A 71,400-nucleotide genomic window follows, 5' to 3' on the forward strand; every position below is an offset into this window, starting at 1 on the left:
TCTTAGCCTTCTTGACAACCAGGGCACACTGCTGACTCATATCCAGCTTCTTATCCACTGTTACCCCCAGGTCCTTTTCTGCAGAACTGCTGCCTAGCTCATCGGTCCCCAGTCTGTAGCTGTGTATGGGATTCTTTCGTCCAAAGTGCAGGACTCTGCACTTGTCCTTGTTGAACCTCATCAGATTTCTTTTGGCCCAATCCTCCAGTTTGTTTAGGTCCTTCTGTATCCTATCCCTACCTTCCAGGGTATCTACCACTCCCCCTAGCTTAGTGTCATCTGCAAACTTGCTGAGGGTGCAATCTACCCCATCCTCCAGATCATTGATGAAGATGTTGAACAAAACCGGCCCCAGCACCGACCTCTGGGGCACTCCGCTTGTGACCGGCTGCCAGCTAGACATGGAGCCATTGATCACTACTTGTTGAGCCCTATGCTCTAGCCCAGTGTTTCTCAATTTCTTTCCACCCACGGAACCCTTGCGCGCCCATGCCATGCCCTTGGAACTCTTGCACGACCATGTCATACCCTCGGAACCCTTGCCCGCCCATGCCATACCATCCGCCAAAAAGTCAAGGAAATCTTCCTCTTTTCAACGGCGCGGTGTTTGCTTGATTCGGCGGTGCGCTTTCAGGGCTGTTTTCAGCAGCCCCATCAGCTGATCGGCGGCGCGCGAGCAGTTGTTCGGCGGCCCCATCCGCTGTTCGGCGGCGCGCGAGCAGCTGTTCAGCGGCACCATCAGCTGATCGGCGGCGTGCGAACAGCTGCTCGGCAGCACCGGATTTTTCTAACATTCGGCGGCGCGGTACTGGTTCTTCGCGGAACCCTTTTGCTCAGCCTATGGAACCCTAGGGTTCCGCAGAATACCATTTGAGAACCACTGCTCTAGCCAGTTCTCTATCCATTTTATAGTCCATTCATCCAACCCATACTTCTTTAACTTGCTGATAAGAATACTGTGAGAGACCGTATCAAAAGCTTTGCTAAAGTCAAGGTATATCACATCCACCGCTTTCCCCACATCCACAGAGCTAGTCACCTCTTTATAGAAAGCAATCAGGTTGGTCAGGCATGACTTTCCCTTGGTGAATCCATGTTGACTGTTCCTGATCACCTTCCTCTCTTCCAAGTGCCTTGAGGACCTGCTCCATGAATTCCTTGAGGACCTGCTCCATGATTTTTCCAGGGATTGAGGTGAGGCTGTAGTTCCGGTCAGTAGTTCCCTGGATCCTCTTTCCTCCCTTTCTTAAAGATGGGCACTATATTTGCTTTTTTCCAGTCATCAGGGACCTCCCCCAAATGCCACGAGCTTTAAAGATAATAGCCAATGGCTCTAAAATCACACCAGCCAACTCCCTCAGCACCCTCAGGTGCATTGCATCTGGCCCCATGGACTTGTGTATGTCCAATTCCTTCTAAAGAGTGTTGGATCTGTTCCTTCAGCACTGCAGGATGTTCACCTCCTTCCCATTCTGTGCTGCCCAGCGTAATAGTCTGGGAGCTGACCTTGTCTGTGAAGACAGAGGCAAAAAAGGCATTGAGTACCTCAGCTTTCTCCACATCCTCTGTCACTAGGTTGCCTCCCCCATTCTGTAAGGGGCCCACACTTTCCCTAATCTTCCTCTTGTTGGTAACATACCTGTAGAAACCCTTCTTGTTCTCCTTCATGTCCCTTGATAGCTGCAACTCCAACTGTGCTTTGGCCTTCCTGATTTCATTCCTGCACGTTTGAGCAGCTTTTTTATACTCCTTCCTAGTCATCTGACCAAGCTTCCACTTCTTGTAAGCTTCTTTTTTGTGTTTAAGTTCGCCAAAGACTTCTTTGTTAAGCCAAACTGGACGCCTACCATATTTGCTATTCTTTCTGCACATCGGGATGGTTTGTTCCTGTGCCCTCAATAAGGTTTCTTTAAAATACAGCCAGCTCTCTTGGATTCCTTTCCCCCTCATATTAGCCTCCCAGGGGATCCTGCCCATCAGCACCCTGAGGGAGTCAAAGTCTGCTTTTCTGAAGTCCATGGTCTGTATCCTGCTGTTCTCCTTTCTTCCTTTTGTTAGGATCCTGAACTCGACCATTGGCCTTCATGGGCGCTGGACTGGAGCCTTCAGGAAAATATAGGTAAAAAAAGGCAAGCCCTTACTGAAAAGGACCAAAGGGTGGGAGCAGAATGGTGTTGGCCAGATGTTAGTGACAAGAGTCATTGAAAATGAGCAGTGGATCTCCCCAGATAGCACATGCTTCAAACGGCACAGTATGCACTAGCTAGCTTATGGGTCAAGCCCCGCTGCCTTGTCTGACCAGGGGAGGATGTGCTTTTTGGGCTGGTGTGGCAACGGTTTCCCCTCCTCGGTGTTTTCTACAGGACACATATGAATTTTGCCTGGCTGCACAGGGCCAGAAGAGAGGAGGGAAGAGAATAGGAAGCCTGCTAATCACTTTTCCACCACTACAGCAACTGCACAGCACAGAGAGTATTAACCTGCTGGCTCAATATAGATAAAAAGACAGGGGCCGTGCCCAAATGATCTTGCAATCTCAAGCCCTGATCCTGCAAAGAGCTGCAGGCAGGCATCAGAGTCCCACTGCTGAGGGACTGAACAATAGAGAGAGGATGAAGGACGAAGAATTTGAGGCCACAGCTGTAAAATCACATGGTGATTCAGTGTAGCCACAGTGTGGTGCAATGTGGTTTTATTTTTACGGCACATAACTAACACATTAATGCATTTGATTATTTTCCTTTGCATCTGATTAGTTGGCTGCCTCCCAGCAGTGAAGCCATTGCAAAGGCATCGTATGCAATTCGGCTGTCAAAATTTTTCTCATGCAACTCAATTACGGGAAGGTATTTTCCACACCAGTTTTGAAGGACGGCGTTGTCATTAAGGCACTGGATGCGAATGCAGGAGATCTGCGTTCAACTCCCAGCTCTGCCCACAGACCCCTTATGTGAGTTTGAGCAATTCACTGAATCTCTCTTGGCCTTGTTCCCCACCTATCAATGGGGACAATAATCCTTTCTCGTCTATTTAGATTGGAAATCCTTCCAGACAGGGACTGTCTGACATTCTCTTGTGTATGTACAGCATCTAGCACAATGGAGCCTACACCCAGGTCAGGGCCTTTTGGTGCAACTGTGCTATAAATAAAGAAATAAATAACACCGGCTATATGTGTGTAACCAAATACAATCACAAGTATCCAATCATTTAAAAAGCCTTACAAACAAAGTACCATGAGAAGCCAAGCACGATATAATTGTCTTCTGTGACAGCAGATAATTGGATGCTAATAATTATGGGAACAATGTTAAGTTGCAACCAGCTAACTGTAGCTTGAATCCCACAAGGACGAAAGGATGTTTTCATGGCACATCTCCACAGCCCAGGAGAATTCCTTTGGGGATTTAGCCGTTTATGCAAACCACCTGACCTCAGCTGTCATGCCCGTGGTTTCAGTTACAGAGACAGGACCATTTGACAGTAACCACTCCCTGTAAACATGCAAGGAAAAGTAATTGGAAATAAAACCGTCCACATGCCAACTGCATGTGCAGCAGAGTTGAAATAATGGGATTTGGAGCAGATTAAAGAAAAACCAATTCAGACTCACAGTGACATTTCCCTCATTTAGATCATAGGGTTGAGTACAATCTGGAATGATTTTAAATGTGATCGGCCTGAAAGCTGCTGCCACGCAGTCGCAGGGCGGAGCCTCCGTCGCACACCATGGTTGAGCTGTTCTCTGTGTGCTGGGAATCTGGCTTTATATATGGATTTCCATTCACACTTCCGATAGAAAAGAGGACTAGCGTGCATCAAGGGTCTGATCGAAAGCCCACGGACGTCAATGGGAATCTTTCCATTAATGTCAGTGGGCTTTGGATCAGGCCCCGATGGCCCCATCCTTCCTCAGCTAAATTCCATGGCAGCTTTACCATGGACCCGCAGGATCGGGCCTCAAATTGCAGACGTGGTAAAGCAAGCACAGTGCCAAAAAGGACAGGCTCCTTTCAGTGTCGTGGTTGAAATGAAGGAAGATTTAGCTGAAGAACAGACCTCTGGAAAAGAACTTCTCAGTGTAATTATCCAATAGCCAGGAAAGTAGCACACTCATTCGACATTGAAAAACAGGGTTACTTACCAGTAACTGATGTTCTTCAAGATGTGTTGCTCATGTCCATTACACTATAGGTGTGTGCATGTTTTTCCCCTTAGCAGATCCCAAAGTTCCGGCTCTGGCGCCCACTGGAGTCCCGCACACATGCCGCGGTATATAAGGCGCTGCCGACCCTACACCCCCTCAGTCCCTTCTTTCTGCCAACTCTGGTGGCGGGGGATGGGTTGTGGAATGGATATGAGCAACACATCTTGAAGAACATCAGTTACTGGCAAGTAACCTTGTTTTCTTCTTCGAGTGATTGCTCATGTCCATTCCACTATAGGTTCTTCTGGGCCGGAGTTAGCAGTGAGCAGCCTGCAGCCCAGCTCTGCTGAAGCCCACTCCTTCCCACACCCTGGACAGAGGCGTGGTGGGACGTGAAGGTATGTACCGCCAGCCTGGCAGCTGCTTTGCAGATGCCCTGCCCTGGCACTTCTGCTAGGAAGGCTGTAGATGGAGCTTGAGCTCTGCTGGGACTGCTGTGGCATCCGGAAGCAGCACCTTCACCTGCTCGTGGCCGAACGCGATACAGGAAGTTATTCACAAGGAAAATGCGCCGGGCGGAGACCGGTGAACCTTTCATCCGGTCGGTTGCTGCGACGAAGAGCTGCATCGCTCTCCGGAATGGCCTCGTACACCTGATGTAGAAGCCAAGGCCCCTCATGTTTTTAACGAGTGCCACCTTCTCTTCTCCTCCAAACCGTGTGGTTCAGGGAAACATAAGGAGAATATATGTTGGTCACAATGAAAGTGGGAAACCACCTGGGGCTGGAAGGCCTAGTGAAGCCTCAAGTGGACCTTATCTTTATAGAATACAGTATGGGGGGTGGGGCTCCAAGGTCAGAGTCCTGATCCTGGAGACCTTCCTTACCGAGGTATGCCCCCCCCCAGGAAGGCCGCCTTCCCGGAAGGCAGGAGTAGAGGGCATGACGCTGTGGGTTCCAAGGGGGGGTCCCCGTGGGCTGAGGAAGGACCAGGTCGAGATCCCAGGGAGGCACCGCATTGCAGACCTATGGATAAAGCCTCCCACCCCCTTCAGGAACCTAACCGGCATCAGATGGGAGAACCACAATCCCCCCTCCAGTGACTGATGGAAGGCTGATAAGGCTACTAGGTGGGCCTTCACGGAGGCCGCAGATGGTCTCTGGAGCTTTAACTGTGGCAAGTATTTCCCAGATCGCCTGTACTGGTGAGAGGCTGGGCGGAATACCCCGGGACTCCTCCCGGCAGGCAACAGCCACTTCCACTTAACCCGGCACATGACCTGCGTGGATGGCTTCCTGCTACCCAGCAGGACTCACTGGGCTTGCTCTGAGCGGCTCACTCGTCGTCTCTCGGCCACCGATCCACCACTCCCTGAGGTGTCAAGGGTCCAGGTCCGGGCACCACAGATGATCGTGGTTCTGATCTGGGATCGTGCTGCCTCGAAGGCTCCCGAGGCGGGCGATAGAGAAATCCAGCAGCATGCTGGACCTGTGCTGGCGTGGCCAGGCCAGAACAATCGAGATGGCATGTTTAGCCCCTCCTCATCTTTAGCAGGACTGTATGCAGGAGGGGAAAGGCGGGAAAGTGAATATGAAGTTCTCTGACTGCTACAGACGGACGGCGTTGACGATCGCCCCCGCCCCTTGACCACGGAGAGAGCAGCACTGCGGACACCTCATGCTCCAGTCCGATACAGAGAGATTCCCCTTGGGGAAAGCTCCCCTCCAGACGGTCGTAGACGCCCTTAGTGGGCGCAGCGACCCCTCGTGGTGAGGAAGAGCAACCCCTTGACGCGGTCTGCCTTGTCGTTCCTCACCCCCGGGAGGTGATCACCGCCAGGTCCTAAGGACCGATAGGTTCCCTTCATAGGGCTGACGAATGGGCTCCCCCTGCCTGTTGATGTAGTACATGGTCGCTGTGCTGTCCGTCAGCACCTGTACCACCCTGCCCTCGACAAAGCGGAGGGACATTCTGCAAGCCCTGCGAGCGTTTCGCAGATCTTTACATCGGTGTGCCGACGCCTCTCCTCCCTTGGCCAGACGTCTTGTGAGCTGAGGTCAGCATTGATAAGGCACTTCACCCTCTGCCCGAGGCGTCTGATATCAGGATAACTGGAGGAGCCTGATCCATGAACGGAGCGCTCCTTCACACATCCCGAGGAGTTGACCACCAGTTTAGGGAGTGGGGAGGGGAGGAGAGGAGATCGTAGCCTCCCGGTGCAGAAGTTACCGGCTTGGACTGTACACCGAGGCTAGCCATTACTGAAGTGGCCTAAGCATCAGGCTAGCAAGCCTCACCACACAGGTGCAGGCCACCCTGTGACCTACCAGCTGTTGGCAACATTTGGCTGTTGTCGTAGGGCATTTGTGCAGGTCAGCTATCCTGAGGGACGCTGCCTCACAGCGCGGCTGGGGCAAGGAGGCCTGGCCCGGGAAGCAACCGGTCACACCGAAGCATTCCGTAGGCTATATCTGGGTTAACGTGAACTTTTGTTTGTTTACTGGCAGGACCCATCAGCCGCAAGTGGCGCCTGACTGGCTCGCACTGCTCTGGACTTGGGACCTGGATCTGCCTCTGATTATCCGATCATCCAGGTATGGGCAAATCTTGCACCCCTTTTTGCCTCAAGCGTGCAGCTACCACTGCCAGGCCTTCGGTAAACACCCTCAGGGCCGAGAACAGGCCACAGGGTAAAGCCGTAAAGCGTTAGAAGGAGCCAACCATTACAAGGTGAAGGAAGCGTTGAAGATATGCATCCCTGACATCTAGGGCGGCACACCAGGCTCCTGTATCCAATACTGGAGCTGGGGAGACCATGCGAGACTTGAGTCCCTTGCGGTATTTGTGAGACGACATAGGTCTGACACAGTCCTTAAATCCCCTTTTCTTGGGGACGAGGAAGTACCTGGAGTAGGACCTCTTCTGCCATGCCCTGAGGGACCTTTTCCACTGCTCCAGGCTGAGGCAGCCTCAACCTCTTGGATATGGAATTGCCACTGAGAGGGAGGAAGGGGAAGTGTTGTGGGGCGGGGGGGGGGTGCGGGAGTGGAGACGACCGAGGGCCTAGCCCACCTAATCATATCAAGGACCAAGTGGCCCGCAGGCATCCTGGCCCACACGAACAAGAAGGAGGGTAGAGGCTAGGGCGCTGCCCTTGCGTGCACCATCAGAAAGGGCCTTTTCCAATTGCCCTACCGCCAAGATGACCCTTGCTGAGGGCCTAATGAGTCACTCAGGGCGGATGGTGTCTCCTAGACCCCTGGACTCTGTCCCATTGCCCGTTGGTCATGAGACGGCTGTGGCTGACACCTCTGCTGCTGCTGTCCCTGGGAAAATGCATGCCACCTAAAGGTCTGTGGCGAGTAGCGGCCCAGGGAACACAGCGTGGTCTTGAAGTCCTTCCGACCACGCAGCTTTGCATCCATCTGAACTGAAGAGAAAGGCTGACTCATCCAAGGGAGGGCCCCGGATGGGCTGCTGGGCCTTTGGGACAGCCTGGGATTGCAGCCACTAACCTCAGGGCATGCCGATGGCGGGGGGTGTGGCTCTGCCCACCGAATCAGTAGCAACTGAGGATGCCTGGAGCGCTGCTCTAGCTCCCGTGGTACCCTCTCCTGCAATGCTATACAGGTTCAGCACCTGCCGCTGGGCAGAGCCTCAGCCAAGTGGCTCACTGAGTCCCCCAACGGCTCACCTTCTACTTGCTGGTAGTGCTATTGAATAACATTTTTCTCCAAACAAGTTTGGCTTGCAATCGCCCTTGTTCTCTGTAGTAGAGCCCAGCTGCTCTGCGTATCCCTGTGGTTGGCGGCAACCGCCACCAGGGACTTGGGGCAGGGTGGTGAACAAGTATTCAAACCCCTTGGCTGGGGTGTTATACTCTTCTTGGCTCATGTAAGTATTGGGCTATGGAGGAGGAGGTTTGTCACGAGGCCCTCACTATCTTGACCGCCCCTTCGTAGACCGGGAGGGCTACCCACACTGTGGGGGCCCACCGCTAGCACATTAAAGAGATTGTCTGATGCCCCTTTAGCTCCTTCACCTCCAGCCCCAAGGTGGAGGCCACCTCTTGAGCAGTTCCCTAGAATCAATCAGGGCTTGGGAGCGTGCGTCATCCAGCAGGGAGGAAAGGGGGGAAGACTAGAGGGCTCTGCAGGCCGCAGCACCTCTTCCTGTCGACAGGCGGTCCCCACAGGAGTCCCAGCCCGTGGGGCCGAGTCATCATCCAAGGGCGAATGGTGGCCTTTTCCTTGTATCTGAGGCACTGACTGCATCCCCGAAGGGTTGATGGACTGTGGTCCCGTCCCCCCCATAAGCCTCCATATAACCATTGGGGTGACCATTGCCTCTGAGGCTATTCGGGGCTACATGCGCCTGTAGCTCTGGCACTTTTTGTTTGTGGTGGCTCCCCCAGCTACTACACCCCCAAAGGGACACTGAGGCACCGTCAAAAGACCATGGTGAGGCTGCCCCAAAGGCTCTCACTGTGCAGTACTGTCGCTCCAGTGTCTGGCAAAAAGATGTTTGTCAATTTTGCAACGTTGAATGAAAGCTTCAAATGGAGTTTTAGTGGCATTATTTTAAAAAACCAAACCAAACCAATTCATCTTAAACTTACAACACAGGGTTTTACAAACCAGAAATATTACTTTAGGTCCTTAAAACCTTACAGATTTACACAATATATTTGCACACACAAATTCTTTTTTTTTCCCTTGCACCAATATAATTATTTTTTACACAGCTATACACACATTACATTCTCTTTTATACACTTGGAGGCAGTTAAGTTCCAACGAAACCCTTTTTTCCTTTAGGGATTTTAACTAAATCATACATATTCAAATTATTTCAGTCAGGATTCACAGACCATTCCTTTGGGGAAAAGGGCCCATTTTTCCTTGTGAATGGCTTCAAAGAAACCAAGAATTCTTTTCCTATAACACTGTCCCCAACTTTCAACTGCAATTCTCTTAACTCTTCTCTTTTCCTTTAAATCACTTACTTTTGTCTTCAATTGACTATATCTTAGCATTATTATGTTATTCTTTGCTGCCACAGCTTTTAATATTTCACTGGCAACATGGTTTTGTAATCTTAAACTTTTCATTCTCTTACTCAGAGTGCTGTGTTTATCAGCCACTGTTTTTACTGAGCTGATTCTAACGTATTTTATTCATTTCTTAAGGTGGCATATTGTTCTTGGAAAGTCTGAGTCACCAAGTACCATCTTTGCAACACAGCTGCTTTAGTCTATGCTTTGTCAGAAAAAACTTTGCACATTCAAAGTGTATCCGAAGTTCCCTCCATCAAAATCTCAGAAAAACAGAAGTGCAAGTGGGGGAGGGTGGAGGAGGAGACAGAGAGAAGCAGTCGCAGAGGAATAAGAAAAACCTAAGCCAAGAAAAGCATAGACAGTAACAACAAATCTGGAAGTGGGGCTCCATGGGCCAGAGCATCTGAACCCACACCCCAGCCCCTATCCTGGCTTAAATGACAGTGGCTGTCCAGGGGCTGTGTCCAGGGCTGTGTCTGAACCTTTGCAAAACCTGCTTAAAGGGTGTAAGTTCTTGTACAAAAGGCAGTGCTTCCTGCTTTTCCTTGGGGATATTTCTAGGCTGTGTTTTCTTAAACATTTTCCCCAATAAAACACAAACAACTAACAATGACACTAAAACTTATATATATATATATCTATATATATAATATCAACTCCTGGAAGAGCAACTTCAATATCAACTCCTGAAAGAGCAACAAACTCCTGAAAGAGCCATTTCTTTAATATCAATACCATCCAAACCTAAACTCCTATATCCTTCAGAGTCTATCTGGTTAACCGAGAAAACAAACAAACAAACAAATTTTCAGATCTTTCTCTATATTGCCAAGCGTACTAAAGCCAGCAGTGTGCACACTGACACCAGTTTTTACAATAATCGTGGGATACTGCTGTGCTCCCCCCTTTCGCATTCTCCACCAAAATGTGGTGAAAGAAAGAGTAAAAAAAAAAGAGTAGCAGGATCTTATTCAGGGGGACAAGGCAATATGCCACGTTTATTGTACATGTAAGAATATCAAAAAGCAGTCACATTCACACACACATTCATAAAGTTCTGCAAGCCTGTGTGATATAATTACCAGTCCTTTTATGCTAGTGGCCAACTAGGCTGGGCACGAGGAGGGAGCCAGGCCTCTGTCACATGCGAATCCAATGCTCCAAGATGACAACTGCAGAATGAGACCCGCAAAGTTTCCATGTTTTTACCCATCTTTTATACTTGCTGGCTCTCATGTAAGTCTATGGGCCTTGCTGTGTCATGCTGCTTCTAGGTTCGGCATAGTTGTTAATCACCAGCTAATTGAAAGTGTAACTATTCTCTTATTTCTATACTTTGTTTGTTCCCAGGGTGGAGCCTTCTGTACTTTAGGGTTGTTGATAGGTATGCTTTGGCCTTCAGGGTTAGGATGGCAGTTGGTGTCTTTACTCCCCTTTCTGTTGTTAGAGCAGTTTAGGTTGGTGTCTTTTTATGCCCTGCACATACGTTCCTCACTCACACAAAGGGAATGTATCAAGGTATTTTTAGGTTCAATAGTACAAGTTTCAGGAAAGAGCTCACTTCAAGAAACTAACAAGATGGAGTTCACCTATGCCACACTAAACAGTGCTGTACTATTATCATAACAGTAAAGGAAAACTTTCTCTCTACCCCTATCCCACTTATACAATAAAACAAGGAGTCTACATCTGATTTGTTTGCACAGCTCCTGGGGAAGGCTCACAGCATGGGGTTCAAGTCCGCACAGAATACAGCCCTAAGAGAACTAAGAGACGTGCTGTAGGTCATATATGCTGTAGGGGGCACTTCTGTGTGTGTTAATGTAAAACTCAGGAATGAAGGAGGAGGGAGGGTCTCTAAGCTTTCACAGCTGAATGGTGACAGAATGAAAGCTTGTGACCTCCAACCCCTGGGGATTCCCTCAGTACTGGAAGAATTCGTGGGTAGCTGCTGAAGCTAGCATCATGTGCAGAACAGCACAAAGGGGCCATAGAAGATGGACCCAATGTGAAGAGGAACATCAGAGTGTCAGCAAATCTGTGGCTCCTCAATAGTGTTCTGTAATGTCAGACGGAAGGAATACCACGTCCAAGGGTTGGCAATACTGGGACTGATGGGAGACAACCCCTTCCAATAGCCTTCTGAGTTCAGCGGCAGGGCGGGTACCCAAATTCTGCTGAGAAGTGAACCTCTAGGCCAAGATTTTCAGAAGTAAGAGGCTCTAGCCAGACTGCTAAATCCCTCTTTATGCATCTAACCAGGTGGTCTGGTTTTCAAAAGCACAAGGGTGTCTTTTCTCCATTTGGCACTCTGGCAGAAACAATCACTGGCCATGGGTCTTTGTTTGCCAGCTCGGGGCTCCAGGCTTTTCAGACACAGTATGGGCTCCATTGACAAAGTGGGAAGTCATGTGCAATGTCATGTGCAGCAAGCGATGCTTTATTAAGCACAGGTTGGCCTACTGCATGCTATAGAGGGGGCTGTAGATTTCTTTCATCGAAGAAAGAAGTGATGATCTCCATTAGCAGGAGTCCCAGGGACGGGAATGGATCAGAGTCACGAGTTGTGCCATGGATTTCATGCCAAGTGATTATTGGGTCAAACTGTGGACTGGATTCAAAGCCCACCAGTCAATGGGAGCCTTTCTGTTGACTTCAGGGCCTGATCAAAAGCCTGCTCTGATATTAATGGACTAGAGCTGGCAGTTCCACAGAGGCCATCTCAGTGTGAGGCACCTCCACTATAGACCAACAATTCCTTGCAGTAAGCGCTACCAGATTCTGCAGTACACCAGAGACATTCCAGTGTAAGCACCATTCCTCTATATAGCAGAGTGCAGTGTTTTACAACACTTGTAAGATAACCCCAGCTCAGCTCCTCCTTAGAAAGAAAAGGGAAAAAAAGATCAATACCACTGGTCACAGTTCATATAGGGGGAGCCTTGCCTACACACACAACTGTTGTGTTTGCTCCTGAAAACTACAGGCAATGATAACCAAGGGAGATAGAAAAGAACACCACACAGAAACACACAATCATACTGCTTGGATCCTGGTAATAATGGCAAAAAGGACATAAGGGAAAAGTCTAGCTGTGCATTAGAAAAGGAAATACATACTAAGCTCCTAAAGGCAAAGTTTTCTTTATTTGTGTCTTATACATTGCCACGCACAGCATCGACACTTCACCAATACAGAATAATGTAATCACATTATTTAATAATTGAAAAATCCTCCTTCTACAATGCCTATTTCAACTGCACAAAATTAGATAGTGGACACACCCTTAGTAGATACACACTGACTTCCATGGCACTAACAACAATTTACACAAGCTGATGATCTGGCCCATAGTTTTACTATATCTCTACTTGGAATTTCAGGTAGATAAACATTCAGAATCCAAACATCCTCTTCCGCGTCTAAGAAGTCAATCGGGTGAGATTTTGATTTTTCTTAAGCTGAACTTCTAAAAACCTTCCTATTATCCCCCACAACAAAATAAATAAAAGTCTCTCTCTGAAAGTTCACATGGTACATACATTAGTTGGACACAGGACTGATGTTGTACAATTTTCCAGAAGGCAGAAATTAAATGTATAAAGCATATCCTTTACTGGATAATGAGCACGATCTTTAAAATAAACAAAACAGCAACCAAATCCAACTCAAAAGGAAGCCCAGAACAGTCATAATTCAAATTATTCTTCTTCACTGCGGTAAACATCCGCAACTCAATCCAAAAAGCTACTACAAATATAAAAAGGCAGTGGCTTTCATGTGCCTAAATTTTGCAAAATAATCTCTGTGGGCAGACTGCTGCATACATATGAACTCCTAGAGGTTCTTTGGGGCAAGGACAATCTTTTTTTTTTCTGGGTTTGTACAGCGTCTAGCACAATGGAATCCTTTGCCATGACTGGGACTCCAAAGTGCTACCACAATACAAATAGATCACTATTATTATTACTGATATGCACCCTGTGCAATCCCTTTGCTTACCACAGTACTGCATGGGGTTTAAGTCAACACAGAATACAGCCCTAAGAGAGCCAAGAGACATGTGCTGTAGGTCATATATGCTGTATATAGGAGGCTGCCTGGGAGGATCATCTTGAAGAATTGGACCCTTTGATGTGTGTTTCATTCTAAATATCATTTTCTGTCCTCACACAAGGAAAGTAAGGAAATGATCTGATCATATGATCCTTGGACCTTGATAACCTTTTCCCCAGTATGAGGAGAAAAAAAATCAGTTTCCACTATATCTTCAAAAAAAAGTCATAGAATTGTAGGACTGGAAGGGACCTCAAGAGGTCTTCTAGTCCCGTTCCATGCACTCAAGGCAGGACTAAGTATTATCTAGACCATCCGTGACAGGTGTTTGTCTAACCTGCTCTTAAAAATCTCCAGTGATGGAAATTCCACAACCTTCCTGGGCACTTTATTCCAGTGCTTAACTACCCTGATAGTTAGGAAGTTTTTCCTAATGTCCAACCTGAACTGCCCTTGCAGCAATTTAAGCCCATTGCTTCTTGCTCTTATCCTCAGAGGTCAAAGAGAGCAATTTTTCTCCCTCCTCCTTGTAACAATCTTTTATGTACTTGAAAACTGTTATCATGTCCCCCCCTCAGTCTTCTCTTCTCCAGGCTAAACAAACCCAGGTTTGTTTGTTTTTTTCAATTTTCCCTCCTAGGTCATGTTTTCTAGACCTTTAATAATTTTTGTTGCTCTTTGCTGGACTTTCTCCAACTTGTCCACATCTTTCCTGACACACAGCATCCAGAACTGGACCCAATCCTCCAGCTGAGGCCTAATCAGAACTAATCAGAACAGAGCGGAAGAATTACTTCTCATGACTTGCTTACAACGCTCCTATCAGCAAGTCCCAGCAAGACATCCAATAGAGTACACAAGTCTCCATAGGAGGCTCAGAACTCCATTATGGATTTTGTTAGCATTTTCTGAATTCACCATTCCTAATAGACCATGACCCAGTTTCCACCATTTGCCCTGCTAGCTTAATTGTCAAGGTTTTCCTCTTCCGTGAGTAAAACATCAGTTCCTTCGCATTTCCCCAAAGACTTCCCATGTCTTAGACATCTCAACTGTGTCTTTAATGTCTTTCAAATCTGAGAGGATGGGAATTTGCTGTGCCTTGGTACAGTAGCCCTATTATCCTGCTCTAACTCTTCAGCCACATCCTCAGTAGGGGTAAATCAGCAAAGCACCATTGGCTTCAATAGAAAGCAACACAGGGCAGGTACAGAAACATGCTGGCTAAATAAATAGAGCAGCATGGCAATGGCCATTGCTAGCACCTTTGCTTAAACCCTATCATCCTCATTCAGAACCCATTGTAGGCAGTGGAAAAATGCCCATTGCCATCACTGAGCCTTGGAATGGCCCCCTTGCTAAGGAATCATCCAATTCAATTCTCTTTGACCCTTCTCATGGCTAGCTACGTGTAAGATTCCACCTACGCATCCAATCCTCTTTATCTAGAATAGTTCTCTCAGGTTTAAACATTCAGCCTCCACTTGAGATTATATGACGCTCAAAGGAAAGAGAGAAACAAACCCCCTAAAGCCCACAGAACAACATTGATTCAATCCTTTGGTGATAAAAGATATGATTTGTTGAGCTGATTACTTCTCCATTGTGTGGTTGCACTAAGATATGGAAAGATCAGCAGTAGGGGGAGGGATTTTCCCCACCTGGTTTCCTTTCATGTGGGCTACTGATTAAAAAAAAATCTATTCTGTATCTTTGCCTTTCAAGAGCATCATAATCACCAGGCTTTCTGCTGGTTTGCAGAGCTGGGTGGAGTAACACCATTACTCAGGTAATGGATCCTCTGATGTTTAGGTCCAGTTGATGAGAGGCGCCCTCTGGACCACCAGCTCACAAAGATGGATTGCTTTCCACCTGACATGGCAATCAGGTCTTCCACTAGTAGTATGATTTACTGGTGTTGTCAGGAAAGGGCACTTGCTGATAGAGAGGTCAACATCTTTTGGCCCCACAGCTGCTTTGCTGTCAGGGGCATGCTTTGGAAAAATCTGGTTCCCTGAATCCTGTCCATTGCCTTTTGACACACTCCTGCTGAACTAGATTCTCTCCAAAGTCACACACAGTATGGTCCAATTTCATGTTTGCAGGAAGTTGGCCTTCTTGTGGTTTGTTTGGTTGACTCCCTTCCTCACCCCCACTGTTCTGTTTGATAGCAACTTGTGCATTTGTTTGCATTAGTATGCCTAACATCCCACTGGAGACCATAACCTGGGTTACATCATGAGCATTCCTCGTTTTCCTGCCAAAGAAAACAAAGCAGAAATATACCCTTCCCTGCTACTACAAGGTCAGATAACCCAAGCGTTGTCTTGTTGTGGTTACTTTAAAAATCCAATAAGGAACTTTACAGTTTTTAAATGAAAGGGCATGAAATAGTTCCATCCGCTTCCTTGTGGACCAGTTTCTGTTCTCTTTACTTACGGTGAGCAGTATCTTATTCTGCATGATGTTATTAATAATACTGCTTGTGCAGCATGGTACTTCTCCATATGAATAAGAACAGCATAGATCTAGCTCTAGGTAAATAATACGTAAAATTTAAAAGCAGGTAACTCAGTAGGATGACAATTTTCTACCAAGTAGAAGATCTGTGTTTGCAAATAAAAATGTTACACCAATCAACACTGCACAGAATTATGTTTTGCTATACCTAAAGGCGGATTGCACAAGCTCTCTGAGACGTCATTTTGCTGACCCAAAATACACTCTTGGGTGTGATGCCTAATGCAGCAGCTCACCCTCTCACTTCAACTGCTGGTATGAGATGATGAACTTGGGGGCAGGGAGCAAAAAAACAAAAAAGCTTACAAATGGATCCCCTTACGGGGTGCAGTCTCACTCATTATTGCCACAGGAGGGTGGAGCTGCTTTCCATTAGCTAGCACTGGCAGGTGTGTGTGAGTCTGCACGGAGTTTCCTGATGCCGTCAGAAATCTGTTATTCTAGTATAGTAGTTTTTTTCTTCAATGCTGTTTGCTTTTTTTACTTCCTTCCAGACAAACCCTAGCCCTCCAGCTGCTTGGCTAAAGAGTTTAGCTGCACATGTTTGTCTGTGACTTCTGGTATTTGTCTCACAGGAGGTTTTACAGATGAGCATCAGTTTCTGCTGTTAAAAATGTAAAGCTGAGGCCCAGCTTGTGGGGCAAAGCAAGGGAATAAGGGCGCGTACTGCAACTCCTGATCCCCCACCCAGATGTTTGTGTTAGAAATATGAGCTTTGCTGAAGGAGTGGTGAGCATAAATGCAAATGTATTTATTAGGAATACTAGTGGTAAGGAGAGTTTATTCTGGGGGTCTGATCCTGGAAGGTACTGAGAAGCTCCAGGGTTTCCTGAGCCCCTTCAGGTCTCACTGATTTAACTGGAGGTGGCGATACTTGGGCGCCTCCAGGGATGCTCAGCACTTTAAGGTCTGAGGCCTTTTTTGCGCAATAAGCAACAGTCACAGTAGGACAGCAGCAGCCATGAGCTAAGAAGCAGAGTCACATTGCCACATTCCATCTAAACTGCATCAAAACAATGTAATATCGGGCTGTTAAGAAGGCACTCCTGTCTTAATAGTACCCACCATCACCAGCTAAAGAAACAGATCTTAAGATAGTTAAAAAAAACCCTTTGTTTGATAGCATTCTGTCTGATAAGACATATCTTAACAGCTGTGACTATGAAATCTATACTTCTCTATTGTTTATCTGTATGGTTTCCATCTGATTCTTTGATTGTTTCTGTCTGTTGCATAACTAATTTTGAAGATTTAAATCAACTAAGTTGGGAGGGTATGATTGGTTAAAGGATTGTTTCATAATGGGCTAGGATTGGTGAAAAAAACTGTTTTGAGGGACTTTAGTTTAAAATGATTGGTTAAAATGATTGAGCTAAGCAGGACTCAAGTTTATATAAACTGAGGTCCAACTAAAAGGGAGTTCCTGGGAACCTAACTCCAGGACACAGCCCAAGATCAGAGCTGCCAGACCTCAATACTCTGCCAACCACATCGTGCAGAAGCTGGAGTCCCGGACAACCTGATTCTGACTGGCCACCAGGAAAAGTTCATCTGCCTTATTGGGAGTGGTGAGCACTGTATGCTTAGCGCGGGTATTCTGTTTTGGTAACTGTTAATAAATAGAGGTTATGGATATTACTGTGTAAGGCTCTTTCACTGGTAAAAGCCCTGTAAACCCACAGAAGATTATGCTCTGAACCCTAGGGATGGGAGAAATGTGGGTCCTTAAATTAACCAGGTTAAATTAAATTTAAATTAAATTTAAAATTAAAATTAATTTAAATTAAATTTAAATTAACCTAAACCCTAAGAACTGGGTAAGGGTGGGGTGCCTAAATTAACTGGGTTACGCCTTGAGCCCATAGATGGATAAAGGTGGGGTGCCCTAGAGTGTGTGGGTAGCAAGCACCTTGCAGGATCTTGCCCTTAATGAGTTCAGTGAAGTTTAAAGGTGCTGGATGGACCATCCCAGAGAAGGAAGTCCTTAGTTTATCCAAAGCACGGGCATAACGCATAACGGGCATAATCCGTGGGGATTGCAGATTTCCACACAACACATGTCCAATGTGCCTCAGTCGTGGTTTAGAGGGTCTGCTTTGTGGAGCGAGGCTAATACAGACCCTATGCTTATTCCATTCAACTATTGACCTGTCTGTTGAGATGATCAGCAGTGGCATCACTTAATGCCAATGGCTATGGTGGTCATCCTCTCCTCACCAATGAGTGGGAAGTAGCTCCTTTCTGACCCCCTAAATCATGAGGTTTGAATGCTCATGTTCTTCATTATTTCCTTCACCTTGCAGAATGACAAGAGTTACGGATTATCTTTAAGTCATCTAGACCTCCCTTTTGCAAAAAATGAAGACCCACACAGTCTCAATCATTTCCTGGGGCAATGAACAACACAGGTTGATTAAGAGCTGTGCAAAGAAAGATGTCCTTTTGTTTGTGCTAAATCCATAGCTCTTTCATTTCATTGAGCTTCCCTCTGTTCTTACAGAGCTCTATCCTGCAAGCTGCTGAACACTCTGGAGAGGTGCTGAGACCCACCACTACTGCAGATGTCAAGCTATTGAGCTATCTGATGGAGCTCTTTCCACATCTACGACCTTCTACAACAGCTGAGCTCTTTGGGAACAACGTCACACGATATTCCCTGCACGCACATGTGCTTCCAGAAGAATTCAGCTTTTGAGAGTTGGAGAGGGATTTCTCCAAGTTGGAGAGGGATTTCTCAGCCCACCCATTTCTAGGTGACCATCTTCAGGACAAAGTGCAAGACCTAACTCTGCCTTCAGGGAGGAGAAGATTGTAAAATCATCAATAGCTAATGCCAGGCACCCCCTCTACCATTAGGAGTGGTAGAAAAGAACCACTTCATTTCTTTCAAGATGCTAAGCTTCCACAGTGATGAGCGTGGTATAAACATATAGCTAGACAGACAAAGAGTTAGATGGATAGTCCGACAATCAGAGAATACTATCTTTGGAGCCCATCTGTTATATGAGAACTTTGAAGATATTTTTCATCCATGTGGCAGTTATCCAAATAAAATTTAATCTATCATCGTAAAAATGGCGAATGGTGCCATGTACAAACCAAATAAAGAAACACTGTATCTGTGGGAAAATGTTCTTGCTGAATACTTTTTGATTTTTTCATAGAATCTTGCTAATTCTCATTTAGCTAATCGATAAATTCAGTAATACTCTTCAAAAACTGATGGTTAAACTCAACTCCCGGAAAGGTGCAGTGGAAGAGTATTATCATGAGATCTCATATTACTAAGACTTTACTACTTTTAAAAAGATATATTACAGTCCATTCATTAGTATGCAATGAGGTAGTACTGTAAATTATTAAAACTAAACTACACTTGTCAAAATAAATGAAGTTCAGTTTGTGAGACAGAGCCCTTGATTACTTTTTTAAATTCAGATTTTTTTTACTTACTTGATACTTCACAAAATTCAATAATCTGCCACAGATTAGTGCCAATCATTGGTGCAAATTAGCGAGGCTCTATTGTAGTCCGATTTACAAATGAGCACATGGACGTACAATTTTTAAAGCCCTATAAATGCAAGTTGCCTCTGGGTTTGGGTCAAATCCTGATCCCAGTGAAGTCAATAGCAAAACTCCCATTGATTTCAATTGCAGATGGTCAAACACCACAGTGATTGACACAGTACAAGACCACTTAAATTGTAAGCTCTTTGATGCAGATGTCATGTTTTCAATATGTGTTTACGTAGTGTCTAGCACAATGAGGCCTTGATCTTTACTGGGGCCGCTTGGTGCTACTGCAATCAAAATATTAAATGGTAATAATAATAAAGAAATAGAATTACATGGTATGGCATGCCATGGGAGAAGAAGCAGGAACTTGTTTGATGGCCTTATCATAAAGGAGCACAGATTCTGTCACAGCCTGGAATGGAGCAGTCAGTGCACTGGTTAGCAATGCATGCAAAATATAAAACATAGGGGAAAACATCTCAAAAGTCATAGAAAGTGTAAGCACAGAAATAAGAGATAGGAGCACAGGAATTGCCATTCTGGATCAAATCTGAGATCCATCTAGTCCAATATCATGCCTCAGACAGTGGCCCGCAATAGATAAGTAAGCTGCCAGGGACAAAGAAATAATTGCTACATACAATTACAATATTTGCACGTACTGCATATAGACACTATTGCATACAGAGGAATGTAGGGTAGAGACAACTGACTCTTCACTGACATCATTGATTCACAAAAATTGCCTAATCTCTCACCTCCCTTGCCTTCTATGCACAACACATAAACCACTGCAAATAATAGCATTTTGCAAACCTTACACTTTTACAACGTGGCAACTGCAGTTTGCAATGAGCATCTCAACACTGCAGGGCCAAATCCTCCACTCGCCTAAATCAGTTTCACTCCATTGAACACAGTAATGCCCATAGCTGGCCCACTTTACTGTATTTGGCGATTGTGTAGTTTCAAATGTCCCCAGAGGAGGCATGAGTTCCTTCTTTTCTTCCAAAGCATGATATTTCTGCTATTATTTATGCAGATGTTACAGTACTTCATGACTTTTGCATGCTATTGTCCATTGTTCCAACCCTGATTCTTTCTTTTGGAATTGTTGTTGACTTCAAACAGATCTTCTATATTTCCTTCTGGCTTTTGTAACAGTTTTATAATCAATCCTGTTGATAATCTGATATGTTTTTATATATATTGCGCCCTATTTGGCAGGAAATCTAGTCTTACTTCTGCAATTTGTTGTTGATTGTGATCTGAAACATCAGTTCATAAATACAAGTGTTAAATCACTTTTTAAAATATAACAAAAAACATTTAATTTACTGCGAGAACTTTTATTGCTATTTATTGGCAGGATAATTATTTGGATCTTTTTTATTTTCAAATGAGATCATGTCAGTAGAGAGAGAACATTAAATTACATGGGTTACTTGATACAGGAAAAGAAATGTGCTTGTATCTTAAAGGGTTGCAATAAATTACTCTCTTTTCAGCAATTTGGGTAAACTTGATACACAGAGTTATTTTTTAAAATCAAAAACTACTGTTACTTATCTACTTTCACATGTTCATAAATCGCTCTAGTGGCAATGTTCAATTTTCAATGTTTATTTAAAAAATAAAAAATATTGAAAGTCAGAAAATGCTACAAGAGCTACTTGCTAAACTCTGAAAGTATGTAGCAAATCAACAGGGTCTGATGCTGCGATCCTTAAACAGAACTTCTATTCAATTCAACAGGGATTTTGGCTGGAAAAAAAACCTACTGGAGTGGGCCCTAAATATACCAGAAGGCAAAATGCCAACATGAACGCAACATCAAGTGTGACTGTCTTAAAGTGCCTTTTAAAAATCATTTTTAGTTGCAAGTTTAAGAGTGTTATGTATCTGTTGATTGCCATATAAAATGACCCAGAAGTTAAAGACAAATTAATGATGCACTGTGGGACTGATCAAAATACTTCCATTTCGTTAGGTGCCACGATTGTTCACAGGTTCAATGTTGGAGATAAAGTTAGTGGAGAGACAGCCACATGTATCATTGTCATGTCTGCACCAACAGGCACTGGCCAAACTTGGTGAGGTCTCAGCTCAAATCCTTCACTCCTGCATAGTGACAGAGGTGTTTGGAGAGGTTGAAGTTCTTCAAGGGGCTATGGGGGGGCTTCTATTAAACTTCCTCCTCTCTTAATCCACTTCTCTCGCCTGTCATTTGTCCAGTCTTCCAACCCATGCTCCCTTCCTAATCACCACTGTCAATAACTTCTGATGTGCTGAGGCCTGTATCCTAAGGTAGCCAAGGAAACAAAAGTCCAAGTCAGTCTGTTATGTAAAACTATTTGTAAAAATCAGCAAAAGCTGGAGACCAATAGACTGGGACAAACTGGAATGAACTGTGAGGAGAGGTCTTCAGTGCTCCTGGTAAAGTCATCGGTTGGCATGACAAGAAGCTGAAAGAGTATAAAAATGGGAGGAAATGTGTTTTAATTGGTTAATATTAATGGAATGAGGTGGCCAGGCCTTCTTGAACATTGTTTACCTTGGGGACACTAAACGGGAGCAACAGGATTAGCCTGGAAGAAACAAGTTTTACCATCATGGCTCCAACCTCCACTGTCTTATGGAACCCTAGCAACCACCCTGACGCTCTTGGGCCTTCATTGTCCTGGTCCTGAAAGGCCTCCTGTCCAGACCAGGCCAGAGAGCATGAACCAGATGACATCACCACCTTTAGCTAACTCCTGAACACCTGCAATGTGAGAGTTGAGTTCCTGCTTTCACTCCTTCCTTCATCTATCATGTTCCTTCCCATCGTATTTCTCCTCGTCTACCTCCCTCTCTGTTTGCCTCGGTCTAATATGTCTCTGGTTTAGCCAACAAGACATCCACACCTCTTGCAACACTGCTCTGAGCCTGTGACAAGAAACGCAGGTGAAGGCAATGCCTTAAGCAGCCTGATGCTGATAAAAGTTTGCCAAGGTTTGGAGTGGATAAGACCCTGTGCTGGGCCTGTGTTTCCTCAGCAGCAAGATTGTACATGAGAGTCAGCACCAGAGACAGAAGCTGCATTTTCCATCTTTGTTGCTCTCTTTTTTCTCTCCTTCTGTGTGTGTGTGTGTCTTGTTTTGTCTTAAAGAAAACAGGACCAGACTCCAATAACAAGAGAGCCAGACCATCTGAACTAACCTTTTCTCCCCCCCTGTCACGGAGAGGTTTCTCTCTACAGCTAACGGGAGTCTCCTCTCTCTAAAAGAGCTCACCGTTGACTCCAAAGCTAACTCTTGGCCCATCTCTATTTTCCCTTCCTCAAAGTTTTTGCAGAAGTTACTCCCCCTCCCTCATCACTCCCACCGCCTTTCCTACATCAATACACTGGGCTAATTTCTCTTTGAGTATTGGTCTGGCCATAGCAAATAAATCATTCTTCTGCAGAGAGTTAATAAACTTTTTCCCAACTGATGATGGCTCCTTCTGCCTTCTCATTCTCCTTGACCACCCAGGCTTCCACACTGCTGTCCACAGTTCTGTCCTCTTGGACCAACTGTAGATGTGAAGATGTTATTCATTTCATTTTTGCCTATCAAACTGCTCTTTCTGTATCTCTGGCAATGGTTGACCCTTGTGCCAAGATCCATCATGCATGATGTCCCACACGGCTCATTCTCTAGCATCAGTTCTCTATTCTCTCCCTTGATTACTGTATTTCATCCTTTAACATTGCCGTAGTTGTTCTGATGATTGTACAAATGAACCGTGTACAGTGCATTGACTTGTGACAACTGAAATGACTCTGCCTGCCTGGACCAAGTTAACTTTTTTCAGCTAAATGTCTCAAAGGCAAGAAGTGGGAGGAAAAGAAGCATCCTGTCTTTTATATCTCTCCCCTCCTGAAGTCCATTCCATTTGCCTTCATGGTCCGTAATCTCGGCACTATCCCGGACTCTGTGTGGCTGCCACAAACCTACCTCTGATGCACAATGGGTTTACACTGAAGTGCAACTTGAATCTAAAGAGCAGGACACATACCTCAAAGTGAAGTCCAAGATCCATCGGCATACTTGCATATTCATTACTGCATCTACATTTGCATGCCCAGTCCTAACTGGATATCCACATCAGGGATTTTGACACATCAGTATGTATTTAGATGCCTTCATTTCATCTATTCAGTTAACGTGGACAAATGCAATAAGTGTGCACTCAAAAGCAAGCACACAAATGCATGGGCCGAAAATGTGTGCAGATCTAGGATCTCATTGTATAAAGAAAATCTGACCTTTAACCTCTCTGCAGCTCCAGGCAATCCCCATCTGCAAAATAATAATTGTAAATAATTACCACTCTGTAAATGTGGGTTTTGATTAATGTCAGTAAAATACTTTCTAATTCTCAAATGAAGTATTTATACTGTATTAAAAAGAGGTCAATCAACTCAATATCAACTATGTTTTTTGTAAAAGCTGCCTGCTCTTGAAAAAGGGACTTTTTGGGCCTGAAGGCTTATGCATTTTTAATGTATTTGTTCATCCAGTAAAATTTATCACACTACTTTCTCCTTTCTTTAAGACTTCCATTGACTTCACTGGGTTTGGCTCAAGCTCCTATGGAACCGATGATACAACTGATCGCTGATACCCTGTAAATTCTCCAAAGCCATTAACTTGGTATATCACTGCTGTGATACTCCAACATCTTTAGTATAAGCAGCTGCTGCTCAATGCTTTTCTTCTGTTTGAAGTGACTGGTTTTGGACAACAGATTACTGACTAACTGGGCTGCATTTAGAAAACTCTCACTGTAGACTGAGTAGGAATTGGTTTAGTGCCCTTAAAGAGCTTGGCTTAGTGCATGGAGCTCAGACATTCTCACGACCCAATTCCTATTTAAGGACTTTTCCAGCTATTTAAAGGGCAAGAATGAAAAAAATAAAGGCTTGAAATTAATTGTGTGGATGACATATATGCACCAAATATTCAGTTTCTTCTAGAAGATGAAATGTTAACTATGCTTAGGATCATAGTCAGGGATTCCATGACTTTCTTTTTTTCTCCAGTAGATGCTGGAAAACTAGAATTCCCAATTAGGGGTTACAAAAAGTCACTGATAAGTAAGTAGTTTAAATCCTTTAAAAATAAAACAAGAAAGCAGCATTCCAGCAAGTTTCTCATACAAATGGAGTGGAGAACTGGGCCAAAATAAAGAAAGCCCTATAATGGTAAACCTTTTTTTAAACTGGAGCTAAACCACTTCACTTAAAGAAAGGAGAAGAAAAGCAGCTGAGTATCTTACGATCAACAAACCTAGAGGCTGAAGCCACCAGTAACGAAAATACAGGAAACTCTAGTCTCCGGTGATAAACAGAGTCGCAACAACACAGGATGCATGCAGGGCAGCTCCTTGGGCCAAAGGGACGGGAAAGGCAAACAGTCTCTGCTCTTTTGTTTTAACATCTGATGTGTGTCTTCTGCAGAGCCTATCTGTACATCTTGTGCCTGGGACAGCAACACTGATCCTGCTGCTTTGTGCCCGACCAGACCAAAGCAAAAATGGGATTTGCTCTTCTGTTCTTCCTAGGCCAGGCACTGCTTGGGGGGGTGCCCTCATGGGCCACCCAGGAGGCAGAGGCCCTGTGCTCCGGGACTGCCTGCTACACCATCCACTGGGGCAAGCACCATTGGGCGGATGCCCAGGGCAAGTGCAAGGGCAACGGAGGCAACCTGGTGACTGTGAAAAACGAGGAAGAGGCCTTGCACATCCAGGATCTGCTAGCCAAGCTGCCTGGGAGGGAGGCCGAGCCAGAGGGGCAGGTGAGGCTGTGGATCGGGCTCCATCGGGAGAAGGGCACCTGTTACCAGCAGCACCAGCTCCTCAAGGGCTTCAGCTGGGTCTGGGGAGGGGAGGAGGAGAGCCACTACTACGGCTGGCTCTGGGAACCCCGGGAGACCTGCACTGCCCGGCGCTGCGTGACCCTGCACTGGAACACCACCGCGCCCCGATCTTCGAGGCTGGGCTGGGCCGACGGGCCCTGCAGCGCCTCCACCGCCCGGGCGCGGGGCTACCTCTGCAAGTTCAGCTTCCAGGGCATGTGCCGCCGGCTGGTGCTGGCCGGGCCCGGCAACGTCACCTACAACACCCCCTTCGGCGTGGACAGCGCCTCCCTGGCGGCCGTGCCCTTCGGCTCCCTGGCGGCCGTGTCGTGCGAGCCGCGGGGCCAGGCCGAGCCGCCGGAGGCTTTCCTGGTGTGCAAGGAGCAGGCGGCCGGCGGCGCCTTCGAGTGGAGCAACCCGGGCCCCTTCTGCGCCTCCGCCAGCCACGGCTGCGCCTACAGCAACGGGGGCTGCCAGCACGAGTGCCTGGAGCTGGCCGGCGGCTCGTTCCGCTGCGCCTGCCGCCGGGGCTACCGGCTGGGCGGGGATCTGCTCTCCTGCGTCCCCCTGGACTACTGCAGCCCCCAGCCCTGCCGCGGCGGGGAGTGCCTGAGCCGGCCGGGGGGCTTCCAGTGCAGCTGCCCCGCGGGCTACGCGCTGGCCGGCGACGGGGTGAGCTGCCAGGACGTGGACGAGTGCGGCGGCGGCGGCCCGGGGGCGGCCCCCTGCGAGGGCGGCTGCGTCAACACGGCGGGCAGCTTCGTCTGCACCTGCCCCGCGGGCTACGAGCCGGCGGGGCCCGGCGGCCGCCAGTGCCGGGACGTGGATGAGTGCGCCCGGGGGGAGCCCGCGCCGTGCGCCCAGCTCTGCACCAACACGCCGGGCTCCTTCCTCTGCTCGTGCCGGCCGGGCTACAGGCGGGGCAGCGGCGACGCCTCCTGCCTGGACGTGGACGAGTGCCTGGGGGAGCCCTGCCAGGAGCGCTGCCTCAACCAGCCCGGCAGCTACCGGTGCCTCTGCCAGCCGGGCTGGGCGCTGGCCCCCGACGGCGTCTCCTGCCTCTTCTCCGGCACCAGCCCCGCCGGCAGCTCGGCCCCGTCCCTGCGGCCCCAGGGAGAAGAAGAGCCGGAGGCTGGGGGTGGCCCCCCGGCCGACACACACCCTGCTAGCCAGAGCCCAGCCCCGAGCTTTGAACCAGCCCTCCGAGCCGAGCCCGGGGGTGCCGAGCGCCCTGGTATAGCAGCAGGCAGCAGCACCCTCCCGCCCGCTGCCATCAGCAGGGCGCCGGGGACTGGGCAACACATGAATCCCGACTCTGACAATGCCCCCGATGGCCCCAAACTGCTCCTGTATTACATCCTGGGCACCGTCGTCGTTATCCTGCTGCTTCTGGGTTTTGCTCTGGGTTTGCTCATCTATAGGAAGAAGAAAGCTCAGAAGGGAAAGAAGAAATCCAAGAGCGCCACAGACAACTACAGCTGGGTGCCTGAGCAGGCAGAGAAGAAAGCGGTAGACAATGAGTACAGGTAAAGGCAGGAGTCTGCAGAAAGGGGGGAGGGGGCTCGCTTACAGCCAATAAGGTAGCATCAGGATTATCTGAAAAGGCAACACCAAGAATAATTGTGTGCAGCAGAGCATATTTCCCATAGTATATAAAATGATGCTTTCATTATGTCACTTTACTTTTGTTTTCACTTTAAAACCTGGGGTTTGGCAAGTGTATACACAGTTCAGAGTGCCCCTTACATTGTAGGTGTGCTTCTTTCCATTCTTAAGTGGCAAGAGAATCATCAGTCTTCCAGTTAGATCAAGATCTCCATGCCTTTCCCACTGAAATCAGTTTCAAAATTCCGACTGATTTTAACAGGACAAGGGTTAGGCCCACTGTGATAGATTGCTTTTGAAAAATAAAGGCAATCACGCTGAAGAGCTAATTTGAACTTTTAGAAAAGATAAACGTCTTTACAATCAGAATAATTATGGCCCTGATCTTACAAACACTTGCGCACATGAGTAACTTTATGCGGCTGAGTCCTAAACCCCTTGAACTCAATGAGGCTATTCATATGTGCAAAGTCATTCCCATCCATAAATGTTTGCAGGGCTGGAGTTTAGCACACTTTGCAAACTTAGTATAGTGTACTTAGTAAACTTTGACAAGTTAGATAAAAGGTGCTTCTCAAAATGATTGAGGCATAGGACAAGAAGGAAATGGGAGAGGTAGAAGCCAAGGTGTGGGAGGTAATAACTTGTACTATAGATCTAGCCAAAGCATCACGATCTGTAGGTAAAACACTAAGATGGAGGCATTTAGAGGAAAGTCATCTTAACCTGGTCCTGCACATGCGTTGAGCTCCCCTTGGTGCTTGGCCTCTGTGAGGAGTGTTGGATTAGGTCCATTGGCTCAGATTCTCAAAGGCATATAGTTGCTAGCTCCCACTGAAATTAATAGGAGTTAGGAGCCTGTATACCTTTGACAGTTTGGGCCATTGTTGCTAAGAGGAGCGGTAAAGTGACTATAGAGAGAAGACAAAAGAGGACGCAAGAAGTTAGGAGAAGGTATTTGAGGAGGAGTTGCCCATCAGTTGTCACTTAGGATAGAAAATAACCCCCTCCTTCCCAATACAGTAATATCAAAATCCAAACCCTGCCTGTTATATTCAAATATGTATGTATTCCCGTGTCATGGAAGCTTGTAAGTAGTCCAGACTGAGTATATTTGTCCTTCACTGCATTGATGAGAAACTGTCCTGGATGTAGTGTATTTGCTGATTAGGGGAATAAGGACATCCCCTTCAAAATTCAGTCACTTTTCCCACGGTGAAGTCATCCATGGCCCTTGGATGGGTGTGCAAGGCCAGGGGAAAGGTGGGTCTCCTTTAGCCCCTTGCATGCTGCATGTAAGAGCCAGTCGCAATCTTAGTCCCTGTATTCATTGTTCCACAAGTGGTAGGGAGGAGATTGAGCCATGGCCCCCATGTCCCTTTCTGTGCTAGCTCACGGATTTTTTCCCCTTAGACATGTTGTGTGGCTTTCACTGTGCTATGCACCATTGCTGCCTGGGGTATGTTTATGGAACTGTATTTATGACCAAGCAGATTTTTTTGTCAGATGCGATTAATGATTTTAGGTGTCTCCATTTCTGGGTGCGCCGTAGAAGAGATCTAATACAGGCCTGATTTTCAAAAGGCCGGTTGCTCAGGACTTTCTGAAAATGAGGCCCCCGTTAAGGTGTTTCAGATTGGGCACCCCCAAAATGGAGGGATCCCCCAATCACTTGTCACTTTTAAAAATCTAGGCGTAGGGTCCAAGGCTGGCTCCCAATCAAGTCAACACTAGTTTGGGGCTAATATACATTTAAAACTTACCGTGGGAACAGTTGTATCGATACAGTGGTGACGCTGTAAGAGCGCTTGTGTAGCTGTGTTATGTCGATGGGAGAGAGCTTTCCCACCATGTAACAAAACCACCTAACGAGCGGTGGTCGCTATGTCGGCAGGAGAACGTCTCTCTGTCCACACAAGTGCTTATGCTGGCAAAACTTATGTCGCTCGGAGGGAAGTATTTTTTTCACACTGAGCGACAGATGTTTTGCCAGCGTAAGTGCTAGTGTAGACTTTGCCATTTATTTCAGTGGAGCAGCACCATGCCTAGACAGAGTACAAAAGGTGCTAAAGAGGAACATGCATCTGGTTATAAGGGTACATATTTTCCCTGAAATACCCACCGCCTAATTCTTTCAGCTTTTATTGTGTACTTGAGGCCACATTTGAGAGAAATGTGAACTTAACACAAATCAGTTAGCTGTGAGCCTCCAAGCTACATCCTGTTCTTTTTTGTGTGTGGAGGAAAACCCTTTCCTGCTGTTTTTCTTCTCTGGTTATCCATTGTAAAAATCAAGAAAACAGGAAAATGTAGCTTCTAGCAGCTGTACGTGTTTTGAATGACTTGTATATGCTTCCATTTCTTTGGACAGTAGTTAAAAGAAGCAGTGTATTCATCCCTGGCTTCTTAGGAAGGCCTGTAGAAAATTCATACTATTTGTTTGTTATGACATCAGTCCAGTCAAGCATTTAAGCATGTGTGTGCCTTTAAGCATGTGAGTAATCCCCGTGATCAGTCCGTACCTAGGGTAGCTCACCTGAAAATGCCAAGATCAGGGCAGGCTGCAAAAGGAGAGCAGATCCTCCCAAACTGCTGGCTAACACTGCAGTTAGATTCACCAACTAGGCAGAAGCAGTGCTCCTAGCACACACACACACACACACACACACACACACACACCCACTAGTTATCAAGAAGCTAAAACAAAAAAACCACAACACAGCCCCCTTTACTGCATTTCAGTCTCAGGCTCCTAATCCGCAACTAGGGCCAGTAAAGGGATATGTTATTAAAGCTTTATTCCCTTTACCAAAGTGGTTCTTCTGATGCCCAAAGGGTTAGCCACATTTCCAGATCAATATAAGTACCATGCTGCCAGCCAATTCTTTAGTAATTAAATCTAAAAGTTTAATATAAAAGGAAAGAAACAAATAATGAGAGAAGTTAAATTGGTCAGAGCAATTGGATAAATACAAGTGACTGTAAAGTCCATATATATCAGATTCTCAGTAGAATGGTGACATTTGCAGGCTTGTACAGTCCCTCTGGTGTACATCCAGTACCTTTGTTTCATGGCTTCAGTAGCAGATGAGTTGATCCAGAGGTAGGAAGCAGGAATGAAGACAACATGGAGTTGGTGAACTGCATTTCTAGTCTCTGGTCTGCCATGTGGCTTGTTTCAAATGCAAGCCCACAGCACATGGGCAAGGAATGACTTTGCAGAGCCCCCTGACCACAGGCATGTCTCTACATGTCCTGATGACGCATAGGTGCAATCTCTCCCTGGGCTCGTTATAAAAATAATGGCCCTCAATGAGATATTATTGCTGACACTAATTTGCCTGGGATGTAGCCCAGTAACACAGCACAAATATTTGGAAATAGACATATAAAATACATATCCATAATTTACAGTCCAATGGCAATACTTACACAAATGATATTATATTTAGCAAATTATAACCTTTCCAAAGGTACTTGACATGGCATATCTCATCTGAATTACTGGAATTTTGCAATATGGATATTAAATAATATTGTAAATGGTCACCACTAATCCAGCTAGCGTCACAATCCCAGCAACAGGACTAAAGATAAAGTTATGCATGTGTTTAAACACTGTGCTGAGTCTGGCCTGTATGTACAGTCATACCAACGAGCTTCAAGGTTCTGGAATTGGTAGATTTGCTTTGAGGAAGCAAAAATTTCAACATTTTTATAGTCCTCAGTCTTTCCCTATTCATTTTATGGGAAGACAGTATCCAGATGTTTCCATGTTAACTCTTTTCACCCAAAATGGAAGTATAGGTGTGGAATCAGAAAGACACTGTAAAATCTAAAATATTTGTACAGGTTACTAGTTCAACCCATAATCCTGATTTCTTTTAGTATTATATAAATTTTGTATATTCTGGTGTGCATCTCATAGGATTATGACTAAAAATTCTAATCAGTTAAGGCCACCAAAAACATTGATATGCTTTGATATGGATTTTGCTTTCACTGCCCTTTACCTCACCAGATTAAAGCTCTTGAGTCTAGTTTCATCTCAGTTGAGTTACACCAGAAATGAATTCAGCCCTTGCTTTCATTTTGCCATGGATCAATTTTCTTGATTCAGTCTCTCATTTAGGGTTCAATACAAAGCCGATTGAAGTCAGTGGAAAGACTCTCATTGAGCTTTAGATCAAACCTTCCACAGTACTAATGGAATTTACCAGTGCTTAAAATGCACCGGTCAAATCAGCCTGCAGGCCTGGGGAATAAAATTGCTAGTAATCCAGCCATCTTGCTGAGATGCTCAAATTTTTAGTACCACCCAAGGAACATTTCTTCTGATTGGCTGCTTTCCCCACTTGCCCGCCTTCAGTGATGAGCAGCTAATCTGAGCAGCTGGAGAAAGCAGACAGAGTCTTTCCCGCCTTCTCAGCAACCCAATACTAGTCTCACAGGATGTGAATGGGGAGCGTAAAGAGCCCAGCAGCTCAGAGGGGCTCTGATCCCTCTTTCTCCCTCCCCTCCTGTGAGCAATGGGACAGCTCCTCTGCACCTCCCCATCCCAGCAATACCAGACCTGGGCAGGAGTACAAGAGGCCTTCACTGTAGCACTCCCTGCCCCTTTCCTCCAGGCCTGGGAAACAGTGAAGAACTCCAGGAGATACGGGAGGAATGGAGGTGAGACTGGGTAGGCAGAATGATGGGGGCAGGCAGATGTGGGGTGATAAGACCCCCAGCTTTTTCACATCCTTTTAATCACTGGTAATTTCCTTCCCACATATTGAAATAATACATGCCAAAAAGTGTTCTGTTCATTACAGGTAGCATTACTGCATCAATGTTACACTTGTATATGGTGATATTACAGATGTTTCAAACAGTATTTTCCTTTTTTTTGTTTTGAAACTGTATCCTCAGTGGATGCATTGCTATTCTGATGGAAGCATGTACGAATAAAATCTGAATGAAATGTGTCATTGATGCTTTGAAATAAACATGATGTTAATACTAATTGATGCAGTACATGATAATCATTTAACTGCGATGTTTCAAAAAAATTTATTAAAACTGCCCCCAAACCAAGAACTTTTGGCCTAAAACTGACAAAGAACTGTTTTTTGGTTTTCAGATTTTTTGTTTTTTAGGAAAGCAGACAGCCTTTGTGAAAAATGTCATTTAGTTTTAAAAAAAATTGACAGAAAACTGGATTTTGATGGAAAAATTTTGACCAGCCCACTGATAAATTGTCCTTGCTGGTCAAGATTAAGGCATATTGGCAGTGCCGTGCTGGAAAACTATCTTGTATTGTCACTGCTCGTGCAATACCTGCTCTGTACAGAGGACTTTGGTTTCTAGAGCTGTCGATTAGGAGCCTCTCCTCTAATAACAACTAAATATGTATATTAATGAAGCACTTAGAGGCCTCAGGCAGAATCAGGGCCCTTTTGTTCTAGGTGATGTACAAATGTTTACTAAGTAAAGGCTCCTGCTTGCAAGAATTTAAGTCTAAGCCAATGGAATGCACTCAGACAGACCTACATGGAACCTTTTGTAGTTCTGTGAGGATCAGGAGTTTACTCATGTAAACTCACTGTAGGGGCACGGAAATCACAAAGTTCTTTAAAACAGCAAATTTTAATCGTTTTTAGGGTTACCAAGATAGATATGCTCCGCTGATGAAAAATTCATCTAAGAAAAACTGAAACATAAGAAAAAAATTGAACTAGCCTGAAGATTCTCATTTCTGCAGCCCCCATGTCCAACCAATCACAGAAGTTTTCTTTAAGCGGTATATTAAAAAGGATGTTCTCTACCGGCAGCTGGACTTTAAATCAGTTGGCATGTCCAAAACAGGAAAAACTTTTCTGGATTCATTTTGGCTAATACCAGTATCTGCCATATGAAGAGATGTCTAAGATTAGGTACCACTGTGATGCACATAGTCCCAATACGTATACAGGGTAGTGAGATATGTAAGTCATGCCCTGCTGCCACCTAATTTAGGCGGGTGATCTGGGAAAGAAAACAGAGATGTGATTATATCATCGCTAGAAGTGCAATACGGTGGCAGTGAACTAAGAGCTGGGAGGAACCTCAGGAGACTGACCTGCAGAAGAGCAGGAGGCAGCGTACAGTGATGATGTGCATTGAAACAGCTGGCAGGGCAGCCGGCGGAGCGGCATGGAGCAGCCCAACATCTTCCTGGGGGGGGTGTGTTTTGCTCAGAGTTCTCTGCGTGTGAATCCTGCTTGCGGCGTTTTCCCAAGTTAATGCCACGTTACTTCCCCCCACCCCTCCCTTTTTTAAAATTAGAAGTCTCTTTTTCTACACTCAGTCCCTGTGCTAGCGAGAGGGGAAGCACCCAAGAGGTGATGTATAATTGTCCCAGATTACTGGGTGGAGCTCGAGCCAGTTTTGTGTTGTATGGTTGAAAGGAACCCCTAGATAGTGAACCCGGCCCTTGTTGCTGCCAACTCCGACTGACAGAAGGGTTACACTAGGAAGACAAGAACCACCTTTTTAAAAGATGAATCCAGAAAACTTCCCAGGTTAGGAATCTGCTGTTCTCACATACGTCTCAGGGGGTGCTAGAGTCAGCAGAGAGATCGTGAGAAGGAGTCACAGTCTGACTTCCCTGAATGTGCACATCCCCAAAAATAGTTGGGCGCAGACAAGTTCAAACACCTTTATCCATTGTAAGTACAGCTGATACATCAGTCCCCACTGTTTTATCTGAAGCATAAACCTGCAATGGAGTACTAGCCGGAGGAAGTCGTTTGAGAGGCCAGTTACCCTCCTATGTGTCCAGGGAAGTGAATGAAACAGTTGCTAGAAGAGAGGAAGTTGGTCCCTACTGCCTGGTAGGGGGAAGGTCTGGGAAAAACCCAGACTACTGTTCCTTTTAGGCACCGGTTCCCAACCTGGGGTGCGGGATCCCCTTGGGGGTGGGGGGGCACCAAAGATTACAGGGGGTCTGTGAGGCTTCAGTAATATTGAGGCCATTTAATGCCCCGAGCCCGTGCTGGCAGCCTCAAGCCCCACGCCGGCCAAAGAAGCAGCATCCCTAAGCTCCGCACCAGCTGGATTGGAAGAACAGCTCCCCCCCCTAGTCCCAAACTGGCCGGGCGCTGGCCAAAGCAGAGGAGCAGCCCTCCCCACCAAGCCCCACACTGGCCAGAGTGGAGGAGCAACCCCCTCCCAGCCCCAAGTTGGCTGGGCACCTGGTGGGAGCAGAGCAGCCCTGTGCTGGCCGGGGCCTAGAGTAGCCTTGGCCAGCCTGCCTGCACCCTCCATCCATGAGGGACAGGAAGAGGCGGGCCACACGGGGCCTGCAGTGGCGGCTGTGCTGGGTAAGGCTTCGCTTCTTACTCAGGTAAGAGTCATTGATTATTATTATTTATTTATGTAATTTAGTGGTATTATTCTTATCATTCTATGTGTTTATAGGGGTTTTATGTGTTTATGGCCTTGTTGGGGAGGGAGGAGCGTCTGTTTTACCTAGTGTTAACTAGTGGAGTACTATTGTTTTCAGTGATGCAGTGTTAACTTAAATGGTCTCTCCTATTGCAAAAGAAGTTGTTTTTCTTCTGCTGTGTTTTTCTCTTCTTTTGCTGTCTCTCCTTTTTCCTCTCATGCTATGGCGCTGGTGATTAATGTTGATAGTTGTATGCAGTCAGCAGTCAATTTCAGATAACTAACTCAAGTGCAAAACATCTAGCATTCCTTTTGGGAGCACTTGAGTGAACTGGATTTCAAATGTTACTTCTGTAAGGCAAAGCCCATTGCAGTCAACGGGAGCGTTCCCCTTGATGTAAGCAGGTTTTGGATCAAGCACCTAATGAACTGTATATTAGGTCCTTTCCCCAAAATAGAAAAACAAATGACATTCTGGAACTGCTTGTTAGCTGAGCAAGATGTCAGCCCTTCATTTTTTCTAGGCATCTTCTATATGCAGTGCCCACAGTTTGCGATCAAAAACACAATTACAATGCTGCCAGCTAATACATTTTGTAACCCCCAGAATAAAAGGACTAATATAAATGTTACATGATTATAAATAAAAATACAAAAGTAATCTGCTTGGTGGTGTATGAGTCAGAGCCTCTATTGTCCTGATTAGGGATCCACCCCAGCTCACAGACATCTGCTTTCCTATCCAGAGGATTAAAAACATTTTCATTTCCAGTTACCATCCAGTTCTTCTGCATTTGTCCTTTGCTTGTAGCCAAGACAGTTCAGTGCTTTGTCTTGGCCTCTTGATCAGGTCCGCTGCTTTTCTGTGGTGCCGGACCTCACACGTGGTATGATACCTCTGGAGTGAGTAGTGTGGGAGGAAACTGGGTGACAGTGCAAATCTACGCCTGAGGGTATGTTTTTCACTGCAGAATTAACTCCAGCGATCTGCACTCCAGTTACTGTCCTGTTAGCTCGAGCTGCTACACTGCAAAATGACACTCAAGCTGTTGTGTCACACTGATGCTGTACTCGCTAGTGTGTAAAGCAGGGTTAAATGTGTTGACTGAAACTGTTTTTGGCAAAAAATTCAGATGTAGCAACATGGAAATACTTCCCCAATGTATGTTGATTTCACTGAATGGTTTCAGTTAGGGTCCAAGAAAACCTAAATTGTTTTGTTTTGACATTTTCCAAAAGAAGCATTTTGATTTTTCAATTTGAAAATGACTTTGTTTTGAAATTGCCTTTAATTTTATTTTTAAAATGTTTAAAGTTAAAAAAAATTCCCTCCAAATTGAAACAAAACATTTAATTTGAACCAGAATGGTTTGGTTTTTTGTTTGGGGGTTGTTTTTGGTTTTGGTTTTTTTTGTTTGTTTGTTTGTTTGTTTTTTGATTCACCAACACTTTCAAAAAAAAACTTTTCAGGTCAAACCAAGAGGAACTTACCCCTCTCTCCCCTGCTCCCCCCCCCCCCCCCGGGAATTGCCAGCCAGCTCAAATCTGCTCTGTGCCCAGCTCTACTAGTGTGTGGCTCTAAGACTTCTGGGGGTTCACACCATGGTTCTCAGCACTGCAGTCAGCTGAACTGTTCTGTGAATTCTTTTGCAGTGTATTGTGGGAGAATTTGTCTGTTCTTCCTGGCCAGATAGTTGAAAGTGATGTTGGCCCAAGAACTCGTTCAAGTAAAATACTTCTGGCTTGGTGCGCTTCTGTTTTGTCTGTGGCCTCTGTTCTAACCAGTGACAAGGCACGGATCCAGCTCAGAGGAACAACCTGTACTAAATGTGAGCATTAGGGTAGTTGTCCCTTTGGCAACAAGAGGAAGATACAGGGCCCAAGATATGGCGGCAGTGCCTCTTGTACATGTTCTGATGTTTCATAGAGAATGAAAATATATTTTGGCATCTTATTTTCTGGGATGGAACATCCATTCTGACGAGTGTGGTCAGCCCATGGGGCGCATCCAGGCATCCATTTGTGGAGAAAATGGGCAGCATTTTCTCTTACTAATTTTAATAAAAATGAATGCACACAAATACCGTGTATTGAAAAGTAAAATTTACTCTCAATATAACATCACCTCCATAGTCTTGTCATGCATGAGGGGAATTTTTTTAGAATATTTCCATCACCCACGTCAGAAATGTTAGGAGCCCCTTATGTAGGCAAGACTCCCATAGCTGTGGGTTATTTTAATAGGGCGCCCATTAAAACTGCTCACAGCAAATCTAGCCAATAAGTCCATTACATTTATACCCCCTTTAAAGTTCCTTTACACTGCCAGAGATGTGTAAATGAGAATCAGACCCATAATAACTAAATTGCAGTCAGCCAGTTGGACTCTGACTTTAAAGGGCCTAATGCAAAGGGTTCTAGTATGTTTTAACTTCCAAAACAGGCTAACTGAGAATTCAAGTTTTGTTTCCGAATAGGAAATTCTTGGAATGATAAATTATTATTAGTAATGTGCTAACAGCACATTGACTGTATAACTTTTGCAGCTGGGCTTATTGCAGTGATGGACACTATTTGTGATAGGGTGTCCACCCCAGATGAGGCCTGAAGGGATAAATTAGGCCAATTAAGTGATAGGCCAGGGGTTCTCAACCTTTTTCTTTCTGAGACCTCTACTCAGCATGCTCTAAAATCTCTACAGCCCACTTGTGCCACAACAACTATCTTCCTGCATATCCAGGAGATTAAAAGCTGTATTAAAGGGATAGTTCTACAGCTATGCGCACACACATCTATAATATAAAAAAAGAAAAGGATAATATAGGTACAACAATAAAGAACTGTATATTTTTGTTTTACTTACTCAGTGTGGTGCTGATCCACTGGCTGGGTGGCCCTCTGAACTAAGTCAGGAAGTGGAGGGGGCGCTCCCTCCCAGAGCCCCACCGCCCAGGGCTGTAGCCCAGTTTATTTTGCTGCGACCCCCCTGGTTGAGAACTGCTGCTATAGGTGACACCTGGAGGAAAGCCAGGGAACGCTAAGGCCTAACTGGCTAATGGAGTCCAGCTGGAGGAGGAACTGGGTCAGGTTTATAAAGCCAGGAAGCTAGCAACAGAGCAGTAGTCTGCAGCCACTCCCTAGGAGAAGGGAAGCGTGGTTGGGGCTGCAGAGGCAGGTAGCCTACAGTTAATCCCCGGGAGGAGGGAGTTTGGGCTGGTAAATCTAGAGGCGTGGGGAGAGCCAGAAGGAACAGAAGAGGCTCAGGGAAAGGCAGCAAGGCTCAGGAGGGAACAGACCTTGGCTGCTGACTAGAGGGTCCCTGAGCTGGAACCCAGAGGAGAGGGCAGGGCTGGGTTCCCCTGTCGGCCCCTGGGGAAGTGGCAACATTAGGGCAGTGCTGGAGAAGACTGTCTGAGACTGTTCGTGTGGAAGGACTTTGGGAACCCTGGAAAGGGAAATCACCCAGGGCCGAGTCATGATGAGGGGCTGCAGAGAGAGGAAGTGATGGAGTGTGACCGCTGGAAGGGGCATTGGCCTGGCAGAACTAATCCCCATAACAGCCATGAGGAGGCGCCATCCAGCGATGAGCAGAGCACCCCGTCACACCATTATTTGATATTGCGTCTGTGCTGACATGGCACCTCAGGGGTGCTGGGACAATGTGTATAGTGGAGGTGCTGACAGCCATTGAACCAAATTGTAAACCCTGTGTATATTGCACACCACTTCAAGCCAGGGGGTGCAGAACCCCCCCCTCTCCCTCCAGTTCCAGCCCCTGTATGGCGCAGTATGAAGTCTTAACTACACACTATGGGCTGGATTGTTAGTTACATGAGGTCCACTTTACACTGTTCTAGCAGGGTAAGGGGCTATCAAGCAGGCCTAAATTACATGGATATTTATGTAAATGAGTGTCTCTGTTTTTGCTATGTTGGATGTATTTCCTTAGTTATGTCTCTCGCCCTGCCCCCATGCCTCTTCCTTTGTCTGGCAAAACAAAGTGAGAAGATGTCTGAGTTCAGGGGAGGGTGATAATATTCTGTGTCCTGCCTATTCTGGATTTAGATGACTTCTTTTTCTCAGAACTGAAGTCATATTTCAGTAGCAGCTATTCCCAACAGGAATCCTGGCTGCACTGGAGTCCCACATTACCACGAGACTGCTAGAGAATTGAAAACAGACTCCTCTGTAGTAAAAGTAATCTTGGGATTTGTAGGGCTTCTCGTAAATGAGTCTTATTCTCCAAGGTGCTGAGCTCCTCCTGGGAAGCAGAGAGTAGGAGCTGCCCATGCTGCATGTCTCCCAGAAGATGCTCGGCCCTTGAGTCTGCACCGCTAAAGTCTAAAGGCCTTATTCTTCACTCCCTTGCGTAGCTCTTTTTACAAAGCGGAGGTAAAATACAAACACTGGCACATGAGAACAGAGAATGCTGATTTGGCAGCATGTGGCTCCTGTTGATACTGGACATTTAGTGATCCGTGTGAATACTAGTGAGACACGGTCTCAGCAGTATCAACAGCACCCACTTGGCACAGGTGTAAATAACTACACAAGGGGCAGAATCATGGAGAATCGGGCCCAATGGGAGTTCTACCACTGAGTTAACTATATAGGATTGAGGCCTGTATTTAGAGTATGAGGCATCAGGCAAAGAACATCCTTGCAAAAACATGGGCCAGTGTTCTTCAGTGTTCTCTTCTGGAATAGAAACCCGGCAAGTCCAGGTACAGGGCTCAGGCTTTTATGTATGAAAATTAGGCTGACTTACACACAACACCTGTCTGAGGATGTGTCGTCGCCCCCCCCCCCCCCTCCCCGACTTCATTGGGCCTTGGATCAGAACTTAAAATCCTAAAACAATGATGTCAGCATTTGGTTTGGAAGGTAGCAACCTCGATTCTCAAATGTGCTTCTGCATGGGGCTGATTTCCTCATCCCCGGTATGGCCAGGCTGCAGAAGCTTTTTGTGGTCTATTCTACAAGCTCCTCGGGAAGGAAGCCAAAAATGGGCAGAGCATTAGAATGCTTCTCTTCTCCAATCTTGCTGCATCTACGTAAGAAGCACTTTCAGGTCATGGCCTGTTGACCCAACAAATTGCATAGATTACAAAATAGAATTAATGTGCCATTGTATGAACTTTTTCTCCTCAAATCTGAGTCTCCTGGTCCACATGATAGACCAATAAGTGCAAATTCTCCCGCTAGAGAAGGAGTTCCCAAACTTTTTGTGTGCATGACCCCATTTGGAGACTTACTGTTTCCCTCAATTTTGCAAAATGGCGGCCACCGCCCAATGTGATCTTGCACACAACTTATATGTGAGATCACACCGTGAGAGAGAGTGCCATTGTGTAGGTCAAAATGGCAGTCTCCTGGTGTTGTATTTATGGAGAAGGCCAGACACATCCAGAGGCAGACAGCAACATCTCACGTGCTAAACCTGGCCCATTGGGCGCTCAATCCCATCTGCGGATGGCTGTGCAGAGGTGGCTGTGCGGAGGTGGCTGTGAGGACGCCATTTTGCCATTTGCACCGTCTGGCTGTGCCAGCATCCAGCTGAAAGACTTGAATCCAGAAGATTATTCTCTGTGGGCAGCAGCTTCAGCAACAGAGCATCCTTTCTGCTTGCACTGATAGGAGCTTATGCTAGCCTTTTCTGAGATAGGAATCTGCAGTGGCTTGTAAGCTCCTTCAGGCAGAGCCTGTATTTTCTTTTGTGCCACCCTAATTACCCTGTTGGCACTCGATAAAGAATCATTGTAAGTCACAGTCCCTGTGCTGCCCTAGTATCACCACACAAGGCCTTCCTATTTACTTACCTTTGATTCCTCTTTCTGATTTGGAATAGGAGGCACAATGGACTCATTTTATGCAGAGTATCTGCATCAGCCTCCAGCAGTGAGTCTGGTGATGCAGTTATGAGCGAAAATAAAGAATGCAAGGAACGTGCTTGCAGATACGACGTGGCTTTCTTTGAGTATGGCGTCGCCAGTGCATTTTTGTCAAGAATGAGGAAAGGCCAAAATGCCTGCTGTGTCTCACGGGGTTATCTAGTGAAAGCGTGATGCCTAACAAACTTAAATGACACTTGGAAACTCTTCACAAGGAACACACAGGAAAATCACCATCACTTGCGTGGTGCTGTAAAGAAGGACGATTGCGATTCAAGAGAGCTATGTCCAACTTTGGCCGCACTCAAAGGGCATCATTTTAGGTGAGTTACTGCATTGCATAGGCCAAGAAGACTCTCACAACTGGAGAGGCTTTGACTTTGCCACTTACAATTGAAATGCTGAAGATAATGTGTGGAGAAACTGAGGCAAACAGCCAGAGAGCTATACCACTGTCCAACAACACGGCGAAATGACGGATTGAGGCGATACCAGCAGATTAGGAAAACACACCGGAGGAGCACCTGGAAAGGGTGGATGCTTTTGCTCTTCAAGTGGATGTGAGCACTGAAGATCATGATGCACATTTCTTGTCTTTTGTGAAATACACATGGGGCACTGCAGTTCTTGAAAATGTTCCATTTTGTCTCCGTTTTCCTGGACACAAGATGGCACAAAGAATGTTTGATGTACTACATTCAACAAAACTGTCCCGTGTGATCTCCCGGTGGGCTATTGCACAGATGGAGGTCTGTCTGTGGCAGGCCACGAAGCAGGTCTGGCTGCCTTGTTAATGAAAGTTGCTCCATCAGCTGTTTGTGACATGATTCACAGAGCACTGGAAGCTAAAATTCTGAGTTCAGAACTAGGTGAAGTTTGCAGCAAGTCTCGTCTATTGTGAACTGCATCACGACAGCCTCGTCACACGTGTCTGTTTGCAAAACTGTGTGAAGACATGGGGTCCGATCATGATGTGGTGCTTTTCCACACTTGGCGCTCGAGAGGAAAAGGACTGGGAGAATTTTTTGAACTGAGATGAGCTGCGTGCCTATGCAATGGACTGCAAAAAAGGGTGAATTAGTTGATTTCCTGTGTGACCAAAGGAAGATGTACTTATGTGAGACATATTTGGAAAACTGAATAAATTGAATACAGGTCTTCAAGGAAAGAACACACATCCTTCAGCTCAGTGACTGAATCACAGAACTTCTGAAGAAAATTGTTACTTGGAAGAATAATCTATTGATGACAAACTACGAATCCTTCCGATAGTTTTGCAAGTTCCTGGTTGACAGTGAAATTATTCAGCCTCACATACAGGTGATGGCTGAGCATCTCAGCCAGATGGAGGAACAGTTTGCATCCTGTTTCCTCCAACTTGGACATGACAAAGTATAACTGGCTGCAAAATCCCTTTGAGTACAAGCCTGATGCCATGGACTTGCCAGGAACTGAAATCGAATAGCTCATCAAAATTTCCTGCAGTTGATTCTTGTGAGGAACATATGTCCGACTTTCTCTCACGGAGTTCTGGTTCACCATCAAGAATGAACATCATGTACTCTCAACACGCTCCTTGAAGCTGATGGTGCCATCGTGAGCACATATTTGTGTGAAGCTGGATTAGCACACTTGTGTCCATCAAGTCTTGGTCTCTGTCTACCACTGATGTCACATCAGAGATTAGATGTGCAATTTCTCCCTTGTCTCTGGACTTGGAAAAACTGTACCGCAACAACATGCAAGCCCATGTGTCACATTAAAGAGCATTAAATAATCTATTTAAGGTGTAAATTCCTTGGTCGTGCTGTTGTTTTGTTGCTGTCTGGGGTCACAGGAAACATTAAGTCTCAAAATGGAGTCATGCAGGCAAAAAGTTTGGGAGCCCCTGGACTAAAGAATAAATATATGGGGCATTTTGGGTGTGCAAGGAAATTAAGGATCAGATTCACAGTTTGCAAAAGCTGGGGTTAATTGAAGCGGTGGCATTGTGAAGTTGAGGGCTGTGAAAAGCTTCTCTTTATAAAAGCAGCCAAACAGATTGTATTTAAAAAAAGTTAAAAAAAAAAAAAAAAAGTGTGTAGAGAGAGCGATCTGATCCTTTGAGACTAGCACATTCCTCCTTCCCCAAAATTTCATTCCGGAAATATTTGTAAGAATTACAGATGCATGAATGTTCAGAAAATCTCGGGTCTACAAACACTGATCACTGGGAAATGGTGGGGTTTCTGGTACTTACAGTATAACATTGTTTAGCTGCATGAATATGTGTATATAGTATTGCCAACCCTAAGCATTCCAAAATCATGGTTGGCTTAAAAATCTTGAGATTCAAAAACAAACCAACTTTGGGTTCTTGTTGTTTGTCTTCTGACTTTTGAACCTGTAAGATTTACATTTTCCAGGTTTTTTGTCCAACCACAAAAGGCAAATTTTTGAATTATTATTATTTAATTTAAATAAGAGTTTTTCAGGTCATACTATGATTCCAGGAGCTGGGGCTTTAAGAAAATCACCAAATGTCACAAATTCCATGAGATAATTCCAAGAGCTGGCAACAGCAATATAGGCAAGCCTAGATACGCATCTAGGGGCCAGAACCCAGCTGGTGTAAACTGGGGAAGCTCCACCCAAGTCAATGGAAGCCTACGCCAGCTATGGATCTGGCCCTAAGACCTGTATCAAGAAACCACAATGAATTCTTGTTATTTCCTTGTGGTCAATCATACTGAAATGACTTAATATTTTTTCATTGTCGTTCTAATGTGTTCCAAGATAGGTGAAAGTTTAACTTGGATGGGCTTCTTCAGTATTCCTAAACTGGCCCACATTTAGGCATAAAAAGGGTTGTAATTTCATTTTTAGCTGCCTAGGTACAGCATATAACTGGGGATTTCCATGGCTTTTGAGAAAAAATAAAATCTGTCCTGCTTGTCTGTGTATAACCCATCTGCCTTCTAAAGTTAAGAGCCTTATTTTAAAATCAAACAAACAAAAAATCCTTGACATTGTCTTGTGAGTGACCAGAGATCAGGGAAAACTATTTGAAATGTCCCCTATCAGCACTACTTTGGCATAAAAATGGCAGTGACATTTTAGATGACTCAGATGAAAAAAATTAAAGGTCCCTCTTTTGTTATCTCACCGGACACCCGGCAGCGTTTCACCATAACTTTGTAAACTGTACTGCAATGTGATTCAGAGACCGCTTTCAATCAACCCCCACTAAAGGAAAAGAAGTACATCTGGAGGAAATGTTTCAGTGCATGTCATAGAGTTTAAGGCCAGAAGGGACCAGCAGATCATCTAATTTAACCTCCTGTGTATCACAGGCCTTCAATAGTACCCAGCACCCGCACACTCAACCCAGCAGCCGAAATTAGACCAAAGTATTACAGCCCACAGGAGACTAGACTATTGTATCACAGGCAGAGACTAGGAGATGCCGAGGTGCACCAGTTTCTGAAGCCCCCACAATGGCAGGGAAATGATTAAGTGAGAGACACCCAGATAATCCTGGTAAATCACCTGCATCCCCATGTTGCAGAAGCCAAAAACTCCCAAATCCAACTGCGAAGTCCACATGATCATATGCTGAAGGTGGTGTGAGTTAATTGAAGCTGAAGATCAGCAGAATAAAAAATGATGATTAAAGGAAAGGTCAACCCCCACTGAAATGTTGGTACCGTGCAGCTTTCCAGCTGAGAAACAAGGAATAGGTGTAGAATCTCACTTTGTTTCATCTCTTGGAGTTGAGCTGGTTGCAAAATGCCATCATTTCCCCTGGAAAATTTTGAAATAATTTTTATCAGTCAGTTTTTAAAAAAAAAAAGTTTTTTCCAGCTTAAAAAAATGGTGAATTTTTTACTGAAAATGTTGCGGGTTTTTTTTTCCAAAATGAATTTTTGTTTTAATTTTCAGTTTTTAGCTTTTGTACCCCTCCCTCTCCCTTGCCCTGTCCCACCACCTCATTTTGCCATTGAAAATGGGGAGGAAATAGAGAGGGGGAAAAGGCAAAAAATAAAATACAGAAAAATGAAGACCTGAAAATAAAAAATGTTGGTTTAGTCAATATTTTTGTTTGTTTTGAAAAAAGGCAATTTTGGGGAAAAGTTGAACTAAAAATGTTGACTGCTCTGTGTTAGAGCCACATTCTGCCCCTACGCTGCTGAAAAAATCTGCAGGTGTGAAAGCAGCACAGATGATTGTATCCTTTCTATGTTGCCAAATGCTGCTGGCATTTTTCTCCTTATGAAGTTTTTTTCTGAATATGGGCAGGTTTAAAAGCACATTATGGGAATGTTCCCTTTAAAAGCAAACATGGGGGATCTGGAAGGATGACAAAGATTATGGGTAAACTGTGCCCCTTTTGGGTGAATTATTATTAGAACTGGCAAAAAAAAAATTCAGGGCACCAAAAGTACTGGGAATCTGGGTCAAATCTGGTGAATAGCTTTGGCAAGCAGAAAAGGATTTTTTTTTAAATGTCAAAACTGTTTCAAAATTAAATGTTTCAACTTTTTGTTTTTAAATGCTACTCTGTTGTGAAATTTAGCTATATTTATTTTTAAGGGGTGAAACCCCCTACCCCACCCCACCCAAACCTCCCAAAAAATCTTGATCTTGGATTAAAAAACTGGCAGAAACCAAAACAGAAACCTGAATTGGTTTTGTTTATTTTTCTTTTCTGTGTATTTCCAGCATTAACTTTTATTTTTGTTTTGGTGATGAAACCTCCCTCCCCCCCCCAAAAAAATCAGTTTCTGTTTGAAATGAACCAAAAATTTTGGAAGGATTATTTTGGTTCATCCCCCACAGCAAAGATCAGTTATTAAGTCATCTCTGATCATACCAATGGAGTGATTGGCAGCTGTCTTGTATGTCTGTCTTTCCTGGGCTTTTTTCTCCCATCTTTCATCTTGGATAGTCATTTGCACCTATGCAAAGTGAAAGTAAAGTATGGTAGCTTTGTACATCTACTTTGCACGTATATAAATGACTACATAAGATACAGAGCAATGGAGAATCATACCACAGAGGATTTCTATACACTAAGAAAAAAGGTCACAATTAGGTTAGCGTTAGCTAACCCTCACCTAACACCATCTCTTCCCCATGATTGACCTTGACCAATTAAATTGGGGTAAATGGTGTTAACCTGCATCTACACTACAGAAAAGGTCCTGGTTATGACTGGGTCACATAGCTATCCCTGACCTAGCCTCCACCTCTTTCCTAACCCAGGCAAATCCATAGCATTGAAATGAAATCGTGCAAGCATTTTTCTTGTATGCATTAGGACTGGAATTTTCAAAAGTGCCTAAGAAAGACTGGTGCCTGTGTCCCATTGAAAGTCCATAGCAGAGCTGTTAAGGAAATGGATTATTCCTCCTGCAAGAAATGTAGATGAAAATGGACTGAAATGAAAAACTGAAAACCCTTTTTGGCCAAGTTTTTTTTTTCCCAGTGAAAAATAAAGTTTTGAAGGAAAGCAGACCCTTTCCATGAAAGGCTTTCCAATTAAATGAAAATTAACTTTCCAGAGAAGGTTCACTGGAAATTTTTTGACCAGCCCTAGTCAATAGGAGTTGGGTGCCTTACTACTTTACTTCTTCTGGAAAATCTCACCCTTGAGATCCATTACTGGTTATCACCTCAGGTAGCATCCAGTAGAAGCCAATAAAGATGGCCAATGGATTATCTGGGAATTTCTGGTAGGAGAGCATTTCTTCCTAACTCTCTCAGGAAATCAATTTACATCCTGAAGCACGAGGCTTGGCACGGTGTAGTTCTTGGTTAATTGATAACTTTGCAAAGATGTGGTAGTCACAGGAGCACCCTAGATAGTTAATGAAATCACTGGTTAGCTTATATGTCTGCATTTCACACTAACTGCATATTCATATTCTTGAGAAAACTGTATGGGTCTGCCTCACTACTGTGTTATTCCAGTGATGTGGCAGCATAGTTCCATTGATATCAGTGGGGTGACCCCAGAGCCGTAGTGCAGTGGTGAATCAAGGACTGTCGTCAGCTGAATTGCAATGCCTGGAACATGACTCCGCCAATTTCATCGCCCCCTAAGCGGTAGAGAAGCTACAATGTCATTAGTCTTTCTTCACTGTCTGCCACTGCTCTGGAAATGCTGGGAGATGATGATTGTGCTAATGTTTGGCAGTATGGCATCCAGAAACATGATAAGTTAACGGACCTCAGGAGGCTGACTCATCTGACTGATATGCTTCTTTCCCCTTGGTGGGTGAAAGGAAAAGGACAAGGAGCTGCCTTCTGCGAAACACAAAGCAGAGAAGATATTTTTCAGATCTAATTATTGTTCTGTTCTAAATTAAAATGCAATTTTGGATTACAAGTTCCAAAGCAAAAACAACGCTGCAGTCTAAGGCCAAAGGGAAACACTGGGTAATATGTGGTGGAATCTGAGGTTCTGATCCAGCAAAGCATTTAAGCATATGCATAACTTTAAACATGTGAATAGTCTCAATGGAGCCAATCAGTCTACTTGCATGCTTTAATTTAAGCACATACTTAAGTGCTTTTCTGGATTGCAGTCTGAGGTCTCTCATTTCCTATAGCGAGAGACTAACAGATATGCTCTACCACTTCTGGAAGGTCTTTTCCCTATTTTTAGAAGAAATTTGGTACATCTGTCTTTTTCCAGATCTCAGACAGGGCTCCAAACCTGTAGGTCATTCCACCTGCAGCTGTGAAGTGGGAGAGGGGGAGATAATTTGTAGGAGATTTTCAACTCCTTTGCGGCTTTGCAATTTACACTGCTGAGCAGGCGCTCTTCTGGAGTAGGCTGACCTATCAATGTACCACGGAGCCAGAAGCTGCAGATTTTCTGAGTCCAGAAAGGGAGGCATATTTTGCTGGATCTGGCCCTTTTTGTATGTAACTACCTAATGTTGTTGCAGGAGCCACCAGGTTGCACTCTTACACATAACCTTGCAAAACCACTTTTAGAGTGTGAGCAATGTTCAGTCTTGGAAGAAAATACTGTCTTGTTGTTAGTGTTATGATGGATATTCTTTTGGGGCAGCTGCAGCAGACAACACGAGAATTTGCTCTTTGCCTTAATCTCACTAGAGTCAATTTTGGGGCCCGAGTGGCTTCCTGGGAACCTTTCGTTGGTGTTCAGGCTGGGATTTCTGGAAGAGAGGGTTGCCTGAACACTGTTTGTGACCACTTCTGTTCTAGGACTGGAGTGTATCGTGTAAATAAACAAGTTACACTGAGAAAACACTGATTCCATGTTATGGATTTCTGCTCGCGTGGAAGCTGATCAGTAAGTGGTAAAAGACAGGAAACAAAGGGTAGGAATAAATGGTCAGTTTTCAGAATGGAGAGAGGTAAATATAGGGCCCTCCCCTCCCCCCCCCCTCCGGTATCTGCACTGGGACCAATGTTGTTCAATACATTCATAAATTAACTGGAAAAAAGGTAACTATCCTGAGTGATTTTGCCACCTGTTTTAAGTCCAAAGCAGGCCACAAAGAGATCTCACTAAACTAGGTGACTGGGCAACACAATGGCAGATGAAATTCAGTGCTGATAAATTCGAAGTAATGCACACTGGAAAACATAATCCCAACTATACATAAAAAATGATGGGATCTAAATTAGCCGTTACCACTCAAGAAAGAGATCTTAGCGTCATCATGGATAGTTCTTGGAAAACATCCGCTCAACATGCAGTAGCAGCCAAAAAAGCTAACAGAATGATAGGAACCAATAGAAAAGGAATAGATAATAAGATGGTAAATATCATAATGACATTACATAAATCCATGGTATGCTCACACCTTTAATACTGCGTGCAGTTCTGGCCACCGCGTCTCGAAAAAGATACGTGGGGATTGGAAAAGGTACTGAGAAGGGCAACAAAAATGATTAAGGGTATGGAACAACTTCCGCATGAGGAGAAATTAAAAAGATGAGGACTTTTCAGTTTGGAAAAGAGATGACTAAAATGGGATATGATAGAGGTCTATAAAGTTGTGAATGATGTGAACAAAGTGAATAGGGAAGTGTTATTTACTCCTTCACACAACACAAGAACCCAATGAAATTAATAGGTAGCAGGTTTAAAACAAACAAAAGGAAATACTCCTTCACACAAGTGGAACTCGTTGCCAGGGGATGTTGTGAAGGCCAAAAGTATAACTGTGTTCAAAAAAGAATTAGATAAATTCATGGATGATAGGTCCATCACTAGCTAATAGCAAAGATGGTCAGAGGTGTAACCCCATGCTTTGGGTGTCCCTAAGCCTCTGTTTGCCAGAATCTGGGACTGGACACGGGGAGATGGATCACTCTATAATTGCCTGTTTCATTTGTTCCCTCTGAAGCACTTGGCATTGGCCACTGTTGGAAGACAGGATACTGGGCTGGATGAGTCATTGGTCTGACCCAGTATGGCTGTTCTTATGTTTTGATGAAAGGCCCCAAAATTCTGCTACTGCTCCTCAGACACAATAAGAAAACAAGGCAGTTGTCTTCTCACTGTCATGTTTGGCAAGAAATTAGCCAAAACTTAGTCGCTGCAACAATATTGTTTACAAACTCGTCAGGCTTTTGATATTGTTATTGGCAATTAATGCACCAAGTGGGTTTGGAATGCCCCATTACCCCTTATTCCCAAAAGACAAGTGAATTGGGGGAGGCGAAGGAAGAGGGAAGACACGCATACCTCTCCTGCAGAGGTAAGTCTATATAGTAACCTCCTAGATAACTTGTTTCTACAGGCTATAGACCAACTTGGGAGTGGTCCATCTCTGCTCTGGGGCTCAAATAGCCCATGGCTATCTCTAGAAGGACTCTTCTGCATGGCCACAGGATAGCAGGTAAGCATGGGGAAAGAGGGCAAGCATAGGGGTTGGAGGAGCACGAGAGGCAAGGACCTCTTCCCCCTCTGATTCAATCTTGCATGACTCTTCCCCCTTTGATTTAACCTGGCCAACTCTGCATCTCACCAGAGGGCAGAATTTGAGAGATTTATTGTTATTCCCCCCCTGTCTCTTTTTGTACAGCAGGAGCCAATAACCACAGCTTCCTGTAGCCTGCGTGGCTGGGACTGGACTGGAAAGGGAATAACATCATTGGAATGAACGAAGTAACAAGTGATATTGATTTGTTTCCCTGCAGGGAATTCCAGAAGCTAACTGTTGTGATTCCATTTTATGGTAAAATAACTGCTTTCTAAATTGAAGAAAAGGATCAAATACACTTTCCTCTGAATGACTGAGATTTAGATGTTTGTTTTTAATTTTCCTTTTGTGCTGGCTGCACTCCGACAGGATAGGGGAGCCTACATACAAAAAAAACAAAAACAAAAAAACAAAAAAAACTCTCTGGAAGGGATAAAGTTGTTAAAAGGTTATACTTTCCCCAGTAAGTCAAATTTTACTGTAAAGGGAATGCACTGCAGCCTTCTCTTCATTGAATACATGATCCAAAGTATTGGGTGAGGGTCAAACTAGTTACATGTATTATAGGTTTTATTTGTTTTATAAGGTGTTTAAGAAAGAGAAGGAATAAAAAGGAAACATGGTGATAGGTGCGGTAAGCTGGTATAAATCTGCCTTGTTAAAAGACTAGAGCCAAATCCTGGCCCAAACACTCAGATCTGCGAGTGAGGACTGAATTTGCCCTGTAATTAATCGGGTCCATTTTTGTGCTTCAAGCCTTGGAAATTTTGGTCCTGGAGTTAAATTTCTGTGCTTCTGAGATGGATCAGCAGTAATCCCTACAATAACACCTCTGATTTCTATACTGGGATCAACCCAGAGTACTGTTTTATGTCACTTTCCCTTGCCTTTTTTGTTCTTATCTTTTAATGAATAGTCACTGCCAAATTCGTTGCACATGAGGACCCCTCCCCCCATCCGACCCTCTTAGGAGAGCCAGAGCTGGAGCCAGCGCTGTTTGGTGTGGAGCATCTCACCTGTGGTGCAGCAGGTGCTCTGCTCTGGTGAGGCTCCGCTTGGCAAGCATGTCTTCTAAAAGCATTCCCTGGCTGCCTTTACTTCTGCCTTCAGCCTTGGCCTCTGCTGCCCGTTACTGCAGCATAAAAAGAGAAATTTAGGGTCTGATTCAAAGTCCAGTGACGTTCACGAGAGCTTTTTCATGGACTTAGGTCAGTCCTTTATTCAGCCACTTAACAAAAGAAAGAATTAGGCAGTCATTTGTACCACCATGTAACTGCGTAGTACTGGGATGGAGGTGTGTGGGGGGGAAGGAGGGTAACTGGATAGTCCTGAAAAATATCCTCTATGGAGCTCAAATAATTCAGTTTGCCAGCAATTGCACCTTTATGCGGGGCTCTGTTTACCATCCCAGGGGACATCTTGTTCACACAGCTGGCACGACATGCAAACGGACAGCTTATCAAATTCTCTCTGAGTCAGCTAGAGGCCGAGTCATCGTCAGCGCTTTTATTTGGGTTGGGTAACCAGAAACTAACACAAAAAAAGCACCGAGGAAATCCCCAGAGGCTGTCTCCTTGGCTGACCCATTTTACCTCCACTCCCCTGCCTCTGCTTTATTTTGCAGTAGTTAGCCACTGTAAGGCGCCTGTGATGATCATTCATCATTATTAATATCCCGTCCTTCAAGCAAGAGGTAGTGTTTTCCAAGTCCCTAACTGCTACGGGAAACTTCCCATGGAAACTTTGAGGCTTTTTTCTTCTTTTCCAAAGAGCACAGAATCTTCCCCAGCCTAATTTTTTTATTAAGGCGACTGACACTCCAGTGCACACCCTGCCTCTTTCTTACATATTTAATATATCAAAGTCAAGCTCTGCTGTTGCTGTATGTCACTAGGCCACAAAAACGAAACAGCCTCGGTTAGAAAGTGAAAGCGTCTGGTTTTCCGTTAAGTGAGCTAGCAGAATAAAGACACGACTTTATTGTACTGTATTTAACCACCACTGCACTTACTTAACCTCAACTCAGCATCCTTGGAATGCGCAATCAAATGCCATCTGCTGGCAGAGACAGGAGTTAAAACATATCATTAGAGAGAAGGGAGGGTGAGGTAATCTCCTTTATGGGACCACGTTCGGTTGGTGAAAGAAACCAGCTTTTGAAGCTCAAAAGCTTGTTTCTCTCATCAACAGAAGGTCGTCCAATAAAAGAGATTAGCTCGCCCTCCCTTCTCTCTCTAATACCGTGGGCCTGACATGGCTGCAACAACGCTGCATACAACACTGCATTATTTTTTATTGCAGAGACAGTGTCAACTTTGATGGGCACAAAGTTAGTGCCCTGCTTAGTCTTCAGAACTATCAACTTGCCACTGAAACAACATTCAGGCCTTCCTACCAATGGCTGCACTGCTGTTAAAATCTAGGGGTGAAATCCTGGCCCCACTGAAATCAAAAACAAAACTCCCACTGGCTTCAAGAGAGTCAGAATTTCACCTCTGGCTTCTCCACTGGAGACCTCTCAACAGCAAACCTAGAGAGCAGAGCATGTTGTGATGGCTGCTACACACTTAGCTACCATCTCATCCACTCCCTGCTGGCTCTGCTCCTGGGGGATGGACTAGGTGACCTCCTGAGGTCCCTTCCAACCCTCATCTTCCATGGTTCTAGGAAGAGGCAGAGTGTTGGAATTGAATTCCCTACCTGCTCACAAGAATGAAGCAGACAGGCACAGGTGAGATGGTACCTGGAGCATTCAGAGGGTTGTAAGAGGAGGTAGGGTTCAGAGCCTGGGTGGGGTGGTGGAAGGGTTGAGCCAGGGCAGCTTCTAAGCAGCAGGGGGTTTCTCTGTGTTGGAGGGCTGGGGATTTTACCTAATCTTTGGAGAGGAGGCTGAGCCTCGTGGTACGGGGGGGGCAGGATTTGAGCAAGAGGAGACTGAGCTGTAGGAAGGGCGCTCAAGGCCTTGGGTGAGGAGTTCTGAGCTGGGGAAGGCTGAGGGGAGCTGTGGGGGGGGAGGGTGAACTGGGGGTGCTGATAACAAGTATGGGTGAAGGGACCTGAGTGGCCATGAGTGCAATAGGCGGGAAAGAGTTAGTGAGGAAACTGAGACAAGAAGGCTGAGAGAAGGCACTGAAGGAACTACAGAGGGGAAACACAGGGTTCTTCCACCCTGTCCTTTCTCCATGGAGTGCTTCTCTTATGCACATGTTCAGTAAAATCCTCCTGAACCACGGTGTACCCGGAGTGACCTTTTGTCCCTACTGATAGGAATTCACAGCTAACAGAAGACAGTATTTCTGTAACAGAAGCCGCCGTGATCCCGTGTGTTGAGTAAAATCTGCAGACCTGAGGTCTGCTCCTAATTCATACTACATAAGTCTTGGGCAAGAAGACACTTAATTTCTCCGTGCCTCAGTTATCCTTTCTGGAGCAATGGGGACAGGAGGGCTCACCCACGTTTATAGACCACTTTGGGACACAGCGGTATAAAGTGCTGTAGAAGTGTGACTTTAGTATTGTCACTGGAGTGTTGTTGCATAGTCCATCCGTTACAGGAAAGGCTGTGGAGTCGGAAAGTGCTCTTCACTGGAGAACGGGCACTGGGCTTGCTGCGGGCCCACTGCTAAGTAAGGACAGCTGCAAGACACAGGGCATGGTAGCTCTGTATGAGTAATTGGCTGGGAAGGAGCACAATGATAGCTGGGAACAGATTATGTTAAAGGAATCCATACTCCTTTTGCATGTGTCACAGCTATGGAGGGACTGAAATCTCCTAGCAGAGGAGGAAATAAAAAGCGGCAGCATGAGACCTAGACACACACATGTGCTTAAGCCCCCAAACATGTCATAGATGAATAGATTTTTAAAGCTAGAAGGGACCATTGGAGCATGTGGTATGACCTTAGTTCCTCAAACCCCAATTGCCCAATTGCCCATGAACTGGAATTATCATTTGTATTAAGCAGTCGTCGTTGCTGGCTATGTTCATTGGGTTTAAATCAGTTTCTCAGGCCTTTGGCGAGCAGAAAGGTGTGCACACAGCGAGACACATACACTGTCCATAACACTGAAATGTGGTGGGAAGCAAGGATGATCTTGTGGTTAAAACACTGGACTGGGATTCGACTGATCTCAGTGAAATACCGGTCTTTGCCACACGTTCCCTGTGTAACTTTGTGCAAGTCACATAATCTCTCTGTGCCTTGGTTTCCCCGCTGTAAAATGAGTGTATTAACACTTCCTTTCTCCTATTTACGACTGTCTCTTACGCTATGCACATACTGTGCCTAGCACAATAATGAGAGTACCTAGCTCTTTTGTAGCACTTTTCATCCATTGATCTTAAAGCAGGTTACACAAGAGGTAAATATAATTATTCATATTTTACTGATGGGGACACTGAGGCACGGGGAGGTGAAGTGACTTGCCCAAGGTCACCCAGGAAAATAGTGGCAGAGTTGGGAACAGAATACTGATCTCCTGGATCCTAATCACTGCCCATTTCTTGTGTGGGACCTCTGTATATAACCACCAAGGTAGAACCTTGTAATTAGATCAGGAACCGATGTGCTCTGATATATAAGAGACACAGATGGAGGAGATGTACCCTGATAGGTACAGATGGCTCAAGAGCTTCGAGATTCTTGGATAGAAGCTAGAGATGTGCACTGAATTATTTAATCATAATTATAATACCTAGCTCTTCTATGGTGCTCTTCATCAGTACATCTCAAAGCATTTTTATAATTTTAATGTATTTATCCTCACACCACCTCTGTTATGATTTTCAGGCCTGGTTTGGCCCATTCCCGTGTCGGGCAGAGCTCGCCATAAAACTCCAGAGGAAGTTCTGCTTCAACATGTATTGGGATGATCGTGCTCTTTGTCTGTAGTGAAACTTCCTGCTGCTCTATCCCAGACTGAAGTGTACCGACCTGACAGATACCCCACTCCCTGGGGTGCTATTGACTGGTGCGCTTGTGCTTTGGGAAGAGGGTAAGCCTTCCCTATCCAGCCTGTGCTTTTGGTGCCCATCTGACTCACTCTGGACAGCCTTGCCCGCAAGGAGGGGTATTCCAGGGGACCCCTGCCCCCCAACTCCTGCTCGGTGGGGCTGTGCAGGTTGACGCATGGAGGAGGTGACCTTTGCCTCTTGACAGCGACACAAGGCGATCCCGGGTCACACTGTTTTATCAGCCAGCCCAGGCCAGCATCTTATTTCATCCCTTGGAAAGCAGAAGTGCCCCCCTCCAGCCCCACACTCTTGCAGAGGAAGGGAGAACAGGGTGGAGGGGAAAGAGAACCACACTCCCCGTTCCTGCTGCCCGGTCTGGAGCAGACACCTAGACCCCCAGTTTGCCAGCTTCCGAGTGTTTGCCTTTCTAGCTTCACATCCGTCTGATGATTAAGAACTGCAAGCCGCAGACTTACATGGACACTTAATACAATACTTTCGGGCTGCGAGAAACCTGACTGGAGATTCCTTGTCACAAGAGGAAGAAATGCCCAGATCTGGGGGGGTTGTACATTAATTATTTTTATTTATTTTACTACACTGGGGGTGGGGGGTAGGTGTAATTTTAGGTCGCACAAAATCACATGGCAGGGGCCCAAGAAGAAACTGACAAACTCAGCAAAGTTTCCCTCCCTGCCTGATGCTAGTGACACTTTTGCTGCGAATCATGCTCCGTGCTGGGCTGGCTGGCTGGGAAGAGCTGAGGCCGAACACGCAGGCGGAATGAGCGTGCAAGCACAAGGGGAGACATCAGCTCCCACCAGGTCCCGGTAGAACCGCGTTTCCTTCTGCCTCGCTTTCCAGCGGGGCGTGACGCGCTCAGACACTCAGATCCGCAGGCTGAAGCGACACACACACGGGCCAACAGGGGCCCGGCTGCGGTCAGGCTGGGGCTGATATCTCTGCACGGCGGGCTCCGCTCACAGCGAAGCTCTGCAGCGCGTGTGCCTCCCCGGCCGCCTAGACCTTGGCCAGGAAAATCAGCTTCTGTTCCCGTCTGTCCCGCTCCACTGGCAGCAACTCGGGGGGACTCAGCAGCGCCCCCGTCTGGAGCTGTAGGCGACGCGAGCTCCGCTCCGCCAGAAGGCAAACCACACCGTTTCCAGGCTCTCCACCGCGCTCGCTTCCACCTCCTTCTCCCTGGTTCGCTTTACGCCCTCTGAATTAATCCCCCACTCCGTGCCGCCAGTGGCCAGCCAACTGCCGGGATTGCACCCTGCTGCTATGGCACAGACAAGCAATACTAGCACATCCCATGACCTGACCATCCGGGCAAGCCGCCTTGCCGGGAGTAGCACACAGCAAACCGTCCGACCAACACCCCCCGTCTGTCCTGTAACCCCGCCAGCGTTTAGCGGGTGGGATGCGCCGGTCACTCCGCATCGCTTTGGGGGGAAGGACGGAGCTGGATTCGGGGGGGCGGAACTCGAAGACTCAGACTGGGGGCATCTCCTGGTGCCTGCATTGCCCCGCAGTCTGTGCCGACAGCAGGGGAAATGCCCCCGCCCCCCGCTAGTAAGTTGAGCAAAAGGCAGGGCTGGCGCATGAAGGCTCCCGGCATAAAAAGAACCGTGTTCCCACCGCACCGCTTCTTTTCCCTTCTCCCCATTCGGATTAAAGCCCCCCCCCCCCCCGGCCCTGGCAAAATGCTGCTCACCGGACGACCCCCACCTCTGCCGAGTGCGTGAGCGGGCCCCGATCCCCCCAGCCCAGGAGGGAGCGTGGCTGGGGGACGCCGCGTTGGACGAGCGCCCGGAAAGCCGGGCTGGGTGTCTCCCGGCTGGCTCGCGGGGCCGGGCGCGTTGACCTCCGCTCTCCAATTGTTCAGAGGGCGGGGAGGGTCATTGTTTATTCCGGGCCCCCCGGCTTCCCCCAGCCGGCCCCGCTTTGGGTCCCCTCCCTCTCCAGACGAGTCACCCCCCCCCCGCCCTCTCTGCCCCCGCCCCGGGGGTGGCCGTGATTTGCTCCGGCAGGGGGGCGATCCCAGCCCCAGCGGCAGCCCGGCGCGCTTCCTCCTTCCCCGGCCTATAAAAAAGGGGGGACAAGGCGGCGGCGGGACGGAGATTTCCCAGCCGGGCGGGCAGCGAAGGACAGAGCCGCCACCGGCGCCCAGCCCGCCCCGTCCCCGCACCATGCTGCGTCTCTGCCTGGCGCTGCTGGCGGCGGCCACCGCGGCCCAGCTGGGGCGCTCGGCTCCGGCCGCCCCCCCGGAGCCGCAGCCGGCGGGGGCTCAGTGCCTGGAGCACGTCTGCTTCGGCGTGTTCTGGGGGCGCCGGCCCTTCCCGGACGCCGGCCGGGTGTGCGCGGCCGGCGGGGGCCACCTCCTGACGGTCCGCTCCACGGTGGCGGCGGACGCCATGGACCTGCTGGTGTCGCCGCCGGAGCACTGCAGCAGCGGCGGCGGCTGCCGCCTGTGGCTCGGCCTGCAGCTGCCCCGCAGCCGGCAGTGCTCGGAGCCCGGCCACCGGCTGCGGGGCTTCCGCTGGGTGACGGGCGAGGACGAGAGCCCGGCCAACCCCCCCTGGCGGCAGGGCGGCGCCGGCCCCGCCGTCTGCGGCCGCCCGTGTGTGGCCGTGGCCGCCGGCGATCTCAGCTGGGAGGAGACGCCGTGCGACTCCGAAGCGGACGGCTTCCTGTGTGAGTACAACTACTCCGCCACGTGCGCCAAGCTCTCCCCCAAGGACGGCCTGAGGGTGACCTACACCACCCCCTTCGGGGCAAAGGACAGCGACCTCCTGGCCCTCCCCCCCCAAAGCACTGCCTCGGCCCCTGGCCTGGAGCTGGTGTGCCAGCAGCACAGCAGCGGGGACATGCGGTGGGGCCGGGCCAGCCCCGGGGCCTGGCACTGTGAGCTGGAGAACGGGGGGTGCGAGGGGACATGCCGCAGGGACGGTGGGACCCCGCTCTGCACCTGCCCCGACGGGGAGCAGCTGAACCAGGAGGACAAACGCAGCTGCTCTTTCCCGAACCCGTGCACCACCGCCACCTGCGAGCACCTCTGTGTCCCGCAAGCCCCCCTGAACTTCTCCTGCATGTGCCATGAGGGCTACGAGCTGGCCGAGGACAGAGTCAGCTGCAGGGACATCGACGACTGCAAGGTCAAACCGGGCTTGTGCGACCAAGCCTGCAGCAACACCGAGGGGGGCTTCCAGTGCCAGTGCTACCCGGGCTATGAGCTGGTGGAGGGCAAGTGCGAGGACGTGATTGACTGCTACGAGGACAAATGTCAGCACCAGTGTGAGGATGTGCCTGGGGGTTACAATTGTAGCTGCTTCAATGGATACGCCCGAGACCCCAGGGATCGCCATAAATGTGTCCTGTTCTGCAACCAAAGTGAATGTCCAGCAGACTGTGACCCCCACACACAGGATACGTGCTTCTGCCCCAATGGCTTCATTTTGGATCAGGGCAACGGTAGCATACCGATGTGTGTTGATATCGACGAGTGTGACATGGGGTATTGTGATCAGCTGTGCACCAATGAGCCAGGCCACTACAGGTGTCATTGCCAGGAGGGGTACAACCTCTCCCATCAGCACACCTGTGTTTCTGAGGACGAGTTTTCAGGTGAGACAGAGTCTTACCCAAAAACAGCAGTCCCCACCCGTGTCCCACCGAAGGCAGACAGCCTCCACCCCGGGGTGCTGGTCGGAATCAGCGTTGGCATTCTCTCCACAATTTTGGCCCTGATGGCCCTTCTCTACCACCTGATGAAGAAACACTGCGCAACCCAGGGAGCCAAGGGTTATAAATGTAACAACAGCACAGAAAAGGACATGGTGCTGCAGCAAGTTACCCCAGGATGCCCCTCTGCTAACCAGAAACTATAGGGAATCCCATTGGATTGAAAGGGAAAAGATGGAACTTGCCGGACTCTTTCAAAATTCTGGTGAAAAAATGTTTCCAGGAAAGTTATTAAACCTTTGCATGGAAAATATTCACTATTTTCAGAAAAATATGTTTTGTGAGAGATGGGAAAACTGAATGTCATAGCATACAATGCTCTGCTAATCCCGTTTGTGCTGTCTTTAAAGAAACCTGTAGATGCCTTTTTATTTCTCCCCTTTTCCTGACTCAGCCGTCTTTGTGGGGCTTAAAGAAAGAACTTTTTTATTTTTTGTGCATTGAGAGAACTGTCCTGCTTTGGAACTGACTATTGAAACCTACATTGACTATAAAACAAGAGCATATATGCAACAGACTGTTCAACAGTAATAGACTTTTCAGTGATGTGGTCCCAGTGGCTTTCATCCAGAGACAGTGTCATGAGTTCTTTCCCGCATCAGATCAGGGATATTGAGCAATCAGCAAGAGCTGGAATGTTCCTGTGACAGATATTTTAGGTTTGGTTGGTTTTTGGGTTTTTTTTAAAACTGCTAATTACTAACGAAGTAGCAGCGTAAGAACATAAGAACCGCCATACTGGGTCAGACCAATGGTCCATCTAGCTCAGTATCCGGTCTTCCAGCAGTGACCAATGCCAGGTGCTTCAGAGGGAATGAACAGAACAGGTAATCATCAAATGATCCATAGCAAAGATCTTTTTGTCAGTGCCTCCCCTACCTTCCATCGTCCTATCCTCTTCATTATCGTAAGAAATTGCAATTCCCCCCATCCCCCATCTATCTATCATAGGGGTTTGTGCTGCCACTCATAACCACAGTATCTGAGCACCTTTCATGTAAAACCAATAGTAAGAGCAATCCCCTAGGGGACTTCATGGCGTCTCTGCCTCTTTTCCCTTTAAGGGGTCAGAACTCTGCTTATTTTGTTGCTATTTGTTTGTTACAGGGTGTTTTTTTGGGGTGGGAGGGGGCAATGTTTGGGTACATGGAGCTGTCAAGGGTATGTCATTCTTGCTGTGGTGGAAAAGGCTTTTTTCAAAGCCTTCCCATTTGATGGTTGTGTCTTCCATTCACATTTTCTCTAGAGGTTTTGTTCCCCTTCTCTCACTGTCAGATGAAAACATCATTAATAAAACCCCTTCATATTCTCCTGTTGATGGCCGAGCATTTTTGCCCAGCACTGCTATACCCCTCAGCTGTATCCAGATCATTGCTATGAGCCCAATCCTGACTGAAGTCAGGAGTAAAACTTCCACGGGAGGAGGATCAGGTCCTCTGTCTGCTATCTAGTACTACATGGGCAAAATCTGAAAAAGGTATTGCCCATTTTCCTTTCCAGATCCTCTTATTAAGTGTTAAAATGAAGGGTTAGGAGGCTATAAAATTTGAGGGTTGGACCAACATTCAAAGGAGACTGGTAGTAGAAACTTCATCAGACTGTGGGAGAAAATAAGCCCAAATGCTGAGAGGATTCTCAGGGCGTTATTCTGCTTCTGTTAAGCCAATAGAAGCTTTGACATTGACTTCAATAGGCACCCAACCAAACTCTAGCTGATCGTGTCCCATGCCTATGAAATATTTATATGCAGCGGTGCTCAGTTTTCTAGCAGTACGTTTTACAATGCTGGGATAGTAAACCCAGACAGTCAGATGACTGCTTGCAAATGAACTGATTGATAAAGAAGTGTGCAGGCTGCCAGCTGGTTGCTCTTCAGAGAGTTTACAGTTAGACTGAGAAATTCAGTTTTTCTAATCTTCCCTTTTTTTGGGTGGAAATAACTGTAGGTACATACAAAGTGAGACTGCTATCACATGGCATTCTTTTTTTTCCTGATATGCCAGAGTGATCAAACTACATTTCAGCTTCTGAAAAAAGAAGCAGCAGAAGAAATTTTGTTACATGAAATCTAGCTCTCTTACTGTAAATGGTTCAATCCACTGTTTTGTAAACTTGGCAATTTGTAAATAGTTATTTATTTACTGGAAATATACCCTATGCAATGCACAATCACGTTGTGATTTCACGTGCAGAAAAATAAAGCTTGACAAGTCTGGTTTATAGACAATGTGGTAATGAAATGTTCTTTCTTTCCTCTCCCCACGACCTGCCCAAATAACAACAGATGCTGATTTTTCGTTCCTAAGAACGATTTCTTTACTGTCCAGATTATCAGATGTGTCCAACTCCCTTAGATCCTATTGGAGTCTGTGAGAGCTGCAAGTTCCCAGCACCTTTGAAAATCAGGCCAAAAGAGCTTTTATGACTATTTTGCAAGTGTGATTATTATCAGTGATAATGGACTGTAAATAATGGAGAACCAGATTATCATTAAAAGATCAATGTTAAGAAAATAGAAATAAAATGATAACTACAGAAGGCCATATTTATCCTTGTTGTCACTCCACTGAAATATCTATCTATTCACACATACAAAACTCCTTTAAAGTCAGTGGATTTTTGTGAGTGTGAACAGGATTTGGCCCAGGGAGCGTTTCTTGTGGACGGGATAATTCAGCCATGTGTCTTTATCCAAATCCTGTTGACACGAATGGGAGTTTAATTTGAACAAGGATTGGGCCTAAAGTTTTTATGTTACTGCAGATAAAATTAGCTGTAGTGGCACCTCTTAAAGTTGAAATGCAGCTCCGTGTAAACAACGTGAGTTCTGTAGCACTTTAAAGACTAACAAATTTAATTTCAGGAGGCATAAGCTTTTGTGAGCCTCAGCTCACTTCCTCAGATGCAGTTGGCTACCCCTCTGGAGCTCCGTATAATCCTCCTTTTCCAGTTGCTCATAAATTTGTCAAATACATTTCTTTTGGGCTGAATTTACTCCCCTTTCCAGCCCAGGGGTGAGTTTGTTTACAGAAAGTTTCTGCAAAATTTTCTCACTGCTTTTGAGTGCTGTACAGGGAAGAAGAGAATCTCCTCCTTGTGTTCCGATCACAAACTGTGGCGTTGGTGGATTAATCACAAGACTGAGAGTGGGGAGATCTGGCTGTCTCCGACTGAGACTTGCCACGTGACTTTGCCGTGTCTCTTTAAACTCTCTGTACTCCACTTTTCCCATCTGTAAAAAGGGGCTAAGATTCCCTGCCTCTCAGGAGGGTTGTGAGAATTGACTGATTAATACTTGTACAGTGCTTTGAGAATGAAAAGTGCTGCATCATGAATAAAAATAATCACAGATGAAATGTCCTGCCTAATATCCTAATTTTAATGATTTCTGCAGGGAATAGAGGGGGCTGGGGAATCTTATAGGTATATGTGTTATGAGGCAATGGGGAGGGATCTGGGGTGGAAAGGTTGCCAAAAGCATATTCTTTGGAGAGAAAATGCAATTAAAAGACCATGGATGAAATCCTGGCCCCACTGAAGTCAATGGGGGTTTGGTCATTCACTTCCAGGTGGCCAGGATTTCACCCCTAAGAGAGAAGACTGACAATAAAAGGTTAAGAGCTATATATAGCCAAGGGTGGGCAGGAGGCTTCAGTCAAGGGTGGCTGTTTTTGCAAAGCAAGGCAAGGGTGGCTGGGTTGCCGTGATCCCATTCAAGGATGTTAGGAACTTGTCACCTTAGTCAAGGGCAGTAGCTAGGTTGTAGGGTCAGTCCTGCTGGATACAATTCAGGGAACTTGCAAACTCCTGGCCATTTTTATAGTGGTTTTTTCCCCTTCTTTCTCTAAACCAAAGCAAACCCAAACAAAAAAATCCCAGAAACAGGAAATTCAAGGCGGGCAAAAAATCTTATCTTACTGTAATAAAGGCTGATGAATCAAACACTCCAACATCATCAGGAAGTGCCCGTGTTTCTGGTCCCCAGCCCCATGCCTCGAGGTGCCCATGTGAGTTTAATTTCATTGAATTTTTCTCAGGCTGCATTCTCTTTCCCAGGATTTGAGCCAACACTGGTGTCTGCCCCCCGCTTCCTGGGTCCAACTCCTTGGAGGGCAACTATGTAACGGAGAGCAGGATTTGCCCCTTTGGTTTTTTAAGAGTCAATTACCAACAATTGCTGCAGCACTTACAGCGTCCAATCATTACTCATCTTAATAAATGTCCTTTCACAGAGGCTTTTTATCCATGCTTCCTTATTACTCACAGGGTTTTAGCAACTCAGGGCCTGATTCTCAATTACATTAAAACCACTTTAACATCAAGGCGCCTCAAAGGCATGAAAATGGCCCCCTGAGAATACCTAGCCAGCGAAAAGCTGGTGCTCCCCTCATAAGACATGGACTGGACTGCACTATGGTTATTTTCTGCTTCTCAGGCTAATTGAGAGCCATGGGAAGCAGAGTGTAAATTAGAGCCACCCGGAGGCTGCTCTAACTTATACTAAGGGCCAAGCAGAGCTCTGCTCAGCCCCAGAGTAGATTTAAAGCCCCTTCAGCCCCTCTCTCCATCTCTGCCCCTGGGCAGGGAAGGAGCAGCTAGGAATCAAGCGTTCATTATTCTAAGAGGTTTATATTATGTACATCTACTTCAATTTTTATTCAAAGCAGCTACAAATAAATGAAATCCAGATGTCATGTTTCCCCTAGAGCTGCTTAAATATATGCCCATAAATAATATTGTTTTGTTTTAAAACAACCCCAAAAGTTAACATATGAAAGTGCATCCAAGTGTTTTCTTTTGGATGGCATCTGAGAGACGAAATCCTACACCAGCAAGCTCGCTGGAGTACGGGAGACCCAGTATGGGGCGATTCATTTGAGTAAGGGCAGTGGGACTTAGTGCGATATGATGAATTCCAGCCCTACAAATACCCCACCTGCCACTGACGTCATCCCTGGAATATGGGTTCCAGATGATCAACCCACCCTGATTTACGTTCGGGAGATCTTGGACGGCAAAGTGAGGGCAGAGGGTTTAAACTCCCTGCGGAGCCCTCGTTTGAATGATCTCTCGGAAGATCGGTCTGTGGATGAACAATTCCCCCTCATTTTGGCCCCTTTCTCCCTCTGCCTTTGCAGCATTGCCCTGGGCTGCTATGTCAAGGAGCCCACCTGTCTGCAGACAGCGGGAGAGCTTCTAAGTATTGCTTTAGCTTGTCAGGGGGAAGCAAAATGTAATTGAAGGACCTGATGCTGCCAGGCCCTTTCCGTGGAGGAGAAACACATACGGAGCTTTCTCTTAAATGCCCTACCCACATGCCTGTGACAATGCGACAGAGGTTGCTCTCTCTATGCACCCTTGGATGCCCTAAAAGGGATGGAGGGGAGGCAGACCCATTGTCCTTCTTCCCCTGCCCTCCAGGCACCAGTCAGCTCTGCTCCCAGGCACTCAGTGAAGAGTAGGGTGGACCCACTGGAAGGATGTAGCAACAGGCATGTGCTTCCTGAACATTAGGGAGCTGCAGCACAAATTCCTGGTAGTACAAACTGGGGGGGAAAGCATATGGAACCTTGGTACAGGGGCCGGGCAATTGCAGTTAAACATAGTGACTGCTCTCTGTTAGGGGCTGAGCTTGCTAGGGTGTGGTTAATCTCATGGGGGGAGGGAAGGCTGTGGAGGGGATGTCCCTCCTGCCTGCCATCCACATACCCCAGAGTGCACCAGTTATGGAAAGGAAAACATGCTGCCAAGACCCTCTCTCTCTCTCTCTCTCTCACACACACACACACACACACACACACTCAGAGCCAAACCCCCCGGAAAACAGATTCCTCTAAAGGGACGTCCAGTGGAATTTGTGTCCTGTTCACACTGCCAGCTGCAAGGCCCTGATCTTGCACCTTATTACGTTGCTCCTTGTGCAATCATTTACACCAGTGCAAGGTGTGTGCAAAGTGGCTGCATAACGCTACCACTCTGGTTTGGTAGCGTTTAGCATTCGCTTTGTCTAGGGTTGAATGACCCCAGAGGTGAGATAACGGATACAATCAGGAGGCATTTAATACCCACCTCAGAGTTTTTGAATTTTGATTTTTAAGTGACAGAAATAACCAAGGTAGAGAAATGGAGCTTTATTGAAGCCTGGTGATTCATGGGGAAACGGATCCAGACTTTTACAAAGCAAAGCCTCCAGTCTGTTCCAGACTTCCAAGCACTTCGTTTGTGACAGGGCACTCTTAATTGCTTCATAAAAGCAAATGGAAGGTACTGTGTGCTTGGCTCCCCTGCCCCCATGTCCTCCACGTTAAATGTTCAAATTGGACATTGTCGCCTTCCCTGGTGAATCCAGACTTTGTAGCTAGATTAACATCCCGAACAGAAAGGGAAGGCCAAAAAATTTCTGGACACCAACAGTAACATTCTTCCCAGGATGTATGCTGGGTCAGAATCCCTGAGCCTTGGGGGGGCCCCAAAGCAGTCTGAATGAATTCAAACTGGAACAGGTGCAGAGAAGGGCTACTAGAATGATCCGTGGAATGGAAAACCTGCCTTATGAGAGGAGACTCAAAGAGCTTGGTTTGTTTAGTCTAACCAAGAGAAGGCTGAGGGGGGATATGATTGCTCTCCATAAATACATCAGAGGGACAAATACCAAGGAGGGAGAGGAATTATTTAAGTTCAGCACCAATGTGGACACAAAAACAAATAGATATAAACTGGCCATCAAGAAGTTTAGACTTGAATATAGACATAGGTTTCTAACCATCAGAGGAGTGAAGTTCTGGAACAGCCTTTCAAGGGGAGCAGTGTCGGCAGAAAATCTAGCTGGCTTGATAAGTTTCTGGAGGGGATGGTATGATGGGACAGCCTAATTTGGCAATTGACTGTTCGTTGAGTATTAGCAGTAAATATGCCCAATGGCCTGTGAAGGGATGTTAGATAGGGAGGGCTCTGAGTTACTACAGAGAATTCTTTCCGGGTGTCTGGTTGGTGAGTCTTGCCCACATGCTCAGGGTTTAACTGATCGCCATATTTGGAGTCGGGAAGGAATTTTCCCCCAGGGCAGATCGGCAGAGGCCCTTGGAGTTTTTTGTCTTCCTCTGTAGCATGGGACATGGGTCACTTGCTGGTGGATTCTCTGTACCTTGAAGTCTTTAAACCATGATTTGAGGACTTCAATAACTCAGTCATAGGTTAGAGGTCTATTACAGGAGTGGGAGGGTGAGGTTCTGTGGCCTGCGTTGTGCAGGAGGTCAGACTAGATGATCATAATGGTCCTTTCTGACCTTAGAGTCTATGAGTCTATTAGTCTATGATCCAGACTTAAAAGATAGAGCAACATAGCTATGGTGCTCAGGGGTGTGAAAAATCCATACCATTGAGCACGTAGCCAGGTTGACCTCACCTGTGATGTAGATGTGGCTAGGTCAACGGAAGAATTCTTCCATCAACCTGGCTACCAATGCTCAGGGCAGTAGATTACGTACGGTGATGCAAAGGCCCCTTTTGTCACTGTAGGAAGTATCTACTCTATGGCACTACAGCAGCATTGCTGCCATGCCATAGTTCTGCCGCTGTAGCTCCTGTAATGTAGACGTGGCCTAACACTGCTCCCATTGAAATCAATAGGAGTTTTATCAAATAGGAGCAGAGTTAGGCCTATTCTGCACATGAAAGTTGGACTGGTGTAAATATGATGGTTAGGGGTGTGATTTATTTTTTTTTACTGATACGCTTAACTGGTACAAGCTCTAAGGAGGACACCATTATATTGGAATAAAGATGCTTTATACCAATATAGTTTATTCCTCATCCCGTATGAGAATAGCTATATCAGTGTGTGTGTGGTCGCACCATTTTAACTATACCAGTATAACACTAACCCTATGCCAGCAGAGTTAAAGAACCATAACTTTCTAGTATAGACAAGGTTATAGGCCAACACTGAGCACTTTTGAAAATCCATCCAATGTATCTGAAATAGCTGACAAATTAAAAAAAAGGGCCTCCCCTAAAATTAATAACAGTAAAAATCTTCCAAACACTCCTTTTCTACTATTTCCTCTGACCTTTCTACTGTGAATTATTTTTTATAGCAGGAAAGCAATGGGAGAAAAAAATCAATAAAATATCTAAAGGTGTTTTAAGTGGAAAAAAACCTATTCTATAGTCACCTCTAAAAGAAGCCATCCAGTGGGATTTTTCTTAATGTTACCATCCTAACTCAGTCAGACTGGAAATAAGATGCACATTTCTATCAGTGAGGGTAATTAACCATTGGGACAGGTTGCAAAGGGATGTGGCAAATTCACCATCGCTGGGAGCCCTTAAATCGATACTGGATGTCTTTCTAAAAAGACTCCACTCTAGTTCATCCTGAAATCCTGGGTTTGATGTAGGACTCGCTGGGTGACGTTCTGTGGCTGCAGGAGGTCAGATTAGGTGATCACAGTGATCCATTCTGGCCCTATAAGCTCTGAATTGAAGACACTTTAACACTCTCGAGATTTAACAATATGCTGAGTTACAGGCCATGTCAAGGTTTCTGTGAGCAGGAAAGTAAAGAAAGGCGTGTGTCAATGTTGGGAACAGCTCTACTCATGGGGCTGAGTGCTAAATTACACACCCAAGGCATGGCAATATCCCAGCATGGGACACACCCGGAAATTAGACTTGTACTCTTTTATTGTTTAAGAACATAATTGAAATATTATTAAAGAACCACTCCCAGGCCAGGATCCCTTTGCCTCTCCTGTGTGCAATTGAAAGTTAAGAACATTGTAACGCTCGTCAAAGTCAAAAGGGCAGCACAGGGTTGTCCTTTGGGAACATAATCTTTGCTTTGACATCAAGTGGCAGTGAAGCAGTTAAAGACTGATCTGCAGCTCTGGGAAATGGTGCGGGGCCCAGTACTGGTTGTTGTTGTGTAAGGATTTGTGGGGCCTGAGTCTCCATTGCCCTGCATCTTGTGCATCCCTTTACACTAAGGCAAAAGGGGTGTGAAAGGTTACCGGATCAGGACGGTAGTAGCACATGCCGCCATTGCGCTGGTGGAAAGGCTTGCACAAAGTGAAGAGCCAGGAGAAGCAGCCCGATATGAGCTGCCAAGATAGTGCAATGACAATTGGTTAGTCAGAGCACAGGAGTCATTTTACAGGGCATACACAGTATATGAAATCCCTTACGTAATTCTTCCCAGGACCACTATGGTTTCCAAAAGCCCTGATCTTGAAAAGATTTAAGCACATGTTTAATTATATACCATGTGAGCTGTCTCATTGACTGACAAGGGGACTACTCACAGTGCAGGCCTGGGGCTCTGCAGGATTGGGACCCAAATCTGAAGCACCTCAGATAAACCTGTCCACCTCAGATCCTTGTACTCCTTTGTCCGCTGAGAGTGATAAGGATTACAATTGTCCCCAGTTGGTCTTAGTGTTTGTCTTTGGAAACGTGACTACTTAGATTGTAAGATCTCTGAGCCAGGGACTGACTTCTTGCCCTGGCTTTCCAGCATAACGGGATCCGATGACTTGGGCTGCAATGGTAATAATAATAATTAACAAATAATTAATAATGAGTTGTGGTAGAAAAGACGATAAATGAGGCCATGTTACTTGATGTTGCCATGCCAGCAGGCAGAAACATAAAAAGGAAACGAGAAGAGAAGATAGTGAAGTATGAACAGCTCTGCCACAAAGTGGAACCGTGACAGAAAACTAGAACAGAGACACTCCCAGTGATTGCTGGAAAGCTCGGGGCAATCTCTGAGGGCATGAGTGAGCAGCTCAAGAACATGTTAGGAGTGCAAGAAATCACCATCAGCAACCTCCAGGAGATGGCGCTTTTAGGTACTGTGAGAATTTTAAGGAAAGTCAAAGGAGAACAAGTGCAATCAGGCTCCTATAATGCTGGAATTCTGTGGAGGCTTTAACAAAACTCCAGACTACCCAAACCTTTGGCATTGGTTCATGGTTGGGATTTATTGCTGATTCATGGGGATACATTTTAGACTGTAGCTTCCCCCTTTTCATCCCTAACAATCTTGTATGTTGTGAAGGCTATTTGTTTAAAAAAATGAAAACATCCCCATGATGTAATACTGAGGGATAACAATAACAACGTTACCAGCCAATATTAGGGCTTTTTATTTTTCCAATCTGCATGGCACCACAACAGACCGGATCATTCGTAGCTCTCTCTAAAGATCTAAAAAAAACCCCAAACAATTAAAAAGTCCGGATTCTGTTTATGTTCATGTCAATGGCAAATTTCTCATTCACTAAACAGAAGCAAGACAGCCTTAAATCAGCACTTGGGGGTTGCTGGCACTCATTGTACTTTCTGCAGACTGGTACTATTTTCCCTTCAGAGAAACTCTGTTGGGTTAACAGGCAGTTTTTCAAAAGGGTCCCGCAGCCCCTGTTGTTCTTAAGGGGAGCCAAGCCCTTTTGAAAATCTGAGCATAAATTGCTAAGGATGGCAAATCCCCTCCTGAACACTGGTCACAAAAGGATAAAGTAGATACGTTCTCTCTCTCTTTCTCTCTCGCATTTTAGTGACCAGCTGGGCATTAGAAAGGCGGAACCTATTCCCAATGAAATCAGCAGAAAAACTCCTGCTGAAGTCATTGGGCTCAGGGTGTGGACTCATTGCTGATAACTAACCTGTATCGTGTCCCCTCGTCCTTGGCATCGAACGGGCTCATAGGAAACAATCCGTGTCAGAGAAGCCCGACAGAGAACTCCTGCCTGGTGAGCGAACGCCAGGGATGGCTGGGAGTGGCTAGGAGAATCTTCATTTTAGGGCTGGCCTCTGCCACCCTTTGCCACCTCGAGTGACACCTCACGCCACGCGGGGTCCCCAAGGTCTCAGTGGCAAGGTCTCACTCCGGGCCCATCCCAGCTACAGCCCAAAGGAAAGAGCCAACCTAGAAGCAAATGGCCCTCACACGGAGGATTTACACAGGCTTTTTTGCCCCGTTAGTCTTGTTTCTAAAGGGTGAGATGCAGCAGCAGGGGGAGGAAGACGCTGTTTCCCTCAGGCGATGGTGCTCATTAGAAGATGCTGGTCCTGCCAAGGTGGGGCCTGCGCCGGAAGGAGGCACCCTTTCAGAAGGCAGTGGTCCCAGGGAGGGCGAGATGTAGGCCAAAGGTGCCGTCTAGAAGGTGGTAGTCTTTGCAAGGAGGGTGCCGGGCTTGCAGCAGGGCTCGGGGTGCACGGGTTCCTGTTGGCAAGGCAGAGATGGGCATAGGCAGCCCATCCTCTTCTCCTCCCCCTTGGGGATGGCACAGTAATCTAGCGGCTCCTCTTCCTCCTCAGCTGTGTCCAGGTCTGGGTGGCAGCAGCAGCAGCTGGCGTCACAGCATCGCCGTAGCACACCGTGGAAGGAGTGCCGGAAGTTCTCCGAGAGGAAGCTGTAGAGGATGGGGTTGGCGCAGCTGTTGGAGTAGCTGAGGATGAGGGAGGCGTTGTTGACCACGGCGTCCAGCTGGCCAGGCAGCAGGAGGTTCACCAGCTGAACCACATAAAAGGGCATCCAGCACACCACGAAGACGGCCACCACCATCAGCACCAGCCTGGTCAGCTTCCCCTCCGAGCGCCGCCGCTGCTGCCAGCCCACCCGCTGAGCCACCGCCCGCATCTTGCCCACAATCAGCAGGTAGCAGAGGCCCATGGCCAGGACGGGCAGCAGGAAGCCCAGCACAGTTGTGTAGACCACAAAGGCAGCCGACCAGGCTGGGCTAGGCCACAGCAGGTTGCAGGCCACCGCTCGGCCATCGTGAGTGGCAGCGGTGCCAGCGAAGATGGGGATGGGCGAGGCCACCAGAAGGGAGAGCAGCCAGACCCCTCCATTGACCATCTTGGCCACCCTGGGCCGGCGGTAGGTGGCCGCCCGCAGCGGGTGCACCACCGCGATGTAGCGGTCCAGGCTGAGGACGGTCAGGCAGAAGACGCTGGTGAACATGTTGAGCCCATCCACGCCCAGCACGGTGCGGCAGAGGACCCGGCCGAAGGGCCAGTGGTGCAGTGCCGCTGAGGTCGCCACGAAGGGGATGCTGAGCATGAAGAGCTCGTCAGCGATGGCCAGGTTGAGCAGGTAAATGTTGGTGGCCGTCTTCATCTTGGCATAGCGCAGGATGACGAAGATCACCAGCGAGTTGCCCAGCAGCCCCAACAGGCACACCAGGGCGTAGATACACTGGATCACTACTGTGCCCGCAAACTCGCCAGCATCACCACCCCACTCCTCCTCCCTCTGCTGCTGCTCCAGCTGGGCCGAGGAGGCGCTGGCGTTGGGAGGGACAGTGGAAGTCAGCCAGCGGGAGGGAGTCCACACAGCCCTGCTCGCCTCCTGGGATTCCGTCGGAAGGTGATGGGCCTCTGTGCTCATGTTGGCAGCTGTCCCATAGGGAGGCAAAGGGCTGCGGGGCCTGGATGCTCTTGGGGACCGATGATGCTAGAGCATGGATGGTGCTGGGAAGGGGTGTGACCGCTCTTGGGAGGGCGGCTGTGGGGAACGGAGGCTGCTGAAGGAGGGAGGATGTTGCCAGCAGCTGGATTCTGTTGGGGGGTGCCGAATGACTGCTGCTTGCCAATGGATGGGGCTGCCGGGCGATGAATAATGCAGCTGGGGTTGGAGGACACAGCTTGGCAGGTACGCTTCTCAGCATGAAGACGGCCCAAAGAGAGAGAGAGACAGAGAGAAAGAGGAGGGGATCAGAGTTTGCAACGCCTGCAGCAGCCGCAAAATTGTGCTCTCTGCTGCTGCTGCCTTAACTGTCAAACCTCAGTCCTGCACCTCCAGTCACTCCAATCACAAGCTGCCCTCTCACAGGTGAGGGCGCCTTTGATTTGCTTCCTGTATGGACAAGAGTGTATTACAGTATGCAGCGCTCTCAAGGTACGGCATTGACTGATGCAGACCACGGACACAGAGCCGGGGGTGTGCTTTCATACTGCCATTTGCTGGCACGCCTCTGCAGCAATGGCAGCTGGCACTTACATATAAAATAATAACAATCATATTTTCCATCTTGCCTGAGGTGCGCCACATGCCTTAGTTATTTCATTAGCCCCTGCAAAGAAGGTAAATATAATCAAAACCCTGAACTGGGGATATATTATCTTTCAATTGTTTAGGGCCAAATTATGCCTTTTTACTGCTGAGCAGCATCTTCGCCTGCAGACAACCCCAGTGACATCAATAGGCTACTTGCACAATAAGGTCCTTATATTCACAATAAGGTGAATAAAGCTAGTGGGATCTGGCCCTTGTAAAGTAAAAGACAGGCCACTCTCCTTCCATTTTAATTCAAGTTATTCTCACTTGCTTGCATCGTTTCTGGCATGCAATAAACTGTTTCCACGAGAAGATCCAACTTTCTGATCAGGAGTTTCACATTTAAAATCACTCCCAACCCTTCCCCCTTCTGTTTTAGCCATTTGATATTCACCTTGCCAGTGCTCTGAAAATGGTTCAGGGAAATGGTTCCTTTTCCAGTATCTCCATCATCAGTCCTAGCACCCTGTTAGAATGGGGGCAAAGGGGCGGGTTAAATTCACACAGATCAAACAGTTACCAGTATCCCTGTGTAAGAGCTGTTGGTTGCACTGCAGGGGCTCACAACCGGCAAGACAGGCATCTCAGCAGGGGCAAGAGGCTCA

General features: G+C 46.5%; 3 protein-coding genes and 1 long non-coding RNA gene across 5 annotated transcripts in view; 2 read left to right on the forward strand and 2 right to left on the reverse strand.

Moving 5' to 3' along the window:
- Window positions 1–20,643: 20,643 nt before the first annotated feature.
- Window positions 20,644–24,738, reverse strand: LOC137164098 (uncharacterized). The gene is made up of 3 exons (XR_010922939.1): window positions 24,614–24,738; window positions 23,590–23,623; window positions 20,644–21,600 (listed from the first exon to the last, which is right to left on the reverse strand). It is a non-coding gene; the product is annotated as an uncharacterized lncRNA (long non-coding RNA).
- A 56-nt stretch (window positions 24,739–24,794) lies between these two features.
- Window positions 24,795–49,339, forward strand: CD93 (CD93 molecule). 2 transcript variants are annotated; one of them, XM_067564684.1, is made up of 3 exons: window positions 24,795–26,706; window positions 48,852–48,950; window positions 49,137–49,339. In XM_067564684.1, exons 1-2 carry the CDS (start codon window positions 24,860–24,862, stop codon window positions 48,856–48,858), a joined length of 1,854 nt encoding a protein of 617 aa, XP_067420785.1. In that variant the 5' UTR covers window positions 24,795–24,859; the 3' UTR covers window positions 48,859–48,950; window positions 49,137–49,339. The 2 variants fall into 2 exon arrangements, with proteins under 2 accessions (XP_067420785.1, XP_067420786.1); XM_067564685.1 differs by having other exon boundaries at window positions 49,252–49,262.
- Window positions 49,340–56,106: 6,767 nt separating this feature from the next.
- Window positions 56,107–71,400, forward strand: part of THBD (thrombomodulin) — a 29,070-nt gene continuing 13,776 nt past the window's right edge. The window contains exon 1 of the mRNA XM_067565347.1: window positions 56,107–58,391. Within this exon, the coding sequence (XP_067421448.1) occupies window positions 56,181–57,878 (1,698 nt within the window). The 5' untranslated portion in view covers window positions 56,107–56,180 and the 3' untranslated portion in view covers window positions 57,879–58,391. The remainder of the gene's footprint in view (window positions 58,392–71,400) is intronic.
- Window positions 67,810–70,126, reverse strand: SSTR4 (somatostatin receptor 4). Its single transcript, XM_067564686.1, has one exon. It carries the CDS (start codon window positions 70,124–70,126, stop codon window positions 68,894–68,896), a length of 1,233 nt encoding a protein of 410 aa, XP_067420787.1. The 3' UTR covers window positions 67,810–68,893.

This window comes from Emydura macquarii, unplaced genomic scaffold, assembly GCF_026122565.2.
Source record: "Emydura macquarii macquarii isolate MOO-44397 ecotype Brisbane River unplaced genomic scaffold, CSIRO-AGI_Emac_v2 contig_2676, whole genome shotgun sequence".
NCBI lineage: Eukaryota > Metazoa > Chordata > Testudines > Chelidae > Emydura > Emydura macquarii.

Excerpts from the sequence above, each read along its gene's own strand:
- CD93 (XM_067564684.1), top strand. The coding sequence starts at position 24,860 with ATGGGATTTGCTCTTCTGTTCTTCCTAGGCCAGGCACTGCTTGGGGGG.
- SSTR4 (XM_067564686.1), bottom strand. The coding sequence starts at position 70,126 with ATGAGCACAGAGGCCCATCACCTTCCGACGGAATCCCAGGAGGCGAGC.